This window comes from Lathamus discolor, chromosome 3, assembly GCF_037157495.1.
Source record: "Lathamus discolor isolate bLatDis1 chromosome 3, bLatDis1.hap1, whole genome shotgun sequence".
Taxonomy (NCBI): domain Eukaryota; kingdom Metazoa; phylum Chordata; class Aves; order Psittaciformes; family Psittacidae; genus Lathamus; species Lathamus discolor.
Genome location: NC_088886.1, coordinates 52,477,050 through 52,549,138, shown reverse-complemented (window position 1 = coordinate 52,549,138; position 72,089 = coordinate 52,477,050). Strand labels below are relative to the sequence as shown.

The 72,089-nt window shown below is 38.2% G+C and overlaps 1 long non-coding RNA gene across 1 annotated transcript; it reads left to right on the top strand.

The window, feature by feature from the left end:
- The first annotated feature begins 36,853 nt into the window (after nucleotides 1-36,853).
- Nucleotides 36,854-69,197, top strand: LOC136010993 (uncharacterized). Its single transcript, XR_010611133.1, has 2 exons — nucleotides 36,854-37,134; nucleotides 68,760-69,197. It is a non-coding gene; the product is annotated as an uncharacterized LOC136010993 (long non-coding RNA).
- Nucleotides 69,198-72,089: the final 2,892 nt, after the last annotated feature.

Below are 72,089 nucleotides of genomic sequence, written 5' to 3'. Positions count from 1 at the left end.
GAAGTAAAGTAAGTAAGTTTCTTCCAAAAGAAAATATTACATCTCACTTCCATGTGATTATTTCTTTCTGTTGCAGTGATATATAAAAAAAATCTCAGTTAATTTCTTCTTACTGAATGGTAGTTCAGTGTGGAATTTTCCTCACTGAGTGTACTCGTAGGAATATAAAGTATTACTGCTATTGGCAAGACAAAATTTCAGTAAGAGCAAACCTCTTGGGTATTTTCATAGGTGTGTGTTCTAAGAAACAAACATCAGTTGTTTTGTAACAAAAATAAAGCACAACAAAGGGGGTTTGGGGTGTTAAAATAATTATAGCAAAATTTGTTGTTTTTTCTTAATCTGTTTCAACAAATGCATACTTAATGATTTTGTCTTAATTTGCTGTAGTTTGGTTTAGTCTTAGGAACACTTTAGGTTTGTAAAATAATAGGTAGGCAATTAACATATACATTTGTTTAAGCATTCTCCAGAACACCTGAACTTTGAAATATAGCCATTTTTTTTAATCTAGTAATGGCTTCTTTTACTATCTCGATCTTCCAAACTCCTGTCTGTCATAACAAATGTTAGTTACTTGTTTGTTTAATTTTGTCCTGGTTTTGTCTGTACAGTAGAGAACTAGCTATAGAGAACTGTTTGAAGTGGAAATACTATATTATGCCATCATTTATTCACACTGCTCCTAAGGCATGGTATTGTTCCTTTATGCTCCATTGTTGTTAGCCTACTAAATTGGATGAAATAATAACTACATAATAATCATAACAGCTTTTGTGAAAAACCTACAAACCTTGAAGTCCCCATTGTGTTTTATTTGGAGAAATAGTTTTAATATTTGTGTGTCTCTCAACTTGCATAAGCAATATCATGTTACTGGAAATTGTGTTTTCTTACAATGATTCCCACAGGTAAGGACCACCCCCCCAGCTTCAAATTATTTTGTCCTATTTGGCACACATAGGTTTTGTTGCAGGAGATTGTCAAACATATGAAATAATAGAAAGTGTTTTTTGGCCTTGTATCCAAAATTTGCCTCTAGGTCCTGATTTACCGCTTGTGACATTTTCAGACAGAGGGTCTCTTGAGTCCTGAGCCCGTGGATTCCCCTGTTTGAATAAAAGTAAGACAAGTAGAAGTCTTTGCTATCTATGTGACATGAAAGGGTATGCTTCTATTAGCATTTTCACTTGGAAGCGATGTAAAATTCAAATAGTTTAGATTTAATGAACATCCTTGCTTAAAATACTTATCATTTGCTGACCTGTGGGTCATTGCTGTCTAGACTGCTTTGGGCTGTGGCTGCCATTTAATGTATAGATCTTCTTAACAGTTGCCTCTCTCTTTTGTTGTAATAAAGGAATGTTGATATTCTTTGGGAGGAGCTGATATTGTTAGTTATATCTCCTCTGCTTTTAGATACTTGGTTTCTACTTAGTCATTCAATTTCTTTTTGAGTCTTTCATTCAAATGAGGCTTTTTAAAAATTCCTGATTGCTTTCTCAAGCATTATTTTTCATTAATGTGAACAGAATAAAATAAAGTAGAACTCCCACCATTTTGTTTTCTAGGGAGTAGTCTCCTCTGCAGCACGATTTGATTGTTATAGAAGGGAAAACCTGAGCAGGAGAACTCCAGAATCCTGCACATTCAAGAGCGTTATAGACTTAGACCATAATAGCTCCCAGTAGTCTAATATTAGTGGTCTCAACCTGCGAGTGCTGGCTGACAATCAAACAAAAGAGACTGCTAGGCCATTCTGTTGGGATACATCGATTGACTGGATAGGTTGCCTCCAAATGCTACTCAAGCTTAGTAGTAATAAACTGAAGCATTTTAGAAAGGGTTTCTAATCTTCTAACAAAATACACACTGCAAGATTTGCGAATTATATTCCACTGAATTTGCTCATTAACCTATATTTAAAATACTGTTCAAATAGATAGACATTTTTTAAGTAAAATGAGCTGTCATAATTTAAGCATCTTATCTGGTGGCAATTATGTGTGTTTAATTTGATAATGATATACTGTACATACAGTATGTCTAGCAGTTACATTAAAAAAAGAAAACTTAGTTGAGTTCATAATAAACTGGTGACATTGACATTAAATAAGTTTACCTTGTTATAATCATATAATTGGCATTTATTCAGAAACATAATTCTCTGAGATAGCGTGATTGTATTCATTATCACCAGTTAGAGACTTCTTAATGGTTTTTATCAGACCAATTTAAAATGCTAAATTGGAGTGCAGGTGTTAGAATTTGCTTCTAAATCAGCTTGCAGTTTAATATTTTTGTATTTTAAACATTTCTGAACTTATCTGTTGTCTTGAACCTAGTTTTGAAAACCTGTTGCCCTCTGAACAGCAAAACTACACAAGCCTATTCATACAATTAAAATCAACTAATCTGAAGTTAGTTTATTTACAGTACTGTCATTCTCATATAATTTCAGGTTGTTTTGACTATGAATTGATTTACTGTCATGCATACTCTGAGACAGCACCTATTTCTCGATTTACCATTTCAGCAGTTGTCTAATGACTCCTCAGGCCCTTAAAAACCTCGTTGGCAGACTTTTAATGTTAGTTGGTAGCAGAAAATTTAATAGTAGTAAATGCCTCCTGAAGTCCATACAAAGGACAATGAAAATTAACACTTTACAATGGACTAAGAAAAGCTGCCTGGTAAATTTGCTATTTTTCCAGTCAAAAGATCTTTATACTGCTAACTGAATATCTATTTACCCTTTGAACTTTGAAGTAAATAATCATTTACCCTTGGAGACATCCTTGACAAACACTAAACTCTATAACACTGCAGATTGAAATTTATGAAGAAGTTATAGATGATTAGCTATGCCTCTTATTGCTGGAAAAGGAAAGGCAATGGTGTAGTTTTCTCTGGTGGTGGTAAGTTTTTTAAACACTCTGGAATTATTCTAGACAGAAGGAATTATACACTCATAAGAAACCTATTGAGTAACTTTAGATAAACCATGAGTTGGTCTTGGTGAACCAGATGTTAACCCTATCAGCATTAGCAGAAAATTCTAGGAGTCCTTAATTCGCTAATGATATGTTCCCAGTAGAGAAATGTGAAAGGGAAGACAACTCAGATGTACAAAAACCTGAAAGACTGTCAGCCTGGCCCACACTGGGGCTACTACTGTTACCAGAAATATGAGTCAGTGGACTTCTGTTGTTCCAGTTTTGCCTTGTTCAGACTCAGCCTGTATTTTACATTTTAGGAGGCATGGGCAGAAAGTCACACATGCCCTGCTCATTGCAAATCATGGTGAGGACCACTGCAAAAGCAGCAAAACATGGGATGAGTGCATTAGGGGAGAGAGAAAATAAACCCAAGGCAAAGCTATCTACTCCCTAGGATCAATTATCCTTAGATAACATGCATATGTTACTCTCACCTGTATTATTCGAGATAAAATTTATCTGCTTTTCCTGGGTTTCTGCAATGCTTGTCATAAGATATCCACATTCTGGGTTAGTCCTCAGGCAAGACCATAAAAGATTGTATAATCAAAGAATAGCCATGGAAGTGCATGCCATTAGTTTTGTTTTCAGGCATGAAGCACACAAATTTCTATACCTTAGAAAATGATAAATTTCTTCTGTGGATATGCAATACTTATATTTCTAAATAATAACAAAATCCACAAAATACCTAAAGGTACCTTTGAGGTTCAGTGCCTGAGCAGAAGATATCCCCAGCATTATTGATCTTGTTCCTCTGCTGAACTTTTTCTTCCCTGCTTATTTAAGGAAAATCTAGGAGTGAAATTCCCATGGTGGCAACTGATGCATTTATTTATCCCTGGTTGAAATCAAGTAGAATTAAGCAGAAAAGGTGGTTGATTTTGGTGTGTTCATTTTGAACAGCATGCTTTCGGTTTTGTAATCTTGCTGCATGTTCACATGAGTCTGGCAGAGATTAGTCTTTCTGTTACTAACTTCTGTTAGCAATTTTCTGTTTTTCTATATTCAGGATGATGGTAATAAACCACCTTGCAACCCACTGAGGTTCAGTGGTGTCTTGGGTTCAGCAGTAGCCGTCATTTTTTCTCCTTCTTGGTAGCTGGTGCAGCGCTGTGTTTTTGACTTTCGGCCTGGGAACAGAGCTGATAACATTGATATTTAGTTTGACCAAGGACTTTGTGAGTCTCATGCACTGCCAGGGAGCAGGGGAAGCCGGGAGGAAGCAGAGACAGGACACCTGACCCAAACTAGCCAAAGAAGTATTCAATACCACAGCATGTGGTGCCCAGGATGTAAGTTACCCGGAAAGGTTAGTTCACTGCTGGGTGGGGTGAGTTATCGGTCAGCGGGTCGTGCGGTGTTGTATTTTCTTCCCTTGTTATTTCCTTTATCATTAGTATTGGTGGTAGCAGTAGTGGTTTTGTGTTATACCTTAGTTACTAAACTGTTCTTATCTCAACCCTTGGGAGCTGCATTCTTTTCAATTTTCCTCTCCGTCCCTCTGGGAGTAGAGGGCGGGAAAGAAGGGGGGGTGGGGGGGGGCAGTGGGAGAGAGACTGTGTGGCTGGGTTTAAAGCACGACAAGTGGAAATATAAAGCAGACTGCAAATGATGTCATTTAGGAAGAACTTTCCCTAAATGTACTACTGATAGGGTGGCAGCTCTGTGTCTTCTTAAGATATTAGAACTGGAGCCATTTTCTGAAACAGATCAGCATCCCGAACTATTGTTATTTGTTGTGACATATGTTGGTGAGATAGTAGTAGATTTTCTAAGGAAACTGGTTAGGTAAATCTTTTGCATTAACCATATTAAAGTATTTTGACAATGTATTCCTTGAGGAGTCCTAGATTCCATGTGTTTGGAGACTTAAAATTCATCCTGTGTGCCAGTGGTAGGTACCTTTCACCATTTCTGTAAAATCATCTGAGTTTGGCCAGGTTTTGAATATTTAAAAATGTCACAATATACTCACAAGGCAGGGAAGAATAATCAGATTTTAAAATTGAGTTCTGTAAATATTCTTTGCATTGGGCGTGTTGCAACACTGATCAGGACATTCCTTGCCATTTGACCTCTTAATTGCTGCAATCTGTCTGAGGTGTGAGCTCCCAGAGCTCAGGGATTTATTTTCCTCAGTACTACGTGATGATGATGCCAGCTTCCAGGTAGCAGAGGAAGAAATCATATTGATACAGTTGCTGAGGAGACAGGTCCTGCTTTCTGGTACAAGGAGAGCTGTGAGAGAGACTGGGATTGCATTTACCCAGGGGGCAGATTCCATTACTGTGGTGGAGACACAGAGCAGGGCTGGGAATGGGAAGATGAGGGGAAGGAAAAGGGGAAGTCTGTGAGTCAGCAGTGAAGGGGAAACAGACTGGATGTCACCACAGACAGGTTTAATTTGGTTTTGTTATTGAAAAATGATTCATAATGTGCCTTTGCAAGGAAGGTTCTCATTCCAAGCCTTAATGTGCCTAATTTCTGACAGTTTAACACTGTAACCTTGATAATAATCTTTTAATTGCAAATCAATGTAATGTGTGCCAATATATATATGGATGATATGTATAAATTTCTATAATTAATATTGTGAAACAGATGATCTGATACACAGTATGTTGCTCTCTGGAAAGACAATTTATGTATCTAGTGATTCTACAGAGTCCCTGTCTGGAGATTAAACCCAAAGGTTTACAATGTTAATTAATTAAAGTATTAGACTCCATCTATTTTATTAGAGGGTAACTTGGTACCTGTCTCCTAATCATGCCAAGGCTTAGGTATTATTTTTGATTAAAGTCTGTTATTCAGAAATAATTTCTGTGCAGAGAGTTACTGTGTCAGGGCTGTGTGTTTTGAGACTTGGTGCATCCAGAGCAGATGTGTCTCGATATACACCATCTCATTTTCTCTCTTTTTGAGGAGGATTTCTGAGAAAAAACAACATAGTTTTGATTGCTGTCTTTCAACTAATGGAACTGCAGTACCCGCATAAGGTAATTTTTCAGTCCTGCTTGTGAAAGTATTGTGGTGAAGTCACTGGGTGAAGTCATGGCTGTAATGAGGTCAATAAGAATTCTAATGTTCACTTCAGCAGGAACTGAATTTCACTCATCAGGTAAACTGCCGGGGCCAGGACCTTTGAGCTTTTCCTGCAGAGGACAGAAGAAAGCAGGTAGCTTTTGCTTGTTGGGAGGAGCTAGGAATAAGACAAAACATTCAGAGGCTATGCCCAGTCATCTGTTACCATCCAGCATGAGCCTGCAGGCTATTGCATTTTGAAGCACATTTTGAATCTGTGGGTTTACCACTTTAGGAAATAATTTGAATATAGAGATTTTGGATCTGGATTCTTGTGCAATAAATTTGTCTTGACTAGAGTTTCCCATATGAAATTTGATTCTACTGGTGTTTGTGTTTCAGATTTATATTTGCAAAATAGAGGTACTAATAGTCATCTGTCAGAGGCATTATAGCCTTAAGTTAGTTGAGAAAAAATACAATGCATGGAACAAACCAAGATATAAAACAAATGACATTCTTTCAGGCTCCTCTCTAGTAATGAACTTAATTGTGATCTTAAATGTAACTAACTTGCATCTGCTTGTTAATGGAAATTACATCTGCTTAAATAATGGAAATTTAGTCTACCAAAAAAGTTAGGGAGTTTCTAAATTGTTTTACTACTTATTTTCCCTTAGAATATATGCTTTGAGAGTAATTGAAGTAATTGAAGAGAAATAAAACATATCAGATAAAAACTTTGTCTAAAATACATGGAGCCATTTTATGAAGGACAGAAAGGAAATTCCCACCTTGTGCAGGTTGGGAGAAATATATTACTGATTTCATCTACATCTGCAAGTAATTTGGACCATTATCGGTGTAGTGAAAGCTGTGGCCATACTGTAGAAGTTTCAGGGGAGATTACTTTAGACTCCACCTAGTACTGTCCTGTAACTTGAATGCAAATTATTGGAGAGAATTAATCGTTCTTTGCACCAGAAGTGGTTAAGCTTCAAGTGAAATTGATTTCCTTTCTGTTTCTTCTAAAATCGCTCTGTGATACAAAAGCAATTGCATGATGTAAGCATAACTGAAGAATAATTTTCAAAAGTGTCATCTTGGTCTGGACTGAAATACTAATATAAATTTGTCTAGTTTTAAGTAGAGTCCATCTGTGTAAGGATCATGCACCTTATTGTTGTTGGTGCTTTTTTTCTTATCTTTTTTTTTTTTTTTCCCTAAATCCTCAAATTGTTTTAATGGGAACATCTTGAAATGTGAAATATTTAGGTCAATTCCTCAGTTTTCTTCCTTTTATTCTCTTTTTCTTTTTTAATGGGAGAGAGGGTTGTATAGACTAGTGACCAGTGACGGAGCTACATCTACCAGTGTCATACAAAATATCAGAAACAAGCGTTTTTTTAATTCTTTCTTTCTTATTTATTTTTCCTGTCAATTCTCTTGTTTCAAATTCTTGTGGTAACAGATTTTCAAGACTTTGAACATTGACTCACATCTGATTGCCAGAAGATAGTTTATAAAAGTCAAAGACATAAAGACCTACAGTCATTTTCACTGAAACTTTAGCACTTATTGAAAAGTTTGACCTTACAATTCATAAATTCATACGGGTAGGGTGGGTGTTGTAGTTTGAATTTTATGTTATCTGGGAATGTTCTGCTTCAGATTTAAGAAAGAAACAAATTATATGCATTCCTAGTAAAATATGGTAAAATATAAGCGAGCATTCAGTTGAAAAGAATACAAATATCCAAAATAAGCTTAAGAATTTACCCTTTTATTTTTGCAGTTGTGATTACGTGCTCCCTAGGGGCTTATTCATTAAAGCAGTAATAGCCATTATTTATTCTCTTTCCACAGTGAGAGCAAAGTGACCATGCAAAAAGGAACTGCATAAGTGAAAATCCAGCTGTTTCTTCCTGCTTTTACCTTAAGCATTACCAAACTCATAGCTATATTAAGCAGTTGGAAAATATTTATAAAGATAGGATTGCATCTTGGGGGTAGAGAGAAGAATGGGTAAAACCATAAATTAGTAACTTTATAATTTAGTTATTAGTAACTTCATAAGGCCAGGGAAAATGAGAGAGTCCTGAGAAAGCATAGTGTCTTTTGAGATAGTCTTAGCATTAGATGGTTTTTTGCATTGCTATTGCTTTTGTCCTTCAGGGCCCTGGGGGCTGTGCAGGCTTGTGTTTGCCTGAGTTTATGGAGACTGTTTTACTGTCTCCAGCAGCCGCATGCCTGTGGTCTTACCGGCTGCAACTTCAGCTTTGAGAGTGTCAGAGCTGGAAAGGAGTGGCAGCCCTGGAGTGTCAGTTAATCACAGCCTGAAGCCCGCAGACACATGTAAACTGCTAACCAGCTGTAAGAGAATTGAAAACAAGGCTGCAATGGTCAGATTTAGAAACTGGAAAGAAAGGGACTGAACAGTTAATTTACAAGATTGGTAGTGGGAAGTATATTGGATTAAATTGCAGGGGAAGCAACATTACTATATGAAATGATGCTCAAACTTCCCCCCCCCCCCCACAAAAAAAAAAAAAACAAAAACAGCTTTTTGACTTAACTTGATTTAGAAATCTGAGGAATTATTGCCTAGTCATGAAACTGAAGGCCTTCCCAATATAGTGGAGAGGTTATGAAACAGTGTAAGACCAGAAGATTAAGAAAGTCAAAGGGAATAAACAGAAATTCCAGGATATAAAACGTGACCATGCCCAAGCTGGTAGAGGGTTGTCACTAAGGATTAATGTATATAGGGGTACATGTAATTTCTGAAAATTAGTTTCTTTTAGAAAAAATAACATGTCGTTTGAGTCTATCCCTACGGATGCCTGTGGGAACACCTCTGATTCTTGAGTTAACATTTCCATGCACAATCAGGAGAAGAGGCTGCACAACATGCAGAGTACATTATGGTTTCTGGGCTTTTTCAAAGCCAGTTTCATGGTTAATCTGTATATACCGTGTGCCGTATGTAAAAAGTTGATCTTTTTCAATTTAAGCTGTTATTTTTCTAACTATCTGACAACTCACATAAATTCACAACTGCTTTTATGGTGTTTTTCCATTATTTTTTGTTGCTTGCTAATTACTTTTCTTGCCCAATTTCATTTGCAGTTTGAATAAATAAAATGTTTGGTTCTGCCTTCAGGTTATTGTAGAAATAGTCAATATGCAGCTATAATAAAATCATAAATTTCTTTGAACAGGCAATTTTGAACATACCCTTCCACAGGGTTTTAAAGTCCTATTATTGTCAAAGCAACTTGCTTAGGAACTGCAAAGTTTCAACACTAATTTCTGAAGTTTGGAAAAAAATAAAACCATGCATAGCTCTATACACAGTACAGGTAGTTTAAATATTTGTGTGCCAAGTTACGTGAAAATGAGTCTGCTGCATAATGCAATACAGGATACTGAAAAAATTAATCCCCACTTTTATCTAATTCAATGGAAGTTTTAGGGTTTGATTAATATGCTGGGAGGAATCAGACTAATGGATAAGATTTTGCATTTTTACCCTGGGTAAAATTTTATGTAATTAAATACATCTTTTTCCATGGTGCTATCTTTTTAAGTGCTACTCCAGTTTATCATATAAAATGTCATTATTCCTTTTCCCATTGCTTCCCTTAAAACCATCTGAAAGTATCTTTACTACTTGGATGGAATTTCTTTCCAGGCATGCTTAAAAAATTGGTAAAGAACAGGAGAATCACTAGCATCCAGTAAAATATCTCAGAAATTCCATGTTAATAAGGACAGGCAGATTCTTTAGGACTCAGTTTCCCATTTTTGTCAGTGTGGCAGCAAAGTTAGGTCCTGCTGCGTATGAGGGCAGTGCAGAGAGCACAGTGGTGGCACACAAACGTCACTTTCTTGATTATTCTGTTGATGATACATAAAATAACTTTGTTTCCTACACGGGTTCAGTTGCATGGCAGTTTCACTTCTCTCATGTGATGCTTTTTTTAATTTGGTGTTAGATATTTATTATTGTTTCTACACTTTCTTGTGACTGTTAACCCAAGTGTTTTAGGCTTGGTGAGCTTTGCTCCTGCAGCCTTGTGAACTCTTGATTAATCTTGGAGCACGTACATCCCGTTTTCTGAAATACTTTGTTTCTTCTCCATATCCCTCAAGGCTTTGTAATTAGATCATATAAAAGAAAATGACAGCTCCAAGTAGCTTTGCATATATAAGCTTGAAAATAATAAGGCATTAATTTCATTTTGTCTAGTATTTGTATCAACACAAACATATTTGCATTTGTAACATAAAGAAGTGGGAATAGATTAGCCATGATTTGGTATATCAAAGCACCAAGAAGGATCATTACCAGCACTATAAATGCTAAAAATTACTTAGGTGTATCTAAATAGTCACAGAGATAATTGCTTTTTAGCTGCCACAGAGCTATTTAATATTCTTTAGAGGTCAGCTTCCTAAGCCATATCTATTACTACATTGTGCAAAGGCAGTTTGTAGGAGCTGTTGATGACACAAATGTATGAAAGACCTTATGATATGTAATTGTTAAGAAGCCACTAGTGACTATTGCCTCAAGAACAAAAATTAGGATGTCTCATGAAGAATAATGCACATCTGGTTGATGTTCTCTGTACAAAACGACCTTGTTCTATGGAGTAGAAAAAAGATCATGGTGGCAAAGAAATTAATTCATCTTGCTTAGCCTATATTAGTGGCAATGGATGAGGCAATTTGTCAGGCCACAGCTGAGTTCACTGACTAAAATTCCCTTTCTTCCAGCTTTTTCCCCGAAATAACAGAGGGCTAGTAGGATCTTAAGCTGTTGCATCCAGAGGAGATTTATAATCATTGTTGTGTGTTGCCTGTATAATGCATAAACTTTGGGACTATTCAAGGTACTTAATTTCATACCTACCATAAGTAAAATATTTTGGCAAACATTGAATTAATGAATGTTTAATCAGCTTGGGAGCAGTTTTTGAGGTCAAGGTCACTTCCAGACTTTGTATTCAGCCAGAAAAATTCTTTTTTGTCTCTTTGTTTTAAGGCAAGCACTTAAATGTGTGTTTCTGTTGCATCAGTGGATGTGATAACCAGCCTCCTACAATATGATTGGCCAAAACTCTTAAAGGCTGAAAGCTTGACCTTGTTGTGAACCCAATGAATGCTGCTGTGGTCTGCAATATTGTAGGAGTCCTGGACCTGAGAATACTGATGCTTTCTATGCTGCTTCCTCATGAATGATGAAAGGATGTAAAATATATATCAGCCTTTTAAACCTTTGCAAGGTTAGAGAGGGAAGCAGGAAGATGAATAGCCTACAGCATGCTTGTAAATTTTATACATAAATGACTTTGCTGCTGCTATTACATTCCACGTCTGGAGGCTGCAAATCCTTGTGATTGTCCATATGATCACAAAATATAGTATTTATCCCAGCTAATGTGTGTCAATGTGTCTCACGGGTAGTTTTCCATGAGGGAACTGTCTAGGCTTTGGAGGATACAGCTAGATTTCTGCCTTTGTTTTCTCTGTTACAGAGTGCAACCGTTTTTGGCTACAAAAGCTGCATAACTATGCTTAAGCATTGTGACATACAGGATTTACATGTCCCAAGATAGCATTTTCTTCCCTTCTTTCCAAATAGCAATTTTAAAATAAAAGAAAACACAAAGAACAAAGAGAAATAAAAGGCAAAGGAGTAGTCACACTTTTGTTTCTACGGCAAAGTACATTGTGCTGCTGGTCCACCGATGTATTTGCAGTGTATCCAAAATGCATACAGAGGATTCAGAATGGACAGATTGTAAGAAGGGTCAGATTTCTGGAATAGGGTGACTTTTAGAATGGGGAGGTCACTCAGGTGCCTAAGGGCTCTAGCAAGCAAGCTCTGGTTGGAGCGGATAAGAAAGTTAGGGCCCTACCCAGCCTGTCCTTGCCCTCTTGCAACTTCTTTACATTTTTGCCTACAACTCAGCTGCAGCTTGTGTGACTCTTAGAATGTTACCTACACTGCCTTTTGGCACAGCCACACTAAAATGGCATGAACTTACAGAAGACTTATGTTGGAATAATAATATACTGCTGGATATTTAGTTCCATTTTGCAAACTAACATCAGTTAGAATCTAGTGTTAAAATTCAGGATTTGGTCAATTCTTCAGTAATGAGTAATGTCAATTAAATATTCCGCTGTATTACATTATGTGAACTATGACATTCTGTTTTATATTAGAGATGCTGTTTTCCATGAATACTTATTAATAGATGTGAAATATCTAGTCTTTTTAATGCAATAATATTGTAAGCAGTAGAATCAAACAAATATAGACCATTAGAATGTAATTATATAATAATGAAGTCATACAGTAATATTCCAAAATTTACTGCAGATTTTCAATTTGCAGTTTGTGCAAGCTGAAGACCAGTAGATTTTCAGAGAAAGACAGGAGAACAAATTGTCATCAATTCTGGAAAAAATATTAATTTCAGTTGTATGCATAACTTATATAATTCACCATACGAGTCTCTCTTCAGACATTCATCCATCTCTGAGAAACCAGAGTGGCTGTTTTAAATTGTTTTACCTCTCTACCCCCCAATAAGAGTCATAAGAACAATACCCTTTATTTAAAAGAAATCCTCATTTCACCCCATATGAGGATGCTTAGTTATGTGATTAATAGTTTGTTAATTAAAGTTGGTCTGCTTTATGAGCATTGTTACTTGCTTTTAAAGGCACCTCTAAATTATTTGTTCATGCTTTTATTTTTGCGTGATAATGATCAGTCCCATTATATTGACTATGACTGAAAATCAAACAGTGGAACTTAGCATTTATTGTATCAATAACTCCACATTTATTTTTCTTTAAATACAAAGTATTTCCTCATGTCATGCTTTCACTTAGTGATTAACACATGAGTTGATTCAACTTCCCACAGGAACATTCTAATTCCTGATAGATTTTGACAATTAAAACAAAAGCTTTCTAGCAATAGCACAGGATGAGACATTAAAAAAAGTAATAAATAAAAACATTAAAGGAAGATGTCACTGCGAGTGTAAAATGGTAAAATTGCTCCTGCTTGTGAACTGTGACTAACCAAAGTGGAGGTAGTTTTTCCAGTAGCTGGACTTGAAAATTATTTTGCAATTTAACAGTCTCAAGTGTCACTGATAGATAAAGAATCCTATTCAGCTTGTCCCTGGCCAGTGTGAAAACCCGAGCCTGATGTAATTCTGATAGGTTAAAGTTCCAGTGCAGAAGTCCAATTCTAATATTTTTTTTTTCCTTTTGGCTACAAGGCTTCATAATTATTTTAAGATTTTACATCTTCTACCTTAAAGGCATAAGCATCTAAAAATACTGAAGTCAGGTATATACTTGTTTATTGGTGAAAGTTTAAACCCATTTGGCTCTCACAAAAGTTATTTTCTCTAAAGCAATGTAGCTGGCAATATAAAATATTACGATAAGTTTTAGAGATTTTTGAAATTACTGTCTACTTCTAAAATGAAGAAAAGCAGTCTAAATACATCCATTTACTTTCTGGGGAAGCCCACTATATCTTGTGAGACTGACAGAAGATCCTGGAAAATGTCCTAATGTAAGCTCCCTTTACACTAACCTGGCAGGAGCTGGTGTGTGTCCTAGAAGGGTATAAAAAAGTTTAGTATGAGTAAGAATCAGAATATTTGCAACTTCCCTCTTTGCTGAGTTGCCTGCAGCAGCACATGGGCTTAACCACCCCAGTTAAGTGATGGGGAAATCAAGAAGAAACAGACAAGAAAAACACAGAAATCAAAGGTAGCACAGCAATTTCCACATTACAACTTTCCTCCTGTCTAGGAGCTAATGGTTAACATGATGAAGCCTCCCAGCTGTCCCCTCTGTGGGCAGGGAGACAGAGAGAGGAGATATGCTCACAAAGCTCAGCATCAGCACTTTCTCTTCTGAGTGGCTTAATTACCAGTGTCACACCTGCATCTGGACAAGGGCTGGCAAAACAGCCTTGTGTTTTATTGAAAATGGCTAAATCCACCATACAAATGAGTGATGGCAATATTTGGACTAAAGTTAAGCTTCTCATAAAACAAGAGAGCTATAATAGCTTACTGTGTCTATAAGAATTTTCTTTTCCTCTTCTTTCCTTTCTCTTCCTCTTTTATATCTTTTAGTCAATCTTTTATGTTAGCTACATATTCCTCCAGGCTGTTCCTTCCTGTAATTTTCAACCTTCTTTAATTGCTATCAATTTTTCCCCTCTAAAGCACTCTTCAAACTGTAAGATGTTTCCATATTCCTGATTCAGCTTTTCTGTATCAATTCATCTATTTAGATATTTTTGTAGGGATGTCCTTTACTTTCGCACTCCAGTGCCATTCCTCAGGACTGAGCACAAAAAAACCCTTCTGACAAGAAAAGTTTTTAAATTATTGCTAACTTTATCATAACTATTATTTAAGCAAATGTATAAAAAGAGCACACCACTGTGATCATAATAGCTATTTCAGGAAATCTAAATAAGCCTTGGGTTTTGAATTAGCTTCCTAATCCTATACTTAGCCTTTTGTATTTAGCAAGTAGACAAACTTCTGTACAGAATTTCATGTCTTTCTGTACAATTCCATGGAATGAAAGTCATTTCACCTACATCATGGACTTCTCAGTATGGCAGATCAAGAGGTAATTCTGTCCTCTAATTCCATCATCAGTATGTATTTGTTTGTTCTCTTCTGCCTACTTTTATTTTCCCTGCCCTCTTTGCATTTTATGGGTATGGACTCCAGGACTTAACTCTTCTCTCATGCTACTCAGTGATATATCACTGGGTAGCAAAATGAAAATAAAAAGCAATTCTAGATTTATCTCATCACAGTTAAAAGTGGCCTTGGTCATCTGTGTCTTTCTAGATGGAAAAAAAAATACAGGAAATAGTAGTAAATGGTAAAAAATAAAGCTTTCTATGATTGTTTCTGTTGATAATCATTGCTAACTAAATAATAAGGAAAAGTCCTCCTGAAATGTCAGAAACACTTGTGTGTATATCATCTGCCAAAGCTATGAAAAAGTAAACCACAACCCTGAAAATGACACAGATAATTATGCTGCAACAGGAAGCCAACCAGGGTACATACTAGGCAGTGGTATGAGAATTATAAATTTATTATTAATTACAGCTCCTGAATGGATTTGCAAGCTAAAAGTTGGCGTGAAAGGTGACGAGAAAGAGAAAGTGGCTGGGATAGAAAGACAGGTTAGTGGTGGAAACTGGATGTGTTCAGTTCTTAGCCATCCAGCAGAAGCAGTCATACTTCTCTCTCTGGTGAATCAGATTCCTGTTTGCATTATGGAAGAGGTGAGAGATATGTGCTTTTGTAAAGCTATAAACTATTAGGTATGAGAGAATTTTAATGATATTTCACAGAGTACATAATCATGTATCTTTAGTATCACTGCACTGAGAGCGGCTCTAGAAACAACTCAAGATCACCTTTGAGAGACCTTGTAACAAGGGCCAGAAACATTTATTTCATGTACTGGAAAACGCAGATTGAGGGGAATTTAAACTATGTTATCTAGTCCAATAAGCAAGGAAGATGATCATCTTTCAAATAGTGTCCAGAGCATATTTTAAAGGATGAGGTTTCAGATTTCATGACCACAAGCAAGGAGATAACAATGATTCCAGTTTGAGAAGAGGAGGGGTGGATATGTTAATAGTCTGGGGAGGGCAGAAAGGTTAATTCCAGAGGGCTTTGCAGGAAGCAGCCTCATGACTTTCTATGCAGTCTATATAGATGAACAAAAAGCAACTAAAGGTTAAAGTTGAAGTTAAAACTAGAACTAAAAGCAGCAGAAACAGCTGTTAGTGATGTTGACTATAATAACTCACGGGGGGAGCTGAAAGGACATAGAATAGTATTTGACAGGAAAAAAAAAACAGTGAACATAAGGGGAGAGTATTCTAAATGATAGACAACAGCTATATTTACGTATATAACTGTAACTGAACCATACTCAGATGACAGAGTAGCATTTAAATAAAATTAGCAAAAGTTGTAGCGATAGACTAGTCTAGACTAGAACTTGCAATATTGATATGTTCCTTGGCATAATATTTATTCAGAAAACATAGAGGTAATATAGATATATAGACATAAATATTTCATTTCCCTTTATACCAAAATTTTAGTAAAAATACATATTTATGCTTCTAAAATCTCCTGTTGTGATCAAATTTAATTTCTTTCTTCTCTTCTTCATCTATAACATATGTAATATCAAGGATGTCTGGGCATTATAAAGCTTTCCATATGGAATGCTAGTGGTTCTGTGTGCACAAGCTCAGAAATCAGCGTATAGATTTGTCTCATTTTACCTTTTTTTTTTAATTTGCTGCCTGTCAGCTGTTTTCTAGGTTGATTCCACAATGAGCAGATAGAAGTTAAATTTTAAGTTAATATTAAATGGCTGCTCCAGGGCTAATTACTAAAAAAGGAGAGTCGCTATCCCAGCTCCTGACAGTGTAAGCTTCTCCCTATGTTTGTCTTCACTGGCCTACAGTTGCTCACTGGGCCTTGAATCAAAGTCCACCAGTGAAAGTATAAAACCATAAAATTTTGTTAAAAATAGCAAAAACATAGTTGAACACACTACACTTTTTTTTTTTTTTTGCATAAAACCAAGCAATTTATTCTGCTGTAACAGAAACATTGTGGTGCTGTGTTAACAGGATTGTGTTTCCTGTGTGAAAAAGCTATTACGGAATGAAGGCCTACAGCATGGTGCCTAACGTGATGCGGTTCATCACTAAACACAGTGAGATTTGTGATCAAAGTAACAAAACATCATTCAAGCAAAAGGATGTAAAAAGCTGACAAAAGACAAGTGGCAACAGCCTCCCTGCTTTCCCTATAGGGATGGGATTTTGTGTTTTCCAAGGCAGCCAGTCTGTGTGTCATTTGCCTTCTCCCTTCTGAAGACTGTTCATGAGAGATTATTCCTCTTTCACTTTACTGTTACTCCTGTCCAGAAGGACGTATAAAACTTTAACTCCCATTAATGCAAAAGGGGAATTGCCAACTATATAAAACTGTATGTAGCGCTTACATGAATTGTTGAACTGAAGCATGAATGAGCAGAAAATCAAACTGATAATGCCTTCCTGAAAGTCTACCACATGAATGCAGAAAAGGGATGAGGAGGAGCCTATGTGCAACGAATTTGCTATTGTTTTCCAGTTAAAATTCCAGTTTCCAATTGCATTATAAAAAGCTTGTTTTGTTTTTTTCTGGTAAACAGACTCTTAGCACAGAGAAGATTAGTGTTTCAGTAATCTGTTCTTTCACTTTTGCTTTATGGTCCTTTCACTCTTTTTTCTCTTTCCATCACATTTATGGGCCCAGCTGTTTTCTTTCCTAATATAGCTCAGCTTTACCACTGTCTGTGAGTCTCATGACACTCAAAAAGGTAAATAATGCTGGTTTGTACGTAACATCTGTAGCCAATGACATTTTCGGAGAGGCAAGTTTTTCACTGATTTTGCTTCATTTTCCTGTCTCTTCTATGATGAAAGAGAGATAAGTCTTCAAGAAAGAAGCAGAAGATGAGAGAATAGAAAGGGAAAATCAATGGAGATCAGTAACACAAGTTTTACATATTCGTGCAGTTCTAGAAGATCAAGCATGACACAGAAGAAATCTTCTGTGGGAATGTTGCATAGCAGAATGCGTAATATTTTGCCTCATCAAGGCTCATTTCTTAATTTAGAGTCAGAACTTGCATTTGTTGCTTGACTAGAAGTAGAAAGTAGATGCAAGCCATTGCTCACAACCGCCAGCCATGATTGCATCCCACCACTTATATGAAATTAAAGAAAGCAGTATCTACTGTTTTAATGAGCAGTCTGGCAGGAGGGTACCATAATGGGACGCCTTGACTGCCAGCAGTCTGCTGAATTATATTGTCTACTAAATGCATATTGCCTGTTCAAAGACCTAGCACCGTTTCGTATGCTGCCTTCCATAATGTCCCTTGCCAACAGGGTGTTTCAGTCCAAAGGCTTTCATTTGTTTCATAAATTCGTATATCCTGCTCAGATTGCCTTCTGTCAAAATACGCATTGGAAATGATCTGTGACCCCTTTATTTCCGTTTCCAAACTGTTTGGACTTCTTAACAGTTCATGGAAATGACTAAGTAGAAGTCCAGCAGGTCACATAATCTTCAGTGGTGTTAGGATTATTTTATTTTGCTGAGCAGGAAGAAGACCAGGGAGGTTGCCCAGGAAGGTTGTGAATGCTCCATCCCTGGCAGTGTTCAAGGACAGGTTGGAAGAAGCTTTGTGTAGCATGCTTTAGTGTGAGGTGTCCCTGCTCATGGCAGGGGGGTTGGAACTGGATGATCTTAAGGCCCTTTCCAACCCTAACTATTCTATGATTCTATTCTATGATTCTATAAGACAAAGTGTATGGTTACTTTCTGAAGAGATTGTCACTCTAGAAGTGACAGAGCAGTTATAGACAAATGTTAAGAAAGTTTATGCAGACATAACTGTTTGAGATGAAAAATCTGCTTCTTCTGCTGTGAGCACCTGTGTTTTTCAGAATTACATAACACCGGGTTGATCTTTATGCCTGTAACTCTCTTATAAAATGTCACATGGCCAAGAGTCACAGGGTGTGTAGTGCATCAAAGCCTGAAAAACTATAGCTTCCTGCTTGCCTTTTTGATCCTATGTGTCAGATACTGGAGACTGCCATGGGCTATGCTCCATAATCTAGGAAGATCAGAGACTAGGTTTCACACTAGTCCTTCTACAAAATCAGTGTTCCAGAAAGAAGCCTGAAAATACGACTTTATGCATCCTTGTCGCTCAGCAGCTCAAGACTAGATGCATCTCTAAATATGTTATTCCTTTTTTTCTGAACCAGGGTCTGCTTGGCTAGTTCTAGTGAAAATACAGAGCCTATTGAAGTAGAATAAAAATATAGTGAAAATATACACCCTACTGAAGTATGAGAATGGAAATCATTCTAGTGATTCATTTAGGGCTGGTATTAGGCACTTACTCTGTTTATAGCGAATACTTACAACAATTGGCCTTTTTGCAGATTTAGGTTCATTTAGCTGAGATATTTTAGTATCTGTAGATCTGTTGTAATCTTTAATAATAAACAATACAGCTTCTGTTAATGCATTGGCATTTATGCTCATACTTTGAAAGCAAATGTTTATTTTACAGAGAAATTTCAAAAAAAAACAGCATATCGAATGAGGGCAAAGTGCAACCTGGTCAAGTAGACAAAAGCTTAAGAATATTCAAACTGTCCCCAGTAGACCTTCTGTTTTCCTAGCAGTCTCTGGCTAAAGGAGTTCCTAACTAGAGGCTAGTGTTTAGTTTATTGAGCTTTTCTTCAAATAATGATATTTAAAAAACCCCATCAAAACCAACTAAAACATGCTTTGTGGCTCCAGAACATTGTGCAGCAGAGATTTCCCTATTTACTTATGCATTCTGTTTGGTAAGTACCTTGACTAGTTTTTTATTTGTTGCCTAACAGTATCATTTTGCCCTTCATGTGCTTGTGGATTCCGTGAAGAAATTATAATTAGTTTGTGTGATATAACTTTTCTGTACATAAATATTCTCTTTTTTCTTCATTGTATCATATGTATCAAAGTATCTTCTAACTCAACATATTGCTAACATTTCTGCCTGGCATTACACAAAGGGTGCTGACATTAATTCTACTGAGAGCACAGCTGAACCATACATAAATATTTAGGATCCTGCTGTCAGTTTGTTCTACACTGCCTAGATGTATGTTGGTGTTCAGCACCTGGAACTTACTATGTGACAAGTTTAAATATTAGTTCATCTTTTTATGGTAACTTTTACTTTGAGGTGAATCTCATTCCATAGAAAAAGACATAGATTATAGAAATCATAGAATATCTTAAATTAGAAGGTACCCATAATGCATGCAAGTAATTGAAATCAGATGTATTTACCCAGAATATATATACTCGTGCACTCTCAGATACAGAATATATTTATGCAAGCAAAAATATAATGAAATACAAATGTTTCCAAAGCAGAAATGAAGTTGAAGCCATCACTTTAAAATACAGTAAGTCAAACTACCATTCTCTAGACACAAAAAAAAAAAAAAAAAAAAAACCACAACAAAACAACAAAACAAAGAAAACAGAAAGCTGAGGTTATTGTCTTATTTATTTTCATCTTCTAACCTGTCAAGATAGCATGATGGCCTTTTGAAGATGTAGTTCTTGAATAAGAGTCAATATAAAACAGAGTGTGGGATTATATATCTTTAGCCAAATGGATGTAATATGATACAGATCATTAACTCTAAACACCTCAACCATTCATCTTTACAATGTACATATTGAGCCTGCTGGATGAGAAATGTTGCTGAAGGTACAGACCATTTTTAACAGTGATAGAAGAGAAAATAAGTAAAAAAATTGAAGTTCCTGTGAATTCTGTGTGAATTATTTTTTAGCTTAAATCACATTTGCTGCATATACCGACTCCCACAAATGGTTAGTGTATATCACCCTGAAATATGAAATGGGAGTACACTTACTTTGAAGTGCTGGAGAAACACGGAGTAGTGTGTTTTATTTTCCAGGTGTGCTATATGTTATATTGTTCTTTTTATCTTCCAACAAAGAGGACTTATGTAATACAAGGAAACAGTTCTCTGGCATATTAATAACTTTGCCTAATGATGGTAAGTTACAGTATGTTATTGCTGTTACCTACAGTTCATATTAAAATAAATCTCATAATCTCCCAAGACAAGGGAAGTCCTTATTTACAGGCATATAAAGCCATGTTTCTGTTTCACAGGTAGAAATTTATTTGATAGCAGAAAACATCCCAGTGCTTTAAAATGTTGCTGTTAAAATTTAGTACAGCTTTTATGTATAAGTACTTTGCCGTTGTATTTTATAATAGAAAGCATAATCTACACTTACAGATTACCCTGTGGACTTTACACTAACTGTACCAATTTATTTAGACTTCTTGTCTGTACTGTAAAAGCATTTGTTTCTCACTAGCTAAGGTTAAATAAATGCAGTGTTAAATGAAAGGGAAAATTCTGCTATTAAGGTCCATTAAATAAAGTAAAATATTAGACTGAAAAAAACAAGAAGGAAAGAAGCTGTAAGATGTGTTCATTTTAATAGAAAAAAACACTGTGGGATGCAGTCACATGGTAAAAATATGATTCATGGAGAAAAAATAGCAGCTGGTATGTCAAGATTTTATTGGAAAACTAACAGCTGGATTTGAAAGCAATGTTATTATTGTATCTTTTGATTGATGTTACATTGTAAGGATCATTTTCAGCAATGAAACTGACATTTTCTCAGCAGTATCGGTGAGAGCAATGATTGAGCTAAAATATATACTATTACTGGCTTTCCAATTGTTCCCAATAAAATACTAGCCATAACCATGTGGAGGTTTCCTTTGAAACCATTTGAATACTAACAGCTAATGCCTACAGTTGTTTTTGGCTACTTTATAGTGCAAACATTGGTATAATCATTACAAATTTCAGTGATATTTAAGTTATGTATTTACCTACTAAAGATAGTTGAGTGTTAAGTTTTCATAATAAATTAGAGTTTTTAATGTAACTCCATTATATTTGTCCTTATGAACTTTTTCAGGGGGTCCTTATAAACTTTTCTGTCAAGGCAAAGACTGGAAAACTAGCTCCTCTTGGTATGGAATTTCAGTAAAAAAAAAAATATATATATATATATATCCATTTTCCCCATACCATTCACACCTGCCAAATCTTGACTTGTCAGTATCAGATTTAGCTTTTTGGCCTTTGTCTCCCCTACTCATCCTTTGGCATGACACCAGAATTTTATGTATTTGGTGAGAAACATTTCAGCTCCTTCTTTAGCTATGATTTCTTCTAAAGAGTCACAGGAACATGTTTCCTGTATTTATTCCTTTCATATTTCCTCACAGGTAATATTGAACTACCTGAATGTTAGGAGAAGGATTGTTTAATGGACCTAATGTACTTGGCCTATCTCCTGTCTGTAAGTCTTGTCAATAGTGTGCTAGAGGGTGGGAAGAATGTTAGGAGTAAGAGATGAAGGGTGGGTGTGAAGAAAAAAATAGGGGAGTGTGAGGATTTATTCAATCCATATAGTTTCAGTGAGGCAAACAGCCAGATAAGTTTATTCAAGAGGGTGGTGAATACAGGCATAACGGTGGGAGCAAATATTCCCAGTATGCAATACATTCTGAAACTATCAGCCATAAGTCACCCAGTGTGCCTCGAATCTCTAGCCCATAATGCTGTACAGGACAAGGATTCATGAAATTCAGAGTTGCATATGAAGATGGCACAAAGCATAGTATGAAATGAAGTTAGAATCTCTTGTAGAATAATGAATACATGTCTCAACTCTGTATATTTCTCTTCAAACTGCATGTGCAGTTTATCTTTTACATTATTGTTCATAAAGCATACTATAAGAGAAAAAGCAATACGTATGTCTTAAACTTCAATGGAAATTATCAAACATACCTGAAATGACATAAGTAGAATTTCTAGTTTTCGTCCAGGTGCTCTTTTGTCAAACTTTAGTGTCCCATATTAGATGATGTTTTTATCGGGGTAGCCTTTGCTATGCTCTGCATAATCACTTTATGGCTGCTTTTAAGCATGTATTCCTGAAACAGACAAGTACTGAGTACATTTTGTTTGTACAAAACCTCTTAAAGTTGCTTTCAATTTAAATAAAGGAGAGCAATAATTAAGGTTCATGAAGGTTCTTTTAGTGTTGCTTTCAATTTTACTGTACTACCTTTTGTCTCTCATGTTTATAGACTGTATATTTGCAAGTGAAATCTCTTTTTAATCTAGTCTCTGCTTTTCAAATAACTCATTGGATTTACCTTATGCAAGGGGTTAATAATAACAGTAAGAGTGAGGATTAGTATTACAGAAATGCCTTTTTTGCCCTCAAATCATCTCTTTCCAATGGAAGATAGCAGGAAATAACCATGGCAACTAATGGCAGAGAACAGGTGAATCTTCAAATCTCATGGCTTTATTATACTCCTTCATATCACCCCCTACTAATATTTAATTCTTTAAAACAGTCTTTTGACTGGCTATTTTTTTCTCCTCTGAGCTTCATTTTCATAGCTTTTCATGCCTTTTGATACATTTAAGAAGCTTAAACAGACTTGGGAGCAAAATTTCTTTCTTTTTTTTTTTATATTTTTAAACACAGGAAGTCTTCAGGATGTCTCTTAAGAGCCAGCTATTTTCTGAAATTACAGTGATTGTGTCAGCAGTCTGTACAGCCATGTGACACTTAACTCCTAATTCAAAGTCCATTTTATCTGAAGGAGTCATTCTCTTTACTTCATTGGAGTTGGGACCAGGCCCGTTCCATCCATCAGTACCCACATTTCATCATTTCTTAATTAAATGGAAGAGAAGTGGTCCAATCACCAGTGCCATAAAACACTGATTTTCTAGCAAAGATACTTAAAAAGAATATTTGTTCAATCCTTCATTACACCTGAGGCTCACAACAGTGGTATTTGTACCACACTAGCACATCAAAACGATGTACTGTCTTTTTCACAGAGGGTGACTGTGAGGATTTTGAGATGGCCTAGGTGTGTGACACACAGGAAAGCTTTGCCCAAGGAAGACACTGGGTTCTTCTTTATCATATGCAGAAAACTGTCTGGGCAACAGCTACTAGAAAGAAGAGGAGATTAACGAGCTTAATTCCCTTGATTTTGCCTCCAGGCTACAACAGCTCAGGCAATGAATGCTGCTTTCCTCAATGACTGCAGCTGGCACAGAGCTGTTCCTGGAGGAGCTGCATCAGGCTCTTTTCAGTAGTCTCTGAATTACAGCTTCTAAAAATGCTGTTCCCCCATGTGAACTGAATGTTTTGTTTAGTTATCCCATGCTCAGTATACTTCTGTGACACAAGGAAGCAAAGCAATAATAATATTAGAAAAAACTTCTGTTGTGTAGCACAGAATGGTGGAAAAATTATTGTTGAGAGACAGCAGGCATGTCATTTCAGGATCTCATTTTGCAGTTCAGCCCAAGTTTCTGTCTGACCTTGGACAAACCCAGGTCCTTTGTTTTTTGGCTTCAGTGAAGAATAGAAAATCCCAGAGGTAATCTGCAGATAAAATCTATTAATGAGTATGAGACACTCTTATTATGCAAATAAAAGTCCTAAAAGTGTTTAGATAGACAATATGCTTCCAGAAAATATAAATAGGAATGGGTTCGGTTGTTGGGGTTTTTACAGTTAATCAGACTCCAAAGTGTAGAGAAGGCAGATGCCTGTCTGCTAACGAAGGTTTTGTTCTTCTTGTAGTTTCAAATATCCCACAGAAAGACAGAGATGAGGTTTACATGTAAGTGGTTCTGTAGGATAGTAATGCTTATCAAATTGTCTTGTATTAACAGATTAATCCTGATAATGCAACTGCAAGCCTATTGCCTGAAATCTCTTAGTGCATGGGGCCTAGCTACATGAAATTAGGTGATGTAAACCACAACTGGGTTCCTTTCAAAAATGGTTGGATTTTCAGTATGTTTAGCACCCACAGCTCCTACACAATTTGGTTCCCTTTCAAAAATGGTTGGATTTTCAATATGTTTAGCACCCACAGCTCCTACTAAACTAAACTTCATTAACTTATCAAAAGGCACAGTGGGAACATCATCACCAATGATAAAACTAATGGATTCCTGCCAGCCAACAGAGCATTCATGCCGCTGATTTCTAATATAGTGAAGCCTGTATAAGGAGAAGAATTTCAGCATACACTGAAGATCTTAAGCATCAATAATGGAGAGAAAATGAAATTTTGGGTTGACTGAAGTCAGTGATTATATTGATCTTAATTCAGTTAGGGATTAATTTAGCCCTTTGGGCTTGATTCCTTGTGGAATAATATTTGCATAGGAGAATTGGATATGATAAAGCAAAGATGGTGATGTTCTCTGTGGAAAGTTAATGGTTAAAATAGTTACATCCCTACTACAGGAGAGTATTCCTGCAACTATATCCAAAGGGAGGATGGTAATCAAAGACAGTTTTAAAAAATGAACTTGAGTATTTTTATTTTTCCAGCATGCAAAAAGTGAGAAATTAATTTAGGATGACCTGAACACATTTGCAAAGGGCAATGCTAGTGGTGTAGAATACCTATGACCCAAGCTAATTCATATTTATAAGTTGAAGAGAAGTTGCCTATAGTATACACACACTATTGGAATATCATTAGTATTAGAGAGTACAATATTCTAGGGTTAAATTTATAGAATGTTCAGACATTGTGATTTTGCTTTAATATTGCTAATCATAGATCTTTTGAACAAATTGGTTAGTTAGACTATATGTTACATATTTGAATCACTGCTACTCCTCTATTTCACAGTAACTAAGAGCTCTGGGCAATAATAAAATGTGAATAATGACCCTTTTCATTTCAATACTGTAAGCAAGAGGTAGAAATGCTCGCTGTTTATGAAAAAAATGTGATTGGTGGACTGAGTAAGTGGTAATTGTTCTGCATTAAGTAAACAAATGAAACTATCATATATTAATGCACTCTCCATTTTATTACAGCTCAGTCAGATACTCTAATCAACTCCGACAGGAACTGAATGAATTGGCTGCACCCAAAGGTGCTGTTTATTAATTTATCTTCACAAATACTGATGGTGTGTCAAAGTAAAATATGTCGCTTCATATGTTGCATGTATTTATGTTGAAATACCAGCAGTGAAAGAAATTTGTTCACTTGCCTTTTTCAAAGTCAGAAGTGTTAAGCTATCCATGTTTTGTTGGGGTTTATGTTTCCCTTCCTTTTCCCTATAATTCAGATTAATCATAGGCTGTGTAGGCAGACAAAAATAGACACCCACACTGGTTTTCTGACACCCAGACTCATTTTTACATGTTCCTTTGCTTCTGCACTAGGATAGTTAAATTCTGTGGAGCTTGCTTATTGTTGGCTGTATATAGTGTTAGTGCTTGGAATCCACACCACAGATTGCTTTTCAAGGGGGCATTACATGTATGTGTATGTGTCTAGATTATCATTTAAATATCTATTATATAAACACATATGTGTATGTACACATGCCCAAATAAATATATAAGCTAAGAATCCCAAGATGCCCCAAGATGGCTGTGCCGCCTGAGGTCTGGGCCCGGCTCTGTTCCCTCTGGTAGCTCCAGTAGTGCTGCCACGATAGGCCCGGAAGGGCTGCGCCGATGCGCCCTCTGCATGGTGCTGGGGCTCCTGCTCTGCGGGCTGAGGCCCGCAGTGGCAATGGCGGTGGGGTACGAGTGGTGCTTGGCGAGCCCCGTGGCGGCCATGGCGTGCTGGCAGGTGGAGGACTTCTTGGTGGCGTAGGAGTCCTGCTGCTGCTCCAGCTTCTGGATGATGGTGTCCAAGTGCAGCCCCACGGGCTTTGTGGGGCGAATCAACTGCGCCAACTCCAAGAGGGCTGAGTTCAAGAGCTGCTGCTCAGTGCAGATGGAGGCCCGTGGGCTCTGGAGGTTCGCGGGGGCCATGCTGGGGCTCGCGGCTGTATCCGGGGTGCTTGTGGTCTCCCGCCAGTGTGTCCTAGATAGGAAAGCCCTGGAGAAGGTCCAGAAGCAAATGGAGTTCATCTGAGGGCACCGGAGCCGGGACCGTGGCTCCGGGACTGGAGGAGGATCCCATGGGATTGGGGCCTTTTGGGAGCAATAAACCCACGGCCCATGGAGCCTTTTTTTTTTTTTTTTTAATTAAAAAAAATTAACCGAAAATTTTATTAAGAATTTCATTTTAAAAAATATATTTTTTTTAACCTCTTACTCACCAACAGGGAAGGGCTCATTGAAAATGTGACGCTCCAGGGCAACCTTGGATGCAATGATCATAAGATGGTCGAATTTGAGATCCTCAGGACAGTGAGAAGAGCGAGCAGCAAGCTCACTGCCCTAGACTTCAAGAGAGCAGACTTTGGCCTCTTCAGGAACCTGCTTAGTAAGGGTCCATGCATGGGATATATCCCTAGAGGGCAGGGGGGCCCAAGGCTGTTGGTTGATATTCAAGGATCACCTGCTACACGCTCAAGAGTGTTGCATTTCAACTAGAAGGAAGTGCAGCAGGAGGGCCAAGAGACCTCCTTGGGTGGATAAGGAGGAGCTGCTGAGGAAAATTCAAGGGAAAAAGAGGCTTATAAAAGGTGGAAGCAAGGACAGGCAGCCTGGGAATAATACAGGGATGTTGTCTGGGAAGCTAGGGACCAGGTTAGGAAAGCTAAGGCCCAGTTAGAATTAAACTTGGCTAGGGATGTTAAGGATAACAGGAAGGGATTCTATAGGTACATACTGAATAAAAGACAGACTAGGGACAAAGTAGGGCCCCTCCGGAAGCTCTTGGGAGAACTGGCTACACAGGATTTGGAAAAGGCTGAGGTTCTGAATGATTTATTTGCTTCAGTCTTCACTGGCAAAAGCTCTGACCGCACCAACCAAGTCTTGCAAGGCAGGCGCAGGGACTGTGAGAATGAAGACCTTGGGCCCACTGTAGGAGAGGATCTGGTTCGAGACAATCTTAAAAACCTGAACGTACACAAGTCCATGAGACCATTCATCTGTGAGTCCTGAAGGAGCTGTCAAATGAAGTTGCTAAGCCACTCTCCGTCATACTTGAAAAATAATGGTAGGCAGGTGAAGTTCCCGATGACTGGAAAAAGGGAAATATAACCCCCATTTTCAAGAAGGGGAAAATGGATGAACCAGGGAATTACAGACCAGTCAGTCTCACTTCTGTGCCTGAAAAAATCTTGGAGCACATTCTCCTGGAAGGCATGCTAAGGCGCATGAAAATCAACAAGGTGCTTGGTAACAGCCAGCATGGCTTCACTAAGGGGAAATACTGTCTGACCAATATGGTGGCCTTCTACGATGGGGCTACGGAACTGATGGACAGGGGTAGAGCAGTTGATGTCATGTACCTGGACTTGTGCAAAGCATTCAACACTGTCCCACATGGCATCCTTGTCTCTAAATTGGAGAGACATCAATTTGATGGATGGACCACTCAGTGCATAAAGAACTGGCTGGATGGCCGCATGCAAAGAGTTGTGGTCAGTGGCTCAGTGTCTGACTGGAGACCAGTAACAAGTGGTGTCCCTCAGGGATCGGTGTTGGGACCGGTGTTGTTCAACATCTTTGTCAGTGACATGGACAGTGGGATTGAGTGTGCCCTCAGCAAGTTTGCTGATGACACCAAGCTGTGTGGTTCGGTTGATACACTGGAGGGGAGGGATGCCATCCAGAGGGACCTTGACACGCTTGTCAGGTGGGCTGATGCTAACCCCATGAAGTTTAACCATGACAAGTTCAAGGTCCTAGACCTGGCTTTGGAGCAATCCCAGGCACAGCTGCAGGTTGCACAAAGAAGAGATTCAGAGCAGCCCTGTGGAGAAGAACTTGGGGGTGTTGGTCGATGAGAAACTTAGTATGAGCCAGCAGTATGTGCTTGCAGCCCAGAAAGCCAACCATATCCTGGGCTGCATCAAAAGGAGCTTGACCAACAGGTCGAAGGAGGTTATCCTGCCCCTCTACTCTGCTCTTGTGAGACCTCGCTTGGAGTATTGTATGCAGTTCTGTTGTCCTCAGCATAAAAACGACATGGAACTGTTGGAACAAGTCCAGAGGAGGGCCACGAGGATGATCAGAGGACTGGAGCACCTCCCGTATGAAGATAGGCTGAGAAAGCTGGGGCTGTTCAGCCTGGAGAAGAGAAGGCTGCGTGGAGACCTCATAGCAGACCTCCAGTACCTGAAGGGGGCCTATAGGGATGCTGGGGATGGATTCTTCCTTAAGGACTGTAGTGACAGGACAAGGGGTAACAGGTTAAAACTTAACCAGGGGAAGTTTAGATTGGATATAAGGAAGAAGTTCTTTCCTGTTAGGGTGGTGAGGCACTGGAATGGGTTGCCCAGGGAGGCTGTGAATGGTCCATCCCTGGCGGTGTTCAAGGCCAGGTTGGACAGAGCCTTGGGTGGCATGGTTTAGTGTGAGGTGTCCCTGCCTATGGCAGGGGGGCTGGAACCAGATGACCTTAAGGTCCTTTCCAACCCTAACTATTCTATGATTCTATGCTTCTAACCTGTTCTTAAAGCCAAGGAAGGGCCATCTGTAAGGGTAGGAAGAGAGTCTTAGTTTCTTTTCAGCCATGAGGACCAAACCATGGAACCCTAAGTGATTTGTCCAGTACCTCAAAGTAATATAGTGTCAGACATGAATGTAACCTATACCTCAGTCATTCCAGGCCTCAACCATTTCAACCTTTTTTTCCTTAGCAGTAATATTTCTGATTTGTTCCACCAGACTCATGTGCCTTATAAAAGGGAAGGTAACCTTTCCTTTTATAAAAGGGAAGGTGACCTTTCCTTTTATAAATGTCCTTCTGAAGTCAAACATCCAAATCCAGGGTTGATGGAAGGAAAGGCAATTTTTCAGGGTTTGACTGTACTGAACTGATACCAGTACCCAGATTTAAAGTTACATGACCGAATGACCAATTTGGTGCCTATTTTTTCACATTTTTAAGTGTAACCTTTGAATAATTGTGTTTGTGTTAAATGGAAATGAAATTTGATCCTGAATAGATGCGATCTTTTTGACAAAGATGAAATAATGGGAGAAAATGTGCACATGTGTATAATGTGAATATTATTGCCTTGAATTTTGCAAACAAATCTATTTTGCTGCTAGATACAAACATTAGTTTCTAATACTGTCCTTACAGCAAATCATAAAAATTTTTCTATTACCTGTTTTGCTGTTCTCAGAGATTGTTACAGAACAGTTCTACAATGCACACAATTTTAAAAATTATTTGGGAAAAAAAACAAATCTAAATATCCATTTTTTCAGTACATAAACTCACAGATGTTATTATTAAATGTTTGTTGTAACAGAAGTTAAGGATTTAAAAATAAACAGCATACTGGACAATATATGAAAACAACACGTGCAGTTTGCTAATTTGCAAAAGAAAATGCCAGGGTATGTCATCTGTGAACCTAATAATAGGATCTGCAGAACATTCACCTCACCACCAAGATTCTGCCAAAGATCCTGATTTCCCCCTTGCTTAGTAGTCATTGCAGCTGCTTTCCTCCAAACATGTCTGCAGATCTTGTTTGGAGTCAAGATGTGTTTCTTGTGGTCACTGTCATCACAGGCTGGACCTCACTATTTTCCTAAACCTAGCTTCTGCTTTTTGCTGTATTAGCGGTAGAAAACAGTGATTGTTATCCTCAAGCGGGTGATGTTTGATCAGACAGCATCTTTTCAGATTAGTCTTTCCAACTTCAGTTTAAAATAAATAGTATAAATGGAAAATAAACATTTTCCCATTCAAAATATACAGAAGAAAGTGTCAGTCTTTTGCTGAGTTAAATAAGTATCATTATGCCATTATACAAAGTAATTAAACTAATCCATTGAATTACAAAGAAAAATGTTTCCAGATCACTTGTCTACTTTTGAAAATTCTATATTTATCATTGCTACATGTATATTAATAGAAAATATCCTAGACATAATCTCACAGCAATAAATAAAAGTATTAATTTAAATTAAATTTATTAAATACCATAAACCAACTCATTTTAGAGTTACTTTGCATTGTGTACCTGAATTGTGCATTCTTTTATTAGAATTTCTATGTTGTCAGTAGAAGACAACAAGGCTCACTTACCATAGCCTTGTTTTGTAGACTGAGTTTGATATTGTTTTAAACCCACAATAGCATGGGGAAAACTCTTTTGTCTGGGAAATCCACTGCTGGGTGATTCTGATCATAAGCCTCAAGAACTTTGTCAGAAAGACATCCTTTTTGAAATATATCAAAGAAATATTAGCAGAGTCTAATCAGAACATGTTAATACTTTATAAAAGCTGATAAAATCTTTCTTGACTGTGAAAGTGCCACAACAAGCAGAAAGAAATGTGGCTTTTTTTCTTTCAACCAATATCTGTGTAATTTACAATGCTTAGAACATTACCATGCTTTGAATTACACTTCTCAGAAAAAAGTTTCAACTTTCACTGAGTTGCTAAGTGTTTAGAAAATCATGATGGTGGCATTTTGACTACACAGAGAAGAAAACAGTGAAGAACAATAATGCAGTTGTTTGAAAGGCCTGGCAAGTTTGGATTATTGTTCTCCCTGTTGAATATTTCAGATATATTAATATTTCAGTTGGCAGACATAATAACAATTTTCCTAAAGAATGAATAGGAACTCCATATATGAGGCAAAAATCTTAGTGAAATTATTTTTGGTTTAGATATCTACCTGAAATGTAGCTCCAGGACTGGGCTTAAAAGCAGATGATTGCAACCACTAGGCAAATCAGCAGTGCTGATAAAGAGCAACTCAAATGTGCGGGTTTACTGCAATCTGATTGTCCATTTTATTGACCCATTTATAAGGATAGCCGGTTCAAAGAGCTACCTAGTCCAAAGCTACCTACCTTAAAAGTTGCCATTCTTTTCTTTACATTTTAAGATTAGGGATATGGACACAATCTGTCTGAAGTGAGCTAATCTGGTGTGATGAGAGTGAACATTCTTTAATTGCAACTTAATTAATTGCATTTATGCTTTTAGAGGTCAAAATTATTGATGCTTACGATGAAATCTGAGAATTAATAGGACCTGAAGTATTTTGCTTTACCTATTATTTCTGACAATTCATCATTTTTCCAACTGCAACAACTCAAGCTTACTGGCATGAATCCTCATCTAACTAGATCATAAATCTTTCAGGGGGTGTAAACTTGAGCTATAGATCTTGGTCACCATGAGAATATAATTTATTTCTATAGATCTTTTATATTCTTACAAATTCACTGTATTTTCTGCGACTGTACAAAAATTAAGTTGCGGCTTTTGCATCTACAAAATACAGGGTGATTTTTTTGTTGGGGGTTTTATAGTGCTACTGTGACACTGGTAGCTCACGCTATAGATAACTGCTTCGCTGTGAGTCTTTGACTATATAGCTGTTACTAATGTGGGGTAGGTCTAAACTGGATGTCCTAGTAAATTAAGGTTTAAGATTGAATTAGACCTTAAATTAAATTCTTTTACTAAAGAATGGTCAACATCTGAACGTGAGCAGAAATTAGCTTCAATTTATAATCCAAGTTATCTGATATTTAAATGTAATCAAGGCCTCAAGTGTTTTGCCAAATTGGCACTGTTAACGTCTAATATTTATTTTAAAATACATGTATGGATGTGTTTAGAGGTTTTTTATTGTTTCATAGTTGAACTCTTGTCTTCAGATCCAATGTTAAGCCAGAGTACTTTGCACAGTTTTTCCAAGAAACCTTGCTTAGGGTCCTCAGGTATTTCAGGAAATATTGGGATAAGCACAACAACAACAACAAAGTAGACAAAACTATCTACACCTATGAGTGTTTTTTCTTTTTTAGGCATATTTATTTTTATATACTCACATACATACAATGCAAAAAGGTTTGCAGCTTTTACAAAAGTAAGATTGCTAATGCAGGAGGTGTTCGGAACTGTAACAACAAATGGGTTACTGAATTGGGAATTAAGCAAAAGAGAACAAAAAGTTTAAGAATGAAATGAATTGTTCAGTGTCAGGATCAGATGTGAGTGTTTATGTTTTACTGTCATGAAACAGCACAACTGTGTTATGACTAGAAGACTGATTTCATATTTCAGTTTTTACAGAATCACAAAATGGTTGGATCTGGAAGAGACCACTGGGGGTCATCTAGTCCAGCCTCCCTGCTCAGACAGTCACATAGAGAACATTGCTCAGGGTCATGTCCAGATGACTCCTGAACATCTCCAGGGAAGGAGACTCCACAACCTTTCTGGGTAACCTATTCCAGTGCTCAGTCACCCTCACAGTAAAGAAGTTCTTTTTCATGTTTGGGTGGAATTTTTTGTAGTTTAGTTTATGCCCATTGCCCCTTATCCTAGCTCCTGGCACTACCATGAAGTGTCCAGACCTTTCTCTTGACACCCTCCCTTCAGATACTTATACACATTGATCACGTGGCCCCAAGCCTTCTCTTCTCTAGGCTGGACAGGCCCAGCTCCCTCAGCCTTTCCTAATGTGAGAGGTGCTCCAGGCTCTTCATCGTTCCAGTAGCCCTTTGCTGGACTTGCTACAGGAGTTCCATGTCTCTTGCACGCAGGAAGCCCAGAACTAGACACAGTACTCCAGTGAGTACTAGACTCGTTGCCACTGATCACAACCCTCTGAGACCTGCCATTCAGCCAGTTCCCAATCCAGCTTGCCATCCACTCATCCACCTCACACATCCTGAGCTCACCTATGAGGATACCATGGGGGACAGTGTTGAAAGCCTTGCTGAAATCCACAGACAACATTCTCTGCTCTTTCTTCATCTATCCAGCTTGTCCCAGCGTAGTAGGCAATCAGGTGGATTAAGTATGAGTTCCCCTTGGTGAATCCATGATGACTATTCCTGATAACCTACTTGTCTTCCACGTGCTTAGAGATAGCCTCCAGGATGAGCTGCTCTGTCACCTTTCCAAGGACTGAGGTGAAGCTGACTAGCCTTTAGTTCCCAGAGTCCTAGTTCTTGCCCTTTTTGAACATTGGGGTGACATTTGCTTTCTTCAAGGCCTCAGCCATCTCCCTCGATTGCCATGGCCTTTCAAAGATGATGGAGAGTGGCCTAGCAGTAATGTCTGCCAGCTCCCTCAGCAGTGGGGGGTGCATCCCATCAGGGACCATGGATCTGTGGATGTCAAGTTTGGATGTCTAAATGATCTGTAACCCAATCATCCTGAACCAAAGGGACTTTCTTTTAGACAGACCTTCTTCCTGATCTCCTGGGTCAGGGATTCCCGAGGGTTGGCCTTGGACTGAAGATTGAGGCAAAGGCGGCAATTTGTATTTCTTTGTCATCAGGGTCCCTGCTCCATTCAGTAGTGGGCCCCCATTTTCCTTAGTTTTCCTCTCATTATTGATGTATTTGAAGAAGCCGTTCTTGTTCACCTTGACATCCTTAGCCAGATGTAATTCCAAATATATGTATTTGTATATATTATTGGCTCTCCTCATCACATTTCTGCATACTCTGACAACATCCCTATACTCATCCCAAGCTGCCTGCTTGGGATATCCCTGCTTTTTTCTCCTTTATATCTCTTGCTTGTATTTGAGTTTTGACAGTGGTTCCTTTTTTATCTGTGCAGATCCCCTGCTCGATTTTAATTGAGTTTTCAATATATGAATTCTGTGGAAATGTGTCTGAGTATAATAACCTTCAAATATATGTTCAGATTGAATGACCAAGCCAATTATTTTCTCAAAAGTACTTATTAGAATTGTGTTGGAGGCATATAAGCTAACATACTCATGAATATGCCACTTGTTTCCAAATTAATTTCTCTCAACCTTGGCAGCATGTTTTTTGTTAAATAAGTATTCCTGTATTTGAGGTATTCTTGTAATACTACAGCAAATGAAAGTTGCAGCAATCTATGTATTTGTTGAATAAATGAGCTTACAATTTCAATACAGTAAGTGCTGTATTCTCAAAAGTGGCAAATGTGGCTTAATTCAGTAGTAAACAATGAAACCTTCCTATAATTGTGCTGTTCAGTATGTTGTGTTTTCTTCCAGACAGTATTTACCAAAATTAGCTGCTATATATTAATTGTAGGTAGGAAAAGGGCAGGGGTTGTCAGAGGGAGCATTTGTTTATTGCTGGACAACTGCTGTCTTAAGACTAAGGGGTTTTTTTCTGGAGCACCTTGCAAAAGCAGATAGCATATTTAACTTTTTATTATTATTTTTTCTCAAAAGTATTGAGCGGCCACTGTTCCTTTTGCACTGAGCTTTGAAATGCACTAGTGCTGAAATGGTTTACTTTGTTGTCATTCATCTTTGTAACAATAAACAAGGTAACGCACTTAGTGGAAAGAAAAAAAACCCAGGGTTTTTTTTTAATAAGGTTTTCCTCATTAGTGCATGTTCCTTTGTCAGTTAGGTGAAAGCAAACTTAGCTATGTTCAGAAGCACTGGTTTTTGCACTGGGTAATTTAGCAAATTTTCTCATTGAGAAAAATGTATTTTGATTTTAATGTATTTCTTCAGTGCACTTAATCTACGTGTCATGAGAACACTTGGCCTTCCTCCCCTTCCTTGTACTCTATTAATCTTCTAGCCTTTTTATCTCAGCCCTCACACTGAATAATGCCATAAACTAGAAAACCAAAGGATGACACCAAAGGGAAACAAAGAACTATTATTGAGTAAGATAAATGTAGTCCCAGTTCTACTAATTCTAACTGACTTAGACTTTAGTGAGGATTCTTCTGTCACATCATCCATCATGGACAGACGTTAGGGTGGGAGAGAAGTAAGCAATTAAAGACATGGTTTTCATTTCAGATATTTTGTGATTTCTTATTCAGTTAGGTATCATTAACTGCTTCCCTCTTCCTGCCAAGTATAAAATTGTCAGTTTTTGAGGTTAGAATTAGTGTCCCTGAAAAGACTCACATTGACAGCCACTGGGGATTGAGTACAAATATATTTTACTTTTAGAGCAGGTGCTGCATTAACAATGACAGTTGAAGCTTCCCCAGGCTGCCCCATTATCATATGCTTCCACCTTGGCCTGTGGAGTAAACTCTTACTGATGAAATCTAATATTTTGACATTCAGGTCGATGGACTTTCATGTAGCACAGTCCACCTGTAGCATCCCCTCCCTGAGGAAGCTGTCAAGTGCTGTGCAGGATCTCTAACAGGTTTGAAGTATTCTATATGCAGTAAGGACAGTCAGAGCTATGCAAGCTAAGATAATAAGCGTAATCAAATTTCATACTCCAAGGAATATACTGATTGCCTCAGGGATCAGGAAAAATTTAAGTCCATGTTCACCTTTTGTGCTACTTCACGCAAATAGAACAGCTGTACAGGCAGAAAGGCCTCTAAGGCACTGGTTTCTGTCCACTTTTTCTGGCAGGGTAACAAACTGTATAAACCAGTGGTTCAACAATCTAGAACCTATAGAAGAGAGAAAATCTTTGGTACTAATCAAAAAAAGTGACAAATCAGGGTTGGGAGAGAGATTTTCTACACTGGAGCACCTTAAATTAGAAAACTGATTACTTTAGAATCCTGTTTGTCTTTGATTTGTCTCACATCACAATCCTAAATACTGCAACTCCAATCTTCTGGTTAATATTTTGCATGTAAATGCATGTGTAAAGCTGTTGGTATCAACCAAGTATTCCCTGAGCCAAATCCTGCCACATGCAAACCTTTCATCACACCTTACCCCAGCAAGGCTGCTTCAGCCCTCCCTCGTGTAAGGTCAGTTTAGAAGGTGCAGTGCGTGTAACTGATGGCTTTAGCCCCCATTTTGGACTAAGATGAAGGTTTAGTTTAAGGGTACCGAATTCCTGATATTCCTTTTAGACGTAAATCGAAACAAAGTTATAATAACAAACTCCTTAGTTAAGAGCACAAGGGGAGATTTAATGCAGGATATTGTGCTTTGAAATATGATTTCTACACTCCACCTGCTTGTTTATAACAGGTGTAACCCCACCTGGTGAAACCAATGCATTTTGAGTGTGCTGGGGACCCAAGAAGGTGTTAGCGACCTTGACCAGCCCCACCTGGTCCCAGGCACTATTTAGCTCAGAACAGCTGTTTCCAGCTCTTTCCAGCAATGCTGCAGGCAGACAGCCTCTCTTCACGCCCCCTGGACTTACCTCTGGATTTCTGAGGTTGGTTTTGGATTTGATCTGGCTTGATGATCGTGAACCTCTAAGGAGCCTGTAGCCATCGCCAGCCATTGCAGATATGTGTGCTGGTGAGGTCCCTGCCCACCAGCATTGCACAGGGTCCCTGCTTGCCCTGCCTCACTTCTGTGGTTCTGCAGGACTCCTCCCACATGGTGGCCACAGCGCAGTGGGATGAACCCCTTGACCAAGCAGGTATCTGCTTCATTTCATAACCTGGTTTTGAAAGTCTGGAGTTTGTGGTGTTTGTTTCTGCCTTGATTTCCTTATCAAAAAGTGACCTCAGGCCTCTTGAAGTGATGAGGGGGTGATAATCTCCCTGGGTGGGGGGGAGGGAGTAGGTGGAGTTGGGGGTTGGAGGGTTTGACGTATGCCTTTGTCCAGTTTGGTTTTGTGGAGCTTTGTTGTTCTAAGTTGGTGCCCTGAAGTGTGTTTTTTTCTGAAGGACATGGTGGTTCCTTCCTAATTTGCTTTTACTGTAGCAAAAACCCAGCCTGGTTGTTCGGTTTTTGTGGGGGTTGGTTGGTTTCGGGGTGGTTTTTGTTTCCTTGTCTGTTCTCATTTTTTTGCCTATATGAGTATCTGTTTTTTGGTGGTGTGTGCTGGAGAAGAGGTGAAATGTTAGTTAAGATTATTGACCTTCTTTACATGTTATTAAATAGAGTAACTTGATAAAGTCAGTAATGTTTTACCAGTAAAAAATAGCTTTTTAGTCTAACACCTTTCTGGTAACTGCCTGTTATAGTTTTGTGTATGTGTCCTCTTGCGTTAACTTTGGTAAGTCTTTTAAATATTGGTCTTTGTTAATTCTAAAAGAAGATGCATGTACTAGTGAAAACATTTATTGAGGTGCAGGTAAAGCCCTTGAAAGTCAAGATGGTGGAAAACTCAGAGAGATGCTAATCAGGGCTCAGAAAAAAATGGGGCAGTCTATGGACAGAAGAGGGAGGAGGAAAAGGGGCTGATGCTGAGAGGACAATGATTACTGTCTGATGGCTGCCAGCTGAGGTGATGATGGAAGTAGAGGTGCTGTAACTGTGTACTCAGTGTGCATGCCACAGTAGCTTAAGCAGAGGAAGATGTCCTGGTAATGGAAATAAACTGTGTACTGTGGATTTGCAGAGGAAAACACAGTGATGGAAGGACAAAGAATAAGATGTTAACTGCACTGGACTTGGCACTGTAACTTGGATATTGAGCAGAAGTGAAAGAGGCAGAAGTAAAATTAGCTGGCTTAAGAAGGGTGACATGTAATGCTGAAAGTGAAAACAAGGAGACTGACTGTCTATAGAATATGGTAGCTTAAAGGAAATGCAGCTGTCCTGGCCATGGCCCTGTAGCTACCCATCTGAATATCTGAAGAGCAGTATATTATGAGTAAAAGGCAGCTCTTTCCTGGCCTTTTCTAGGAAAGGTATATCCTGCAGGTATGAAAGCACTATGTAAAAGATAAATAAGACTGAACTAATTTTAACTATTAATATTCATCATGCTGTCATGCACTTCAAGAGTAGTTTTGATTTTATCATAGAACAAAATGGCAGCATACTGAACACTTGCTCCTAGTGCTTTTTCTCAGGGCTCCCTGAGTGTCTTATGAGTCACCTGGCAGGTCTTGGAGGTTAGCTGCCATAGCTACATTTTCTGTTTGTATTATTCAGGTGTGAGTGGGGGAACAAAGGGAAGAATTTGGTGGTGCAGCTTCCTTCAGAGTGCTTGCATCTTGAGCTGGATAGGCTACATTAGATCTGCTATTAAAATCAGTATCTTACTCTTTGTAATGCACAGAGGATCAAATCACTTGGGTGGCTGCTGCTGGTTTAACAGTATAATTGAGTAGTTCAAGCAGTATCTTAGCAGCTGCTCCAAGAGGCTTTAACTTCAGTGTATACACATTTCCTGGGATTTTGTTTTACAAAGAGAGGGATTATTGTCATATTCATTGTAATCACTCTAAGTACTGTAGGCCTGATTCCTGACTGCCTTGTGCCTTCTGCTGTCATTTACAACTGTCTAAAAAGACTATAAAATGTGATGACACTAGAATGGCTGCAATCTTATTACATTTGTAGAGTTGAACGATTGTACATTGTATATGGCAATGGAAAACCAGACCATGTGCAGAATAGGAAGTCATTGCTGTGGTGTAGATGAGCATGTAGGAAAAAAAGGCAGTGTAATGAAAAAAATGCAGTGGAAACTATAACATGTAATTCTAAATTAAGTTTCTGTTCAAATTTCATGTCTGCTGTAGTGCTTGAGCTTGCTTGGAATTGTATTGATCCTCAAGGCAACCCTTACTTTAGACAGTGGTTGGAGTTTTTTGTTTGCTTGGGAATAGGTAGGGCATTGGAGGAGGTGGTTATTTTGGTGTGTTTTGTTTCTTGGTAGCTTTATTTGGTTGGTTGGTTTGTTTCCACCCCCCACCCCCACCTGCCCCCAGGCCATATTCAGTAAGTATCTTCAGCTGTTTGCAGTCTGCTGTGCCAGGAGTGAGCCAGGTGCTGGGAACTGGCTGTAGGCAGTAATGATTTTAGGTAAGCATAAAGGAGAATCTGAAGCTGGGGTTTGCAACTAAAATGCATCGCAACTGTGCTTAAAAAAAAAAAAGTGAACAGTATGCAGACTTTTGGTTGCTGCATGAAAGCTTGGAGTAAGCTTGCAGAACCTGAAAGTTTGAGCTAGTTACGGCTGTACTGCTTCAGAGGCAAAGTTTGAATGGCAGAATTTCTCTTTCCTGAGAGGCAGCTCTTTCAACAGAGCAAAGTATAAAGAGCACAGACATGTGTAGGTTTAGGCTGGCAGCTGAACCTGAGATGACAAGAAAGCCCTTAGCTTGCAATTAAGACACATTTACATTTGCCCATGTGTATCTGGTTCAACCTGAATATTCTTGTCGTATTTCCACTCAAGCTGGAAATAGCTAGATATCTTTACAAGTAGCAGGGAAAAGGAGCCATTTGTTATGGGCAGCTTATATGTCACTGTCCATGACTCTGCTAGCACAAAATGTCTCAGTCATAAAATGCCAGATCTTAAGTGTGACAAAAAATGCTAAATTATATTAACATTTTTAAGGGGAAGGTGGAGGACGCATTTCAGAGATTTAGTAGCTCTGAATTTCCATGTGAATAAATCACTCCATTATTATGTTTGGAAGTGACATATTTTCAAGTTTGTTTTTGCCAAGGCAAAAGGTTCCATCTTGCATTTCCAACCAAGCCTGACTGATTAAGGGTGTTGGGAGGAGTATGTTTTTCTTCCAGAATCTTAATTATGTTGACTTTAACTCATGACAGGAGTTTTTGCCAGCTGTCAGCTACTGCTTGGATCTCTTACTAATTAAAACTCTGAGGAAGCCTATTAAAGGTGTTCAAAAAGGCAAATCTCCCTTTAAAACATGTCTGGCACTGCAACAAAGAGTGTGTGACAATGATACTGCAGCATCAGTCTTTTGTTTTTCATCTTGGCAATGTGTCAGTTATGTTACCTGGCTATATGGGCTCTTCATTCAAAGCTCTTCCTGTGAATGGACTAACAGGAACTTGAGGTGAGACTTTGCTGTTATTCAGTTTCGATATACATGACATTCAGGTTTGTTAAAGCGATGAGTGTACCACATACTGAAATGCTTCTCTTGAGGTTTAATTTCTGGGGCAGCAACATCCTGTAGTTAAAAAATTTGAGCATTGAAAAAGATGATGATATAACTTGTAATTAGCAGCATTCTTGTGGCACACTTCATGTTGCTAATTAGCTGCTGCAACTATGGCTTATCTGTACTTTAGAGCTTTTCCAACGTACCTGTTTCAGATTTTAACAAAAAAAAAAATAAACCAAAGACCAACAACAAACCTTCTTGCATATCTAGTCAATTTTTTTTGGCCAACAAAAGTCCTGAGCAAGGTAAAGGTATAATGCAAAAAACTGTTTACGGCATTATCTCTTTATCCACTGGGGGCCCTGCAAAGTAACTTTAGCTTCTGTAGGCTGCCCACAAAGGCAGAAATCTGCTGTTGTATTTTATCTTCAGGTTTACACAGATAAACATCTAAGATTTTGCAGAAAGAAAAGAGTTATAGCAACAGCAAGAGATTTCAAATAGCAGGGACATTGAATGGATGGGAAACTATGTTTAGTTTTCCAGAAGATCACTGAGCTTCTCTCAGATTACAGTAATTTAATTCAGACATGGGGTTCTAAGTGGGTTGCTGCTTCTTGGTAGGAAGTTAGGGGCTATGAGAAACACACTTGTGACAGATGAAAGAGCCTCTAGGTGAAGTTATTCTCAGTAGATGCCTGCTAAGAAAATTAACTAGCCGCAATAAATTCTCCTCATGTTCTGTAAGGTGGCATGTGGCAAGACTTCTGGTTTGGGGAAGAAGCAACTTAGAGCTGCTGCCAGGATGTGAGGTAACCTGAGATTACTAAGCAGGGAGATGTGGGATTTTTCTGGAACAGAAGTTACAGTCCCTTTTGCCTTCACATATGACCGTTCTCTGCTCCCTTGGTCACTTGTGGCAGATGTTGCAGCTGCTTCTGTTGTCCTGGCACCTCATAATAAGAAATCTCCCTATTTTCCTTGTAGCCTTTTAGTCCCACACCAGCTCCAATTTTATTGATGTTCAGGCCCTGGTTATGGACTTTTCTGGTGCTCCTTTTCCCCAGCTAGGGGAGTATCTAGCAGCACCTGTCCAGATTGATGGATGTATGGTGCTTACATCTGGCTCAACAGTGCAACAGTTAAAGCACTAGTTATACACCAGTTGCTTTCTTCCTGCAGGCTATCTATTGTTGTTCCTATACCTCTCTTGGAATATATGGTTGTATGTCTTTTTGGAAATGGTTGAATTATGTTCATGCTGTGATCCTTTCTAGTCTCTAGGTACATATTTGCAGAATTAGAATTGTTTTCCCCAATGTGGCATTTGATCATTTACTCATTCTCATCTAGCAATAGACTTCTGTGAGTCAGTATTCCATTATTCTAATTTTTCTCACTATTTTTTCAGTTAAGCATGATGCCATGACAATGGTACTTATTTTATATTACACAGATGTAGTTTTTACAATGTGCTAAAGCAATTCTTCAGTCATTTAACAACCTAATAGGTAGATTGAAGGGTAGGGGTTTATTAATTGAATTTCAGACAGTGAGTTCCATCAAATATTTTGGGAAATGGAAAAAAGGTTATTGAAACATCAATACCTAAGTTGCTTGGGTGTGCCCGTCACTGGAAAGAAGAATGAAAGTTTTAGAAACAAATGCTACAAGCTTATTTAGGCACTACCAAAGGGATAAATTAATGTCATGCCTTTCTAGGTTCAGATTTATGCAAATCTATTCTTTGATTTTATAACAAACAAGTTTAAGGAGATAATTATTCTCCCCCTCCCCCAGTAGGAGGTTTTGGTTTGGAACAAAACCTTCTTGGTGTGTGTTTCTGTATACTTATGTAAGTAAATATTTTTGTTTTGTATCTCTCCCTTTCTTCCTCTGAAGGAAAGATTGTAGCTTCTGTCCTTGCTATTGTAATGGATTATCTAGTTTTTCTGGAAGAAAGGTGATCGTTTATTTCATAGGCAGTTGGTTCATCTAGGCATGTTTGCATCTCAGTTGGTTTTGTGTTAAAGTTGATTTGAAAACCATCTCTTTCTTAATTAAAAGGCCCAGAAAGGAAGAGCAGGAATTTTTTATTGTTAAAAACCTTAATCAAAAGGCACTAAATGCTTGTCCGTATATTATTTTGCTTTTCTCAGCTGAGGATACTGAATTATTCTAGCACTGTAATGTAACCGTTGAATTCTTAACTTAGTGGCATAGAGATATTTTAAGTTATTACCATGTGGGAATCTGGTAACATTTCATTGTCTAGGAGGTGAAAGAGATCACTAAATTATCAGTGCATATACAAAATCCGCTTGGGAAGTTCTCACAGTTGGAGTACTGAGTGGTATGGTTGGTAGGTCTAGAAATGTGTAGTCACTTTGCATTATTTTGATCTAATTAAAATCTGTGGCTCAACATGACTGTTGTGCTATCACTAAGTGTTGCATCTTGCCTTAACATCTGTCAGGAAAAAACTGCAATCATGTTTATGTGTGTGTGTGTATGTGCACATGCAAAATATGTAGGTTTACGTGGGTTGATGTGATGTGGAGCTGTTAACAAATTTCCTTCCCACACCCAGCTACAGCTATGCGCTACTCCAGCCCCTTTGGCGGCATATTTCCCAGTTTTCACATCAACATAGGTACTGATCTATCTTGCCAAAAGTCACAGCATGAGACTTTACCTTTTGACCTGCCTTAGCAATACAAGGTGTTATTAAAAAACCTCCCGTAAGTTATCAAATTTGTGAAGGAGTTCGCTTAAGATATAAACTATATTATTTTCAAGAAATGTTAAGATAAATAAAATCTAAATACAGAAAGTATTGTTCTCTCAGCTTAACTGTTTTAAATTATTTAAACTCTAATAACTTTGTTTTATGTAAGTTTGATCTGATCTGAAGTGTTACTACTTTCAGCAAACATCAGGTTGAGAACATTAACAGAGTGTCTGCTCAAAGCTCTAAAATTGAAATGTAATGAGTTTAAGTTTTCAACTCTTCACTAGCTTGTGTACAGCAGAAGGACACCATGACATTTCTTTGAAGCTTGCAGCGTTTTTGGAATAGTCTAGAGCTAAAACAAGTCGCCATAATCATCTCTAAGAATTGGGCTACTGCAAGGCTGCTAGGATACATAAGTTTGTGGAGCCCAAGGGATATGCATTTTTGTTTCATATTAGGAGATATTCCTTCTGTTGAAGGAGATATTTCAGGAAAGGTCCCCACAGACTACAACAGGAACATAAATTGCACCAATTGTGTGTGCAGCAGTTGAAGGCACACTAATTAACCTCCACAGTTAATACGTTATTCCATTAGTGTAATTATTGATGCTATTGAAGTGATAACAAAGTCCTTTGATTTTTGTAGAAGCTGTAATAAACACTGTTCTACTATTGAGTTACTGCCCAGATGCATCTTCATACTACTTTCTGTTTTGAACAACTATGCTATAGGAAGAAAGAGAAAAAAAGTTAATATACAGTAAAATCTTCAAGTGTAAACTTATTTTACTTTATGTGACTTCAAAAACCTCTTTCTGGTTATGTCTTGTTGCAGTATTTGCTAACATTTACTATAACTGTTTTTGTTCTTTTTTTCTGCAAGAACTTCAATTTCTGGAAGAAATAAAGCTAGAGTATTAGGTTCTTTACAAGCAGCTAAGAAGCAAAATGGGAAAATGTAGCAGTTTATGGTCTGTTTATGCATTACATTAGCCCTCAGATGGTACTTTCAATGCTGCTTCCATTTTGTTGAGCCTCCCATGCTAATGTCCATAGGAGCCTGCTGCTTTTTAAATGGTAGAGGTTGCAATATTGATGTCATTCCTGCATGTTTTCATTTCTCCCCTTTATGCCTTTGTTTCATCAAGGCCTTTTTAAACTCTTGCATTAAGCTAGAAAATGATTTATTTTTTTTTTTTGCTTGCAATTATTTTCATCCTTAAAAAAAGGGATCAAAAATACATGTAACAAATGGTACTCATTTGTGCTAAAACTGATGCAGTTGCTAAGTTCATCGTGTTTTATTTTGGGGTGGACATTTAAAATTGGGCATGAATGAAACATAGCTTTCTCTGTTGTACTTTGAGAAGCTATGCAATGCATTTCACAACAGGTGTATGTAGTTTTGCAGATATTTGGAGTTACATTAAAATGTTATAGGACATACACAGAACTGTTTGTTTTCTCCTGTATCGTTTCTTCCCTCCCTGTTAGCTTTTCAGGTCTCTAGCACCTGCGCAGTTAGACAAGCATTCCTGCTATCAATTTCAGGCTCTGTGCAGAGACTTACACCTATACTTCTTCTATGCCCTGTTTTCTATCTGCTTTTGCTAAAAGCAGGGTGTATTGAACATGATATTAAGTGCAGAATCACTGTCAAAACTGGAGCTAATGTGATAATCCCAGGTATGTTGTCTGGTGGAGAGGTAGTGCCTAAAAATCCTTGTTCTGGAAGAATAAGTTGCTTCTTCCCGGGGAAGGAGATACTGGGTTCCTGGTTTAAAGGCTCACAATTTCTTCTGTGTACCAACAAATGGATGGGGACAACGAACCTCAATGCACCAGTCCGTTCTCTACAACTTGTGTGAGATATTACTAGTAATGTCATAAAACTGATACACTTTGAGAGGTCAGAAATCCAGACCGGTATGTCACAGGGTCATTGAAAGCTGATCTAGGCCATTTTTTTCCCTTGCTCAGATACAGTCAACGGTAAAGGGAAGAGACTCAGTTTAAGAGCCTCTTCACCTTCCTCCAAACCAAGTCCAACCTAAGCTTCAAGAATTCATTCAAGGGAAAACATTTTGAATAGTACTTATGATATTAAGTTGCTGTTGTATTCTCATGTTGAAACCCTCAAAGCAGTTAAAATAGTTAAACAGTGAAAAAGTGGAATGTGATTCCATTTTGAGACAGGAGCACCTGTTAGTACTCATTTAACCCTAACTGGGTATGTGTAAGTGATGATACTTTTACTAAAGCAGCCAGAGGCAGGCTGGCTGATGCTTTTTAAAAAGAGGTTTACGCTGACAGAGAAGTTGGTACTTAGCAAGTGACGAGTTTAAGTGGTGTAGATGATACTAAACTCATTCTAAAATTTTGAGACAAAAGTTCCTATTTCTACTTGTGTTTATCAGCTATAAATGCCAAATTCTTTCTAAACTGGCATAAGCAGTATTTTGAGAAGAGAATAGGAATATTGTACTCTGGTATGTAACAGTAGTTCTGGGCCTAATACATTTGCTGATGTCTTGCATTCTATAAAGCTGTACCTAAAGTGTATATTTGAGCCTCTTAGAGGCAGGGTAATTTATATTATGTCTATATAACACATGCTTTGGCTAAGATTCCTTTTGTGCAGAGGCTGAATACTTAAGTTTCATATCAGTAGCAGCTGAACAAGCATTTTGTTGACCCTTTGCACAGGGATGAACTTTGCTTAAGGGAAGAAAAAAGGGAAGCAAAATATCACAGAACTGTCACATATTCTGCCTGCATTAACTTTACAGGGAATGTAGAATCAGAATAAGTTCAGTCTGTCCTCTGAGGAGGAGGGAAAGAAAAGGTGCTGAAAGAGAGAAATGAGATTATAAAACAGATAGCAGTGCTAAAATAGGAATGTGACCCTTATTTTTGATGTAGATGTGTGTAAACCTTAAGCAGCAAACAGATTTAAAGTGCTCATTTCTATCATGTGCTAACACTTGATAATTAAAAAGCAAAATGGGTGGTGGATAACGGACAGTCCTAATAAAGCCTACTTGTTATTCCCAGTTACATGAAACTGAAACATGCAATCACTTCACCCATAGTAAGTAGACCTTATGACTATCTTCTATATATGACACTTGCTATTGCCCTGAAAGTCTGTAGTGGTTTGGGCACTAGCAAATTGGTCTCTCTTAACTTGCCCCTTTTCACCATAGCTTCTATCTTGTTCCTACTATCCATATAAAACACATCCATATCCATATTTAAAAAAATGAATACCAAAGTCAGTCCCTTGATAATTTTCTTTATTACCATAACTTGTTCTAATTATATTGTTGTCATGAAAAGATTCATTCAACCAGGAAGACCCAATTTGAAATAAAATCCACAAAAACTCATTAACCCTTTCAGTTATTTTTAAAACAAGTACCAGAAGGAACTACAATCAATACCAAAGGTCGCTTCACATTAAAAAATTTTCCAATGAGCTTAAAAATTCAGGCCTTTATCTATTATGAAGTTATTGCTGATGAAGCATAGGGCAGAAGTCCACACATAAATTTGCATGAGCAGCTTGCAATACTTCAGTGATATTTATAGGATGTTCAAAATGCACAACTTAGTAGAGAGATGCCAACAGAATGTAATAAATAGGGAGATAGTGCTCATTAATATATTTCTAACGTATAGTACTGTTGAAATAAACCTTTGCAGATCAATACTGTTACTGTTCAGTAGAGACATCTTTGTGAGACAAGTAATTAAGCAATGGCACTGGCATAAGTAATAAAGATGTGAACAGATTAGCCAAGGGGAAGTTGCTGTCAGGTGTTACTGGGCTGCAGCATCATAAGCTGAGAGCATCCTATAACATCCTGGAATTTATTTATGTTCTTTTTTTGATTGTTTAACTTGCCTCTTTTTCCCAATTATACAATACAAATCAAATGTTTTTACAGCTATGCTAAATGCAACAGGAGCTTTCGGGATGGTGGAGAGAGCAAATTAAAAACATGATTTACTAACATATATAAAACCTGGGCCTGATTGTGTACTTTGTTTCATGTTGAACTTTTGCTGAGCTCCATTTCAATTATGCTTTGCAGGTGCAGATCCCATACCTATCCATTGCCGTTAATACAGGCAGCAGCATCAGAGCTCTATCTCATTAATTTGGATTAGAAATAGTGTAGGCTTTTATCAGTCATGCTTGAAAGTGATTGTTTATCAGTAACAATCCCAATAGTAGCATGACTTAGTTTTCCAAGCCTCTGGGGAAACAGTAGTTAGTAATTGAACTTTGGACTGGTACAACATAAATTTCCATCAAAGACATGAGTTTCTCCTGTAAATGGCTGTATTATTTTTTCAAAAAGTTCATAACTGTGTAATTTGTGCCTTCCTCTCTGGTAGGTATGTTTTAGAAAATGATTAACTAAACCATCTGGGATCTTGAGTTGTTAAACTTCAAGAATTCTCAGATTACTAGCATTTCATTGTACAAGTATAAATTGTTGAATGCAGTTGTCTCCAGCATGGCTAGGTGTTTTCTGTCAAAACTTCAATGCAATCAGGAATATAATAACTGAGGGTGAGGTTCCTTTAAAGTAGTTTAAAGGTAAAGATTGTAATTCTAAGTAGATTTTGCCCTTTTCTATTTTATAAATGTGGTTAGAGGGTTAAAAGAATTTAATATCTTTTATTCTATGCATTTGGGCACCTGAAATAATGTTTGGTGCAGGTGTTTGAGTTACCATTCAGTTTTCACTTGATGTTGTTGGATAAAAAATTTAAAACAAATTTTCCTTATCTCAAGCAATGTTATCTTCATTATAGAACTGGTTCAGTGCTGGGAAAGGTATGGGTTTTTTTACCTCAGGGTAGCTATCACGCTGCTCAGTTGCACTGAGTCAAAGCTCAGACAGTACATGGCATGATACTTGCACTGCAACATAAATAGATAAGGTCATCTACAGGTGTGGAGCAGACTGGACACAAGGTCTATGACATGTTTTATAGACTGAGGGCAGGAAGACCTGTATAGTGAAGATGATACACCAAAATGCAGGGAGGAAAATGAGGATGAAACAAAGCAAGGGAGATGAGTACTAATACGCTTCTGGGGTCAGATGACAGTAAGAATGATGAAAGTGATGATTTAATTTTGTACTCCTTAGCTATGCACTTTGTGGGGAGGCAGGGGGAGGGAATCTCAATAAGCAGTCCAGCTATTTGAAAAGATAGGTTAAGATATAGGGCATCAGAATAAGGGAAATTGTCTTCTGTCCTAAGAATTATATGAACAACACTTCCGTTTAAGAAGGTTGCTTGCTGAGGTGACCAGCTCTGGTGCAGGTATGTTCCACAGTGGAACAGGAGATCACAGTGTATAGGGGGAGGGACTGGTCCTGAGCTGGTAAAACCCCAGGAGGGTGCAGTGACCTGCGAGGAGCCAGCAAGTCTCATGGCAGTGGCTAATGAGGCCTATGGGGGTCCAGGAGTCAGGGCAGCCACCCGTATTCCCACAAAGGGCAGCCCCACAGAGTGCTGTGGCCAGGAGCTCAGCTGAACTGTTATAGCAGTGAGAAAATAGATGTGTATCAGTTTCCAGTCCAGTTAAATCCAATAAAAAAATGTGTGAGGAAGGCTTTGATGTACTTACTATTTTACTTGGCTTTAATCCTGGCTCAATTTGGTTTCTGACATGAAGTGCAAGCCATGGTGCAGACTAGAATTGCACCCTGTGAAAAGCTGACAATGGCATGTTGCTGTAATCATATGAAGACTTGTGTTCTGCTAGGTTATCTGCTCTCTTCCAAGAAGCAGGGTATGTTAACCTAGAAATAGTATGAGTGAGAGAGCATTTTGACACAGTTGTCTCACTGTGGTATTAAAGGTGGTTTGGTTTTTTAGTACCTTTTCATGGCAATGTCTACAGCAGTGTATGTATTTGACATGATTAAATAGAAGCTGCTTTTCTTTTCTTTTTTCTTTTCTTTTGAGCTTATTCTTCTGTCCAAGACATTGTGAGATTCATACATAGTTCTTTGATGTTAGCCTTTGTCACTTGTTGCATGCTCAATACAGGTAAATGATTGGATTTGCCAGTTGCAATGATGCTTTTCTCTGTCCTGAAAATAGACTAAAGGCCAAAAAGTCTTAGTTCTGTCAGACCTTCAGGGCAGCTTCTGTGGTGTTTAATAGTAGAAAATGAAATGCTTTACCTAACTTGGATGGGCACACACTATGGGAATTAGTGATAATCAGTATCTGAAGATATTTTGTCATCCTTCCTGTCTGAGATAATGATTTTGAGACCACAAGTGCCTTTCTTTAACAAGAGAATTTCTCGGCACCTGGGTTAGGTTAGCTATCTTGCTTTAAAATGTCTAAAGTTAAATGAACCACATCTCACCCTAGGTGCCAAACTTATTGCAGCTATGGGTAGAAGCTTTCTTTTAAATGCTAGATTTGGAAAGGAAAACTTGGGCTTTCACGAGCTTTTCTTGACAACATTTTTCTTTGTTAATATTAAACACAGGTCATCCCAAATTAGCCTGCTAAACCTGCTCCCATGGAGTGTTTCAGAGTTACTTATACTTTTTTTGTTCCTACAGCGTGGTGTTATTTCTACTCTCACAGGACATGTATAATGTAGGGTTTTGCCATAAATTATACTGCCTTTAGAAACAGCATTTAGAGAGATGCTACTTGCTTCCTGGTAGAGTGCATACACACATGCAAACATGTATATATAGAGAATATTTGAAAACTAATGGTCAGAGTATTGATGTATGTGTTATTTTAAAAGTTTTTGGCAAAATAGCTACATAGAATTGGGTAAAACACAGATTTCTTCTTTCACATGCCTTTTTTTTTGTGTTGCATATCTTATTTAACTGGTAAGCCAGTTAAACTGGGATGTCTGCTTTATTGGGACATCTCCCAGGAAACCAATTTAGCCTAATGATAGTGAATGACAATGACTGCTCTTTAATAGGGACATTATTAGCCAACATTCAGCTTATATGAAAAGTAGTTAACCAGTGTGGTGAGGTTGAATAGTGTTTAACCAGGTGTTAAATAGACCTATAGGCCTCAGCTTTCCTCTCTGAAGAGGAAGCAGCTGGTTTTTTTTTAATGTATTGGAAAAATCGAAGTGGAGATTATTTCTACTTGTTACGTTGTTAATATAGGACAGCATAATGCATGTGTTAGATTTTAAGTATTCCAGCTCTGTGCTTACAGGGCAATGTGCAGCCTGAAAATAGCTTGTACTGCACAGTGGCTTTGAGTGCCGCTTGAGTGGTTCTTGACATCATGCTAGGGAGGACGAATTTTGACATGTTCTTTGCACCATAGGGAATATGCAGCTGAGAACTGGTAGTAAGTGGTGTTATCCCAGCAGGGCTAAATAGAGATCTAGGATAGTTCTGTTCTTGAAGCAGAAATACACAGGTTGACAAAGTTGCAGAAAGCAGGTGGTTGAATGAGTAGCACTGTCTCAAACAGGTATCAGAGAACAGCACGACAGGAACAGGGCGCAACCCCTGAGACTTAATTTGGCATTTAATAATTATTAATAAGTGCAGAAGTTCTGAATTAAGTATACTATTTTCTGGTTGAATATGATCCATGTTAGTTTACATCTGTAAAATAGGTGGGAGTCCTACCATACCTCTAGTGACTGTGTCGCATAAAAGACTGGGCCTGTGCTTGGAGATCCTTGATGCCTACCTCCATTAATGTTAGCTTAACCTTTCTATGCTCTAGTTTTCCAACCACAATTTTCTAGCACATGGTTCTCACCTTTCACATTCTTTTCCACTTGAATTCCTATGCTATCTCCCCAAGCAATGAAGACACATATATTTCTTCAATCAGATTTTGGTCCAAAGGTCTTTAATTGTCAGATTCAGTTATTAAGCAGTTCTAATTTAAGCATTAATGTTGGATCATACTAATGTTTCTGCTGTATTAAATCAAGCTTTAATTTTCAAGGTCTGTCTGTCTGGAAAGCTGAAAAGGTGGCATAGAAATTTTTTTTTTATAGTATAAATTCAAACTTGAAGCTTAGAGCTTTTTTTTTTTTTCCTGGTGTTTGCTTAAAAAGCCAAACCATAAAACAGAGACAGCTCATTTATGGAGTCCAGAAGGTACTAAAAGTAAATCTGTCTGAACTTTCACACCAACTGACCACTTAATTTGAACAGAAAGCCATATGAAGCCCCATTTTCAGTTCCTGTAGAAAGCAACCCTAAAAATAAAGCGCCAACAAGATGCTTTAGTTAATACAGAGATAAGTTTGCAAGCTTTGGTGCTGCCTGATTTGTAATTTTCTAACAGCAATCCTGTTGGTCCTGTTTTGCTCTGACACTGATCTGTCAGAACAGTTATTTCTCATTTGATACATACAACAAATATAATTAAGATATTCTCTTCCTTTTTCTCTTTTTTTCCTAAGTAATTTCTGCAATAATATAGCCTTATGGTTAGAATAAAATAACAGGAAGTGTACGTGGATAAAGATCTGTCCCTTAAATACTTGCCATAACACAAGACTGCATCTGATTAAGGAGGGCATAAGTGTAAAGCTCTCTTCATAATGGTTTAATAGAGAACTTGAATCTAAAAGTAAGATCTGAAGATAACCTCCTGATTTTTGTATAGGACTTTAGTATTTGAGTTGTGTGTATTTGTATGCAAAAATAACTGAGTCCTAAACTTCTGATTGTGTGTCAATCCTGTTGCAGTTATTCCATTTTTCTCAACAAGTTAAAGATTTATCAGACTTGCAGCAGACTGAAAGATTTAGCTAATCGGGGCCTTTCACTGGGCAGAAAGGGAGATGAGTATTGCTTATGTGGATGTGTCCCAGTGCAAAGGTGAATGAAAATAACGTAAAGGAGGAACTGTATGAACTTCAGGACTGTAATAAGGGCAATGAAATTGTAATTCAGTTGTATAAAATGTAAATTCATTCCCTTTGAAAGTAATAATAGGGATTTCAGCTCTAAGTGTGAAGCTCAACAGCTGGAAGTGTCTGAGGGAGGGGAGGACTTTGTGTGCTGTTTCACAGAATGACTATCAGGCACTAATGAGACAGAGCCATTAAAAAGATAAATGTGATCCTTCAGGATGCGTTGAAAGTTGCTCTTTTTTTCCTCCGAGAGAGGAAATATGAATGCCATTGTGTAAAGTGCTGTAGTGACACTCCTCAGAAAAGCTGACCGCAATTCTGATTACCCATAATTGTTTCAGAAGATGAGTTCAAATGGGAACAGGTAAAAGTTGAGTAGCATGAATGCATGTCTACTATCATGTAGTAGTGGAAGAGAGACTGAAAGAGTGCAACTGTTAAACCTCTGAAACTTGCAGAAAGTGATAGCTTTTTCAGGTTTTGTTTTGCTCTTCTTAAAGATCTGTTTAAATTTGGAACAAATGGGTTTTCTGGTAAATGGCAGAGGTTTGGCTAAGAACTAACAATTAGGAGGTTCTCCAGCAGCTTTTCAGTAAGTGCAGTTGGGGTCTGCAGTTCTGTGTCTGTTTTCTACTTGTCATTGTGTAAAGGCCTGTATAATCCCACACTGAGCTCTGTTTAAGGTGCTAAACTGGAAGACAGCTGTCATGGTTTAAACCCAACCACAAAAGCTCGTTCACTCCCTCCCCCCCCTTCTTGCCCTCCCCTTGCTCCTGGAGGGATGGAGAGGAGAATCAAAAAGAATGCAACTCCCACGGGTTGAGATAAGAACACTTTAGTAACTAAGGTATCACACAAATCACTACTGCTACTACCAATAATAGTAATGAAAAAGAAATAACAAGACGAAAGAATACAACACCTCAACACCAGCTGACCAATAACTCGCCCCACTCCCCCCAGCCGAGCACCAACCGATATCTCATCCAACCCTGCAGTCCCTTCCCTTCCAGGGTAACTCTGTTACATCCTGGGCATGGCGTGCTGTGGTATGGAATACCTCTTTGGTCAGTTTGGGTCAGGTGTCCTGTCTCTGCTTCCTCCCAGCCTCCCCTCCTCCCTGGCAGAGCATGAGGCTCAGAAAGTCCTTGGCCAGACCAAACATCCAAGCAGCAACTGAAAACATCGGCATTATCAGCACTGTTCCAAGGCCAAAAGATCAAAACACAGCACTGTACTAGCTCCTAAGAAGGAGAAAAATGACTGCTGCTGCTGAACCCAGGACAACAGCTAAGCCTGTAAGAAGTGTGTTTGGGAAAGAGTGTTTTCTGCATGCTCAATTCACACCTGTGAAAACACTGATACTGGAGAAAAGTGGCGTTGATGCAGAGGGTGCATGTGGGGTATGTATTGAAGAGGGTGACAGGTCCCAGCCATTAGGCTTTTCTATGTCGGTATTTTCCTTTTAAAAGATGCTCTTAATTCCACTTGTACAAGCTTCCTAGGAAAATAGGAAGTGGAAGTACTTAAATCTCTTTCACCCCCTTTTCCCAATTCACTTAGTTTTCTCCCAATAGTAGCAACTGAAGCTTAAAATTCAAGGATAGAGCTCAAAGTTCTTAAATGCTGGTCCAGGAGAGAGACATGCCTTAATACATACTCCTGCAATTAGTGTTTCTTGGTGGTTACTACACTTGAGCAGGTGGCTGTGGTGAATCTGACTTTGCAGTATTCTTTGCAAAGATTAATTTTTAACCAATTCTGTTTCTTTTTAAAGTATTGTAAAATGTTTCCTATCTCTTAACTGTTACATTAAATTTAGGTTGTTTATCTGTAACTGTGATCACGCAAGTGAGATATTAAATTAGATTTTGTGGATTCTGATATACAGCATTTACTGGTTGAGCAGAAGTGCCAGTAATGTAACTTGCAAGAACAGCAATAAAGAAATCTTTCAAGTCATCCTCAGATATCAGGAAAGGCGTGCCAAGTTCTTAGCAAGAGAGTGAATAAATGCGAGCTGTGGAGTGGACCGTAACAGACACTGAATTCTTTCTGAGAAGCAATCTTTTAGCAATTCTCAGGAGAATGTTGGGAACTTAAGGGAGTGCAGTTAGAGGCAAGGGAAGCAATAGAAACATCATTTAGTGTTCAATAATAATGGTGTGTTTTTTCATAATTACATGAAGATCTAGAAATGGGGTAAGTAAGAAAACACATAAGGCTAAATGGAAGGAGCTAGTCCAGTAACTATATACTGAGCTATAAGCATGACAGATTAAGGGCTTGGAAAAGCTCAAATTAGTTTGGTTTCAGGGTAGTGTTACACAATATTTCAGGTTTAACTTTTTTTTTTTTAAGAGAGGTATTTGAGAAAGTTATCTGTCGGAAAGTCATTTTTATCCCAAGTATGCTCAGATGTGTAATAAAGATATATGTTCCACATGTATAATTTTATATATGTATGCAGTTATATATAGAAGATATATGCGTTTCTGTATAAATTATGTAATAACAGGAGAACTGCGTTCTTGTAAATGCTGGTGTCTGCTTCAGACCAGAGTCATTTACAATCATCTCCTTAGAGTTATTCCTCTACCCAAGATTGCCCTTGTTCAGGCAACACTCACCCTTTCCTGTTAGGGTGGTGAGGCACTGGAATGGGTTGCCCAGGGAAGTTGTGAATGCTCCATCTCTGGTGGTGTTGAGGCCAGGTTGGACAGAGACTTGGGTGGCATGGTTTAGTGGGAGGTGCCCCTGCCCATGGCAGAGGGGTTGGAACTAGATGATCTTAAGGTCCTTTCCAACCCTAACTATTCTATGATTCTGTTCTACAGACTACCTTCATGCTATGCCTCTGTATTCTCACTGTTATGGGACCCATAGTAAGTGTCTATGCAGGGTCCACTGATGCCTCTCTCCAACTTTCAGCTACATTCTAACAAGGCCTCTCATTGCAAACCTGGAACATGAATAATAAAAGGTGTTGAGAAGCATGGATGTGGATCTGCAGGCAGCTTCTGCTTCAGGTGGAGGCTGGTGTCACTGTGAGCAATGCCAAGGGCCTCCATTTCCCATGCTTTTGCCTCTGTTTTCTGGACTACAGTCACCCTGGAGGTGGAAATAACAGAGGTTTGCAGTATCAAAATTACACACCTGTATTATTTCAAATTGAGCCCTTCAGGAGATAAGGTATCAACTGGGACTAACCACTAGATGGGGACATGTACATGTAGACTGTACTTTTAATTTTCCCAAACTGTTCCAGTAAGATTGGTATATAATATTGTCCTGGTTATAGCAAAGAGCAAGAGAAAAATCCATAATATTGTGTGCATAGCTGCACTTGTTTTTTCCCATTGAGAGATAAAATTCAGTAACTTATTGATGTGTATTGTGCAGTACAAGAGTTTTCACTGTGATAAGTTATTTTAAGTCAACTATAATGAAAAGCCTAAGGGAGATAACTAATGCAGTGTCATTTTGGTAAATGTTCTTATTTCTTTTTAATAACACAAGTGCTGCATGTAGGTGTTTTTTAGAGGGGGGAGCATGGTCAGCTTTATTGATAGTACAATTAACAATATGGCATACTATCACCATTTAACACCAGCCAGTAACTAAATACCACACAGCTGCTTGCTCACTTGCACACAGTGGAATGGGGAGACAATTGGTAGAGTGTAAGTGAGAAAATTCATGGGTTGAGATCAAGACAGTTTAACAGTTAAAGCAAAAGACACACATGCAAGCAAAGCAAAATGCCGGTGGTCAGGCAGGTGTTCAGCCATCTCCAGGAAAGCAGGGCTCCCAAGGGTTACTTGGAAAGATTAAACACCATCACTCCAGGAAGTCCGTCTGTCCTTCCATCTGTCCTGTTCTTCATTCCCACAGCTTCAAATGCAGAGCATGACACTGTATTGTAGGGAATATCCCTCTGGTCTGTTGGGGTCAGCTGTCCCAAGTGTGTCCCCTCCTTGCTTCTTGTGCACCCCCAGCCTGCTCACTGGTGTGGTGCAGTGAGGAGCAGAAAAGGCCTTGATTCTGTGTAGGCAACAATCAGCAGTAACAAAAACATCCCTGTGTTATCAACACTGGTTTTGATTCAGAACAAATCCAGAACATACCCCCATATTCGCTAATATGAAGCAATTTAACTGTATCCCAGACAAAACCAGTGCGCATACCATTGTAACATAGCACTTTATAGACTTCGTAAACAAAATGGTTACAGGAATAGCTGTGGGGTAGCTAAGTCAAGCACCCAAAAGTTAGGAAATACAAGAATTAAAGCGTGCATTTTAAGAATAAAGAACAGGTTGCAGATGACTCATTAGTTGCAGCAGTATGGTGTGGTCTTTAACTGCATTGTCATCATTAATTGGTGGTGTTACGTTATTCAGTGTGCTACTGGGAAATGCTCAGTGAGTGAGTGGTCTTCAATATTTTTATCTCACCTTAATTGTACTCAGCGTGGCCTCAACCAGCTGGGCTAAACAACAGCCACATGAAATTTTTTGCTTTTATGCATCCTCTGTGAAATGAATGGATGGCATTATTCCTATGTTACAGACAGAAGCGTGAAATGCAAGAAGTAGTATCTGCTGAAAAAAGGTACCAAATATATCTTTATTTTTCAGACAAATAAAAATACTCTGAGAGCCATGGAGATACTTTTATCTATGACTACATTCATGTACTTCAGTTGCAAGTCCTCTGTCCAATACCCTGGCTCCTTCATGCCAAGTGTTTTAAGCATTACATCTGATAAGGTAGAAGTTCTGTGAAATGCATCTTCTTGTATCATGTGATGCTGAATTATCCTACCTACCGGTCAAAAGAATTTCTTGTTTTTCTCCTTGCCCTTGACAGCCTCAGTTTTATGAAAGTTACGCCACTTTATCTTTCAGGGGATTTTGCTGCAAGCTGATTAACTCAACATAGCAGTCATGTTTTCCTATAAGACAAGTCTCTACGGAAATGAGAATTACATAAGCTTGCCAACTACCTCATATGTCCCAAAATGGGTATTACTTGGTTTAAAGTAAGACAGGTTATAATGTTCGGTGTTGCTGTCTAAAATGCAAATATGGGCAACTTGAGAGAGGCAAATTGGAGGCTATAGCTGCAATTTGCTCTAAAGGAAAAATTAGGGGAGAGCAAAAGAATTTTCTTAAATGTATCCATCATCTACTAGCAATAAATGTTACCTGGAAAAATGGAAATTACAAAGGGAGAATAATTTGACTGAATATATTGATTAAAGAGCTTGGAAAGTAAAAGTGGAAAGAGGCAGAAGAAAAATCCTGAATTACCTTTTAAAAGAGGGTAAACTGACTAATGAAGGCTTTCAGTTGAAAGTGAAGAATTGAAAGGGAGCTACTGAATCTAACAAGGGCTGGGTGTCCAATCTTCTAAAAATAATGTGAACAGAATTACGAAGACACTGCAAACTCTGATATCAGGCATGTTCCAGTCTCCTTCAAAAGAATATGCTTTGCATAGCACTATCATGTGTTTTAGAGAGCTCACGGAGACAGCCTACCTGTATGTTTTTTCCTGAACTCTCTAACTTTGTGGTGAAACAATAAGACTGATCCTTCTGAGTCTTATCCATTAAAGATAGTTCAGATGTTACCTTGTGCAAACTATGTCAAGCTTGAGGTGTTTCTGGTGAAAAGGACATGCAAAGTTTTGCTGAGCAGCTTTTGTGTGTGCCTGCCTGGCTTTCTTTTCATGAAGATTTTTCGTTATTAAGGTTACTTCTAACATACGTTTGACATGTCACTGTGAAAAATGTATTCTAATAGTTCTTGATTTATCTGTTTTGTATAGCTATCATGCTCCTCTTATCTGAGGGAGGAGCTTCTCTTTTGAAGAGAATGTTTTTGAAAGGGGCCTTTATTATCACCATTCAGTTATTTGACTTTTCTCATACTGTTTGCAGTTGAGCTGGTTGCAGTATTTTGCTATTACAAACTGTTTTATATGGCTTCTTCCATTCAGCATATTGAAAAGTGTTTTATTAACATTTATACAAAACCAGATTACGAAATCAAAGGCAGATGCACAGCTTATACAAAGCTATCACATACTTTCTCTGGAATGGAGCATCTGAATGCAGCAAAATGAATGAGGCTGACAGTTTGTGATAGACTGAGTTTGAAGGAGTTTCATAGTGGTTTGTAGTGAAGTTTAAAGTTGAAGACAAACTGAAGCTTATTATGTGCTCAATTATGGAAATAATAATGAAATTGTTTATAAAGCCAAGATTCTTCATCTTAACAATAGCAATAAAAATGTATATTTTACTATATTACACAACTTGTGGATCTTATTAGTCTTAACTCTCTTGCAAAGGAGGTTGAGTTAAACTATACTGATTTCCAGCTATACAAAAAGCCTATGTGCACTCAGCATGGGCTAGCATGAATCCTTATGTTCTAAGGAAGAGCTTAATGATTGCCCAGAACATGAGCAAATTTTTCAAGAAAAACGAACTGTATAGTAAAGTTGACAGTGTCGGCAAATAGATTTGCTTATGACACTTACTATTGGCCAGCTCTGGTGACTCTGCAAAAAGGGATAAATAAGGTCTGTCAACCATCTAACGGCATAAAAATGCCGTAGGAAAAAAGCCTACAGATTCCACTGATAATGAGCGGACTATGAAAGATGCAGAGTTTTGGTGTGCCTGTTTCATAAATGTGGCTTCTGGTTTTGCCACCCCCTCCCTGTCTCTTCACTATGAAGAATGAAAACCTGGGGAATGACTTCCGTGTCGGACAACGTGATGAGATAGTGCCATCTACAGGTGACACATCTGTTGCATTTGCACTGCGCTGGAAATCATCTTTGGAAATATTCCTCTGTACAGCACCAGTATTTCAGGCTTTCTTTTGAACTCAAAGGGCATACTTGTTATAGTCTGTGGGAAGTACATGTAGCTGCAGGGAATGTAAGAAAATTCCTGTTCTGTTTGCATGGTGCGTGGGTACAGGTAGCTTGGAAGGTACTGAGAATTAAAGCTCTTGTCCGAAAATATTTATGCATATGCAGAACTTTGTGCCCTGAGTTCCAGAGGTCAGGTCACAAGCAGAAAAGCTAGCATGTGTATTCAGTGCCTATTCATGAAGGCTCGAGGTTGTTATGGATTTCTCTGCTCTACTCCCCACCCCATGTTAGGATAATATGACAGGAATGTAGGATTCTGGTTCGTTGTTTGGCTATTAAGCTTTGGATATGACCAACATGTTTTAATAATAGCTTCAATTTAGCTGTCATATTGAATGCTTCTGTAATTTTTATCAATTTATTTTATGATGAATCAAAGTATGTGGAAAGAGTAGTACTGCTTAAGTTAGCATAAGCATAAAGATTTTTAACCATTTTAGTATTATTATTTCCATGGCTCTTCAGATGTCCTCACTTTTAAGGTACTTGTTTGTTCACAGGATCTGAAAGAAGATTTGAAGTCATTAACTCTGCATTGGACTTTGTTTCAGGCTTAATTGATTGTTAAAGGTTATTGCAGAATAGTCATGCTCTAAGAGATAATGTGCTAGAAATAATCCTCTCTGAAGAGCTGTGTGATGTACACCACTGAAGCAGGAAATGGTGATCTCTTATTAAACAGATAAAAAAGCCTGAAAAATAAGTTTAAGTTGTATAAATCTATTTTGGAAGCATGATCAAGTGCAAGCAGACACTGGTTTTGGATTTCTGTCTCAAGTGCAGAACCACTTCTTGACTAGCTCTTGTCAATATCATTACAGTAAGTCAGCAAAGGAGGTCTGTACACTATCTGAGTCATGAAGGGGATGAGATATTTGAGGTCATTGGTGTCCTGGTTCAAGAAAACATTAAAAGTCTTACTATTATGTAGGTCTAAGTCTGACTGCATTTCATAGAAATGCCATTATTAAAAACTATTAATTACAAATAAACGGGTTTTAGCTCTGAGTTTTCACATACCTTTATCTGCACCTTTGAATACAGCTCTTCAGGGAAAGGTGACTGAAATATGCAGGTAAAAACACTCAGTTGCAGAGAATCTGTGTGTGTGTCTTTTCATGTTAGACACATCTATAATTTTATTGCCTTATCTCTCTTGACAAGACTTGCGTCAAACACCTGTGTCTAGCCTTAATTTCTCATGATAATGTTTTTTTTGAAACGCACTTTTCAAAGGGGGCTTGTTCCTCTGGATAATGGCTATTTTAGTGAAATTGCACAGTAGAGAAGAAGGGTAGAAGGGATTTTTTTTTTTTTCAGTTATTTTAAACTAAGTTGTATGCTTGAGAGATGATCAGAGATAGTAAGTTGGAAAGCATCAGCAAAATTTGAATGATGATCAGGAAGCTGATGCTCTATCCAGTCTTCCATATGGCTCTTCACCCAATTTTCTCCACTAACTATACTTACAACTGTGGAAGCTCTTTCCTTCTTTTATAATGTTATTTCTCCTCCCATTTCCCACTAAGCAATCTCTTTTATCTCTCTCTCATTCTCTTTTTCTTTATTTTTATTTGTTTTGATAGTAATTTTTTCTCTGCCTTTTCAATCTGAACAGCTCAGAACTTATCAGAGAAGTTGACTTGGTATCAGGGGTTTTCTTGACCAGCACAGTGACCAGAAATGCTGCGTGATTTTACCTCATTAGGTTTTTGTATTGTTTCATTCACCACTAACTTGAATACTGGACCATGCTAGACATATTGCTGTGGTAAGAAGCTCATTGTGTTTTCCACTGGACATGAAGAATCCTGAAATGCAAAATCTTTTCAGGCTAACTCCAGTTTATGTTTTGACCATTAACTTTCATACTGTAGAATTTTTATGCTTTTTCAGATCTATTAAATGAACCAAATTGCTGAAACAAGTCATAGATTAAAAGAATAGGTAGGGTTGGAAGGGACCTTAAAGGTCTTTTATTTCCAAACCCCCTGCCATGGGCAGGGACAGCTTCCACTAGACCAGGCTGCTTGAAGCTCTATCCAACTTAATACTGAATACTTCCAGTGAGGGGGCAACCACGGCTTCTCTGGGAAAGCCTATAACATTCAGTTCAATGCTCCTCATCAGAGTCTGAAACTGGCAAAATCCTGAGCTCTTGCTTGTCCTCGGGCAGCGAGAGGTAAGTGGCTAAGAAGCCACTAAAGAGACCAGAAGGAGAAGAAAGTTACCTGATGTGTTGGCAAGTAGAGAAGGGAGACAGTCTGGCAAGGTGGAGAAGGAAGCTAAAGAAATGAGGAATTGGCAAGGGGTTAGGCACGTCTGAGGGAGGAACAGGTGTATGTCTCCTGGGAGGTGGTCCCAGTAAAATGGATTACCAAGTACTGATCCAGCTTGTTATTCATGCTCTTAACTTCAAACATACGAAGTCAATGCACTTAAAGTAAGTGCATTTGAAGTACCTCTCTGAATCAGAGCCAAAGTAACTGTTTAATATAGTCCTTATACGTATTTAACTTTTCTGTGGGGCTTCTGTGAGATGTAGCTTTTAAGTTTGCAGAATCCTGCATGCTTTAGTATGAGAGAAAATTCACCCAAATTAACTCCATTGGCTGCACAAATAAATAACATATTTGTAGAATTGTGCATTTAAGTTTTGGCTATTTGACTTGACATATTCATTTGTTGCGCTTTGCTCACAATACATCCTTTGTTTTGTTTTGTGCACTGATAATATATGGTCTGATCCAAAGCATACTGAAGTTAGTAGAAAGACTCATTACTCCTGTTGCTTTTAAATCAGACCTGTAATATATTCAATGGTCTGGATGAAAAAGTATAGCTTTTGAATATCTGCAGCAAGAGAGGGGCATTATGCAGCTTTAATACTGGAGTGTCATAAAACTTCAAGAACCTGCTTCTTGCCTTTTTTGTAAATTAGAGCTATTTTTATTACACCTATAGATTTGTCAAAATGCAATTATTCTTTCTACTCTTAAAGGAAGAGGTTAGCACTCTCTGAAGTTAACAAGATCACTATGGTAATTATTTCTTCTGTTATTTCCATTTATAAAGGTCTACATCTTTTTACTGCTACTGCTACTGTTGCCTCCAGGGTCATTTTCAGGAACTTATTCTGATTCAGTCTGCAGATTTGCTATTGAAATGCATATAAAATGGGCCTGCTCTGACAATATGTCATGCCAGGATGACAGAATATGATCTGGTTAAGTTTGCTCCCCAAACTTATGACACCTACTAAATGACACTTCCAGATCATTACTATCAAATGTGAGTTAAATTGGAGCCAAATACCCAAATCCAGGAACCATAAAGTATTTGCATTCTTTAGTTTTACTTGTATGATCCTACCCTTTGTTGGTGGGATGAGCCAACATTAGACAGAGCTGGGAGTTGGGAATTGTCTTTGTGGTTCAGGGAATTCAGTAAGCTCAACACAAACTGATAGGCTTTCAATTGTATGTTCACTGCAGAAACCAGTAGGTTGATTTCCAGAGATGCTGAGGGTGGTACGTTTTCTATTTTCATCGTGGAAGAAAAATAATCTGATGAAAGCAATTGAGATTTGGAGCAGGGCTCTGAAGAAAATAAAACCGAAGATGCAGCGGGAAAGTATAGTGAGCTGTACTGGACCCTTCCAACATCACTGTGAGGCACAGCCCTGTTAGGTTGACACCAAACTTGAATTGTGCTTTGTATTTTTTTCCAGCAAAGGCAAGTTTTTCTAACTTTTGTTTTGATTTGTGACATCTCAACACAATGGGGAGTATAAAGCCAGTTTGTAAGGGTTAGCCATGATCTGAGATCAGTAGAGAAACTTTGCAGAGACTGAAATGTCATTTAAGACAAAAAACCACAAACAGCTCTAGAGTCTCAGATACTGAGTTCTGTATGCTAAGTAGACCCTGTGTACGGTTTCAATTACTTGGGTGTGTATAGGCCTCAAAATTAGTGATTAGTCTGTTTTCCTTCAGCCTATTCTCTTTGACAGATTCAGCAAATACAAAGCAGCTTTCTCAAGAGCTCAGTATTAAACAGTTTTCTTTCCTGGTGATAATGACTAGAATTGTCAAGAGTTAGCATGACCTGTGCTCTGCTGTAATTCTTAGTGAAATAAGGAATGGACACTGCAGTTGGAAGTCTGGTTGGTTGATTGCTCACTTAATCATGGTGGCTTCCCAGTTCACCCATCAGCCTGACTAGTTTGCTCCCCACTAGCTTGAGCTGCTTCAGCAGTTTCAGTTTATGTTCCAGCAGTTTTACTTTCACCTCTGTATGCCAACGTCTGTAGGTGACTGCTGCATGAGTTTGGAGGCATTTCAGCCATTCTTAGCCAGTTACTTTGTTTACATCTAGTTCTTGCAGAATAACTTCCTAAGTGTATCAGACATATGTGGAATATTTCAGTGTCCTGGTAATTGCACTGTAAGGGCCAGGTTCATGCTTGCATCTCTAACACTACTCAGATTGTGTTGGGTGTTGGTCTTTTATCCACATGTTTGAGCTATGGTATGTATTCTTTTTGCCATATTTGGGAAATGCAATTCCGAAGTTGATTATTGTCACTTTTCCTTTCATTCCTGGTGTCTCTGTTCTCTTCTGTTGTAAACATTACAGTATACCCTGTCAAAATAGCAATCTACTTAGAGAGAGATTGTGTGCTCACAAAAAGTCACATCCTAGAGAGCTGATGGCTGCTGTGAACGTTCAGTATTACCAAGTAACAGGACTAACCTTTATTGTAGAGTCAGGATATCTATATTTGTAAACCATCTACAACAGGTAGCCCTGGTAGACTTTGTTTAATAGGATTTTATCACACCTCTATGAGCAGCTGAAATAAATTAGTTTTTAAAAAGTGCTATATCGCGTTAAATAGGGTTATGTGCAGTTATCCTCTGTCATGTGAAATAATTCACAGTCTCACAACATGCAAGCTGGGAAGCCACCCCCAGGCATTTTTAAGATGGTTTTTTTTTGTTTGGGTTTTTGGTGTTGTTTTTTTGTTTTTGTTGTTGTTGTCTGTTGGGTTTTTGTGGGTTTTTTTTTCCTTCCTATCCTTAGAAGTACTGGAAATAGCAATTTAAACATAACGCATAGCCATGTATAACAGTAGTCAGGTGCAGATTTTTCTCTCCTTTAAACCCGATCCTGTGATCTTTATTAACATCAGAAATATATGCTAACTTGTATCGTGGTTTAAACCAATCCACACAGCTCGTCTACTCGCCCCACCCCTGACCCTCCCTGCTCCTGCAGGGATGGGGAGGAGAATCGAGAGAATGTAACTCCCATGGGTTGAGATAAGAACAGCCCAGTAACTAAGGTATAACACAAATCACTACTGCTACCACCAATGATAATATTGATAAGAGAAAATAACAAGAGAATACGATACCACTGCCGAACGAGTTCAACACACACACACACACCCCACCCCGCCCCGGGCAACTCCCAGTTACCTCCCTGGGCATGACGTGCTGTGGTATGGAATACCTCTTTGGCTAGTTTGGGTCAGGTGTCCTGTCTCTGCTTCCTCCCGGCCTCCCTCGTACCCAGCAGAGCATGAGACTCACAGAGTCCTTGGCCAGAATAAACATTACTTAACAACAATTAAAAACAATCGGTGTTATCAGCTCTCTGCCCAGGCTGGAAGTCAAAACACAGAGCTTGCACCAGTTACTAAGAAGGAGCAAAACGGCTCCTGGTAAACCCAGGACAACTTGGAAGAAGTTCAGTGCTTCTTTTCAAGCTGTTTTTCATTTAGGGTACCTTAACATTTCTTGGCTTCTAAGAGATTTGCATGTGTATGGTATAAAATGTATCTTGGGTAAGAGTTTTAACTGAATCCTTTAGCAAATATCAGGACTCAACAGCTAAATTAATGTTATTGATAAATATATTTTATGGGCACACAAAATTAGCATAATAAGTCTCAGTTTATTATGGATTGCTAGGTGTTTTCTTATAATTGTCTTATCAAATTGTCAATACTGTGTTAGGCGGAGATTGAATGTAAATATTTTATATCTTAGAAAACTTAAAATCGGTAAAACTGTACGTAACTGGATCTCTGCATTCTTGAACTCTGAAACCACAGAAAATACTGCAGAATTAAGAAGGCACAGGCCTTTCTTTTTTTTTCTCTTGTCATCCCCAAACCTGGTAGGATTTACAAAATAAAGTATATTGCAATGAATATGCTTATTAGTTCTATGCAGGAGTCTTTGAAATTTAGTAGTTCAAAACATTGATAAAACAGACTCTAACCTGATCATAAGCTGCTTGTATGTTCTGTAAAACATAGGTTTTCTGCTTCTTCAGTATGAATTATCATAAGAAGAGTCAGGAAATTCTGGGAGTGAGAGTAAGAGTGCATGCAAATGTATACTTAGAAGACAAAAGTAGTGTCTTGGTATTATTTAGATGGCTATTTTAAAACTTATTTTCTGTATATACTGTATATGTCTGTCTTAAATTTGAAGAATATAGATAACCTTTTTAGTTTTAAAGCTGTATATGTTCATGTATATGAATATATATAAAAGCAGTAAGAAAGCTGTTCTCAGGATTTCCAAAAGAGCTTAGTTTTGCTACTCAAAAGGAGTGACATCCTTCATGTCTCTCAGCCTGAATAGGTATAAAGCCAGTTAACTCTTTAGTTCCAATCAGAGGGCTCTAAAAGTTAAAAAATGAAAAAAAATTGCAAGTAAACACCCACACTATATGTGTAGAAAGGTTAGTGTACTGGTTTTGCACCTGACTGATCCATTGTGGAATATCAACAAAGTGATTAGAAATAGACGGCCAAATAACTTTAATGAAAACAGAACCATGAAATATGAGTTCAAGTAAATCTTTCCAATGAGAATAAACCACTCTTAATAAGTGTGGCTTAATAGAATATAATTGTTTTAATTATGATTTGACATACTGTCATTAACTATACAGATAGTTCCTAACTTGTTTAATAGGATATTAATCCCATAGCTGTGCAGCAGTATGTAGAAACTGTGTGGTATTCAAATGGTAGCATCGGTTTTCTTTTTCCCCAAAGACTTATTATGGAGACAGAATGCTCTTATAGTTACTGATTTAAGAAGTTGCTTTGATTTTCTGTGTAGGAGTTTAAGCTGGTGTATCACAGTAGTTCAGCAATGCTCACATTGACAAAACCAGACTGTCCTTCAGACTTCTGAAGCCCATTTCAGAAGCATTTGGTTTTGCCATTTCACCAGCAGAAATTACTGAAGGACACAAATCTATCTCCTTTCCTTTGAACACAGAAAAAGCCTCCCAGGCAGAGGTTTCAGTTCAGCACATTCATTACCTTTTAATTACTTCTAAATTGCATTGTGACCTGCTGCATCAATAGCTGATCTAACAGAAACTAGCACAATCTGTGCATATATGTTGTTAAAAGCTTAACTGGCAGTTGTTTTGCTACTGGACTGGGTAAAGGGCACTTCATGAAGGACAATGTCATTTTGGGATGCTTTTCAATAACATGTTAACATTACTTGGAAATGTCTTTAAATATCAGCTTGTTTATATGCCAGAAATGTTTCTTTGAAGTGATGAGCAGCATAGAATTTAGTTATATTACTATCAGATATGAATATATATATATTTTAAGTTTTACTTCTCACTGACTAAATGTAAAAGCTTCAGTGTCAGCTGTGGCATGTAAGAGCTTCCATGGAAAATGCACTTGCATGCAAAGTCACAACTGAATAAAACATTTTATTTAAGATTCTAAGCCATGGTATAAAAATCACCCTTGGAGGAAAGATAAGCTTGAATACGTTTTAGGCTGAGCCACAGCAGGCATGATGCTGTAAAAGGTAAGCTATCATACCAACCACTGCGGAAGCTAAGGTATAAAAATCACAGCTCCCCTGGAAGACTTATTCAAAGCTATTTTGCAATCACTTCCAGAATGTAACCACACCATCCTAGCTACCAATAATTTCAGCCAGCTAGCATGTGTTTGTTATTCCTTAGTTTTTCCCTTTCCCCACCCCCCCACCCCCCGTAAAAAATTACCATGAACCTAAGTGTGGTGTTTACTCTATTGCAAGCGCACATTTAATCTTTATATTTAGTAATACGTGTGTGTAGGGTAAGTGCAGCAGTTGTTCCCTTATATCTTTTTTGGAAGCTGCTCTTTTCATCATTTTTTGCTTGGAAGAGTGTTTGGTTAACAGTGAAGAGCAACACTATTTTTACGTGGCAGCTTCCTTTGAAATTGCCCTACTTTAGGAAATGTATCTGTTATAATAGCTTAACACCAATGAGTTCTCTGCTACATTGTGGCTTTGTGTTGTAAGACATTTTCTGTTTTAGAGCGAAATATCATCTGGATTGCTCCACAGGCTTCACCAGCTCTGCAATATGGGATGCTGGAGGGGGACTCAAAAGAAGGTGGTTTGACCCAAAGAAGTTCCTAGTTGAAAGGAAGAAGGCAGAGAGTTGTGGTCAATGGCGCAGAATCTAGCTGGAGGTCTGTGACTAGTGGAGTTCCTCAGGGGTCGGTGCTGGGACCGGTGCTGTTTAATATTTTCATCAATGACCTGGATGAGGGAACTGAGTGCACCCTCAGCAAGTTTGCTGATGACACAAAACTGGGAGGAGTGGCTGACACACCAGAGGACTGTGCTGCCATTCAGCGAGACCTGGACAGGCTGGAGAGTTGGGCGGGGAGAAACTTGATGAAATTTAACAAGGGCAAGTGTAGAGTCTTGCATCTGGGGAAGAACAACCCCATGTACCAGTACAGGTTGGGGGGTGACCTGCTGGAAAGTAGCGAAGGGGAAAGGGACCTGGGGGTCCTGGTGGATAGGAGGATGACCATGAGCCAGCAATGTGCTCTTGTGGCCAAGAAGGCAAATGGCATCTTAGGGTGCATTAGAAAGGGTGTGGTTAGTAGGTCAAGAGAGGTTCTCCTCCCCCTCTACTCAGCCTTGGTGAGGCCGCATCTGGAATATTGCGTCCAGTTCTGGGCCCCTCTGTTCAAGAAGGACAGGGAATTGCTTGAAGGAGTCCAGCGCAGAGCCACAAAGATGATTAAGGGAGTGGAACATCTCCCTTATGAGGAGAGGCTGAGGGAGCTGGGTCTCTTTAGCTTGGAGAAGAGGAGACTGAGGGGTGACCTCATCAATGTTTACAAATATGTAAAGGGTAGGTGTCAGGATGATGGAGCTAGGCTTTTTTCAGTGATATCCAGTGATAGGACAAGGGGCAATGGGTGTAAACTGGAACATAGGAAGTTCCACGTTAACATCAGGAAGAACTTCTTTACTGTAAGAGTGACAGAGCACTGGAACAGGTTGCCCAGGGGGGTTGTGGAGTCTCCTACACTGGAGATATTCAAGGCCCGCCTGGACAAGTTCCTGTGTGATGTACTGTAGGTTACCCTGCTCTTGCAGGGGGGTTGGACTAGATGATCTTTTTAGGTCCCTTCCAACCCTTGGGATTCTGTGATTCTGTGATTCTGTAATATGTCTATTGACTAAAATACACTTATAGATAGAAATGTTAAAATCACTCTTTTAGGTTTTAAGGGCATTGTTTATTAAATATTTTTTTTTTCTTCAGAACAGGCATTTCCCAAACATGCTGGGAATATTAGATATCGTAGATGTCCTTGAACTGCAACAGCATCACTGAACCCATCCCATGTTTCAAATTGATGTTTCTTCTACTATGATATGAGAGCGACCCCTGGAGGCAACTGGGTGCTGGAAGTGGCACATGGAGTAAACTGTTAATGCTGAAAATGAGAAAAAAAAGGAATAGGTTTTTTTGCAGTTATTGTTGGTGCATGGAACTACCGGAGACTGTAGAGAGGCACATCAATATATATTTACTGCAGGACAGACGGATACCACATCCAGATAGTAGTCAAGACCGCAGGTCATATTCCAGTTTAGTATCACTACCTTTCAGGTTGTGTTCTTCATTTCAGGTACTCATGTGAATGTAGATACTTATTAGGGCCCTGAGAGATGAGAATAAAGGGTATTGCGACTGCCAGTGACTTTTGTTTTCCTTTGTACGACATCTACCTTGGCTACTACCGCACCCCGTATGTCCGCAAAACATTCAGGAATGTTGCAGACTGAAATGAAATGCTTGGGTGGAAATTATATAGAATACTGTAATTTCCTTTTTTCTGGTTAGTTATTAATGAAATTATTAAGCTAATTATATTTCCATTGCATATAAAGGAAAATTGTGACTGAATATCCATAGCCACAGTTACGTAAATTATCAGATTACATAGCTATACTCTTTATTACGATGTTAAAAGCATAACACCTAACAAATATATGAAGCATAGCTTCAAAGATACTTTTAAATTTATTGTAAAGGTAGGTAAATAGATTATTCACAAGCACTAGCCTGGTTAAAGTTAAGTACTAAAAATATTAACTGTATCTATATTTAGCAACTGGTTCTCTTTCAAAAGCATTTTGGTATTTGCTATATTAAAAAAAGCAACCCACGTTTCTGCTCTGTGTCCCAAAAAGCTCTCCTAGTACAAAAGATCTCTTAGACTAATGCATTTCAATAGAGTTCAATGGAGTATTTCATTGAAAAGTCTATCCCTATTTTTCTCCACCTATGGTAGCTTTCAGTTTGACAGATGAGATCTACTACAATGCTTCAAAACTGTCTGATTCAAATCAAAGCTAAGTTTTTGCTCTCCTTGAGCTGAGCAGAAGTTGACTGACCTCGCTAAATAAAAAACTAAATTGATAAGCAATTTTTTTAGAAAACACAAATACCAATGTTTTGATTTCAAGAGCTGGATGAGTCACTCCAGGCTCAGGCTTTCAGAGGGATTCGTCTTCGCACTGTGGGTCTCCACTGTCCTCAGTAAGCACCGTATGAAGTTTGAAGCAAGAACTCAGTTGAGCTCTGCCTTTAAGAAGCCAGATGGATTTACACTGGATTCCTGCAGGCCAATCCCTTATATATGGCTTGGACTGGAAGCCAAATCTCTAATGATTGATTCTTGCAGTGAGGCACAGGTCACTAAAGGCAAAGCTTACAAAGCAAAACTTATGCACAACATGTACCTAAATACAGCATAACTATTGGATGTGATAAGTGCAGCATAGTTTATAGTTCACAGCTGTGGTATAAAAGTACTTCAGGAAAATGGTGCTCAGATCTGCTGTCCAGACATTTGTCATGTGCAAAAGAGACCATTTCCTTTAAATTTCCAAGTGTTATTTCTGCTATAGCTCATTCCATCTTTAATTTAATGAAAACTGTTCTCAGTTACTATGTTCAGTTGCCTATGATGCTCTGGCTTCTTTTGTGACTGTCACTGTGTGAACTGATAAAGCAGCTCAGGATATGTTAGGTGTAGGTTAGCACTGTAGCTCATGTGCTAACCCCTCTGTACCACTTTTGCAGTGTAAAATGTGTAAACTTGCCCAGCAGGCAGTGCCACTGAAGGGATTTCCTTGCTGATCTGCATCTGACTTGTAGTTAATCCAAGTTTGTTTTGCCCCACTTCTTGGCAAAGAGGCAAGAAAGACTGAAGCAACCTTACGGCAAGAGGATGAGAACTGGTGTCAGGTTCCTCCAGACAAGGACAGACCTGTAAACTCTTTGGTAACTTGCTTCAAGTTTCTTCAGACTGAGGCTCAGAGGTGCTTTTACTTAATGTGAATTAGGCTTTTTTTTTTTTTTTCTTCTGACAGTTAGGATGGTGACATCCTTTTTCCAGGGTTACACAAGAAGATAAAGGTATCTTGGGAAGAGAATTCAAATGTCCTGATTCTGATTCTTGTGCATTAGTCTCAAAACTTCTCCTTATGCTTTGCCCTTGTGCATTTCTCTCTTCCTTCCACACTGCTGGTGTTTATTCTGCTGTACTGTACAAACTGCCAGACTTTGAAAACTGTTACAGGTAATGAATGGTATCAATTTTCTTGCAAGTACTGTGTATACGTAGTATAACCATATCAACACTGACAAGCTAGTTTTGTGGTTAATGAACAAATCTGAGGTCCTAAGTAAAGTTAACATCTGTCACACAGCTATTAACTGAGGGACTGGACTAAATTATTATTCTTGGACATAGTTTTGGTCTTTGTAGGGCTATGAATGTTAAATTTTCCCCTTAAACTGCTATTAAAAAATACACATGGCAGAGCTCAAGGTACTAAACCAGACTGAAACCTCCTATATTTAGGGACTGTAGTGATAGGACAAGGGGTAATGGGTAAAAACTTACACAGGGGAAGTTAAGATTGGATATAAGGAGGAAGGTCTTTACTGTGAGGGTGGTAAGGCACTGGAATGGGTAGCCCAAGGAAGCTGTGAATACTCTATCCCTGGTGGTGTTCAAGGCCGGGTTGGACAGAGCCTTGGGTGATATGGTTTAGTGTGAGGTGTCCCTGTCCATGGCAAGCAGGTTGAACTAGATGATCTTAAGGTCCTTCTCAACCCTAACTATTCTACGATTCTGTTTTTCTAAGATACTGAAATTTTGTTGTCTTTTCAAAATCTGAAGTGGAAACAAGACAATATGTAGACAAGTACTGCAGAAGGACATAAGCACACAGCAATAAAATAAAGTAGCTTCACTTGGAATGCTTCCATCCTCATATTTACATGAAATAATTTTGTTCATAACTTCAGCTGAAATACTGTTTAATGAAAATATCATATAGTTTGACAACTTAAGTTCTAAGATTTCAATAGCTTTTAGTAGGAAAATCATCAGAAATTACACTGTGTATGAAGTATACAGAAAAAAAAAAAACACCAAAAAACAGATTAGGAAGAAAATTGTGAATTATGGCTATCGCTGAATCAGCTTTGCTTCATACAGTTCATGTGCTACAGTAGAAAATAAATATTGCAGTGTTCTAAGGTTTAGTTTCTCTTTGATTCCCTAAGAACCTT